This window comes from Haemaphysalis longicornis, unplaced genomic scaffold (assembly GCF_048455015.1).
Source record: "Haemaphysalis longicornis isolate Haplotype H1 unplaced genomic scaffold, Haemaphysalis longicornis Haplotype H1 scaffold_2, whole genome shotgun sequence".
Lineage (NCBI taxonomy): Eukaryota > Metazoa > Arthropoda > Arachnida > Ixodida > Ixodidae > Haemaphysalis > Haemaphysalis longicornis.
The window spans coordinates 144,044,067-144,116,155 of record NW_027526295.1 but is presented as its reverse complement, the minus strand read 5'-3'; the positions used below and the strand labels follow the sequence as shown (position 1 = coordinate 144,116,155).

Here is a 72,089-nt window from a genome sequence, read left to right as displayed (position 1 = left end):
TACGTTAATGATTGGTTTGCAGGGCAGGAAAACAAAATGTAGAGACCGCTTAAAGACATCTGGCCGCAAGAGAAACGCCACCTTTCGCGCACTGGTTGTCACAAATGCGACTGCGTTTTATAATTTGCTGAATACCAATTCGGTTGCATTTTAACATGTATTACAAAACACGAATGGATCTACTGGTTCTGATAAATAGCGGTTATAAAATTTCCACTAGCTTTCTCGCGATTCTCAAACTAACGTGACTATTCAGTTTAAATCTGTATAAAAGGAAATCACTAAGTTAACATGACGGGTTGTTTCGGTGTCTGCGCTTGTGTCTCGCGGTGGTGTAGCCCCAAGCTAGCAGATCAGGACGGCTAGGTTCCACTGTCTCATCCCTCGAAAGACGCTCCCCTCCGTTTTCTTTCGTCCGACGCACGGCCGCGCTATAGCAGCGGCGTCGGCTGCTCGGACCCTCCCGTGGCCGACGCTGCTCCATTCAGGACGTCGCCTTCGAGAATCCTAGGTAAAAACTGTCAGAATGTCTGGTTTCACTTTTTCTAGAGCCACGTGTGTGAATACATATACGTGGCATGTGTGATTGTTTCGAGGGTCATTTACAGCTTTGCTTTTCAACCACATTGAAAGAGTGGATTGAAGCCAATTTTTTCGTTCTTGCTTATCCTACCACACGTGCCGGCGTTGCACTGCCACTTTTTTCCGTACTATAATAAACACCAACTCAACGAGCGTTCGTAACTATACGAACGTGGTCGCTGCCGGTAATTACATATATTTTGCCTGAAATGTGCCTGCAGTTTCCTTTGCGCTATATAACGAGGAGATGTATCACAATCGCCGGTGGTTAAAGACTTTCGAACGGTTATGACTATTTAAACCGTTTGGTTTTTAAAGGCTCTGCGATACTCCCGGACGAAGGCAGGCCGGGCTCTACTTGGGTCCTTTATCTCGCTCCGCCGCCTCATTCCGGTGGTCACGTGACATCGGGAGTCACAGCTTTCTACGACGACAAGGCGAGCCCCTAAAGTGCTCTGCACTTAAAAGCTTCGCTGGTCTGCCTTCCTAGCGACAGCAAACATCGCGACCGGTGTAAGCGAGCCATCCCATGACTGGAGACGGACGCTTGCAGCTTCGAGTCGAAGGTCGTTCGTGTGCGCGACAAAAATTTCGACCCCAAAGGTGTAATTCGAAAAGCTCGGTTCAGATTAAAGAGCCAGTCTGTGTCTCTCCAGCGCGAGAAGCCCGAGCTCTGCATCGGTGCCGTCTTTATTTGCCCAGTACTAGAAAGCTTAGGCTATCCCTGCCAGGTTAGTCACCCAGAAGATCTTGGTTCCTGGCGGCTTTGTTTGAACACCTGCCGGCGTTTCTTGCGAAGCCGTATCACTATTTTGAGAGCTTCTATTGACGTTGGTTTACATGATGTTGAATTCTTAATATTGATCAAGAGTTCGTCGTTTCGCAGGTGTGGCCATAAGCAAGAGAAATTGCCAAGAGATGGCAGGCATGCCGGATAAAGGGCGATGTCTGCTCCATCTGAGAACTGGAAGAAAGGACCTGCTTTGAAGCACTAAACAGGAACTTCCTTTGTGCCAAGTGATGGTTGATAAATTGACAGTGCAAGCGAATAGGAGCAGAAGATCGAATCAAGACGCCCAGAACTTTTCGGCTCCCGAGAATCTCATTGTTGAGCACTGGCTGATGAAAGCCAACGCAAATCCTGCCACAGCTGCAGGGTAAGTTCCAAACCCTTCATTGCGCACGTTCTATTGGTTTTGGATGACCCGTTTAGTGTTTTGTAAATTTTATCTCAAAGTGTAGTCGCAATAAAATCGTGTATTTAAACGTATTAAGCCAAAAAACAACAGATTATTGAGGCAGACATCGGTTGGGCAGTTTGACAATGTGTAGTGTTCTACGGAATTGCACTTTTGTTCGGGCGAATATATTTTCTGCAATTGTTGTCACACCTTTCCATTAGTGTACACAGACAAAGTTATAAAAATTACAGTATAATAAAATTACGTGTAATAAAATTACAGTACTCGTGGGCTCGAATCCTAGCGCCGCCTCGTCAATTGAACTTTTTCTGGCGATGTCATTTCCCGGACGGTTACGACTTCGGCGAAGTATTGCTGTTTAAAACACTTTTGTATAAAACACTTTTGTGTTAACAAGTTAACGTGGAAATTTTTGCCACACATTTTACGGCTTGTCAGGGAACCTACGCCTTCGGCCATGGACTTTGACAGAGCAAAGTAGGACTGCAAGAAGCACCATAGGTTCACTACAGCTTCTCAATTCAGAAGAACGTTGAACAAGCTATTCGACTCCCTGAACTCTCGGAGGCCAGATCATGTTCGATACAACGAAGTAAATGTCATTGCCGTGTAAAGAAAACATGTGCGGTATGAAGTGCCTTTTTTATCGTATGGATGAAGCATATTTGTATTACATGGGTTGAATAAATGTATTGTATGGTGGACAATCGGGAGACGTTACTGATTCTGGAACAAGTCTGCTCTCTGAGTAAGCAGACATGCCTAGCCCTCATGATAACAGTGGATAGTGCGGTTGCACTCATCGAGTGTGTGCTGTCGTCCGGGTTTGACTACGTACCCATTGTTAACTTTGGAGAAGATATTTAAGAAGTAAACATGACTATTTTTATGTTTATGCATTTGGTAATATTTTCCCGTTTTTTCAATAACTTGGTCATTACTTTATAGAGGTTTTTCGGAATTCATCAAGCATGTGGCTTTTGAAAGGGGGTAGACAACTGTGCCACATCTTTTGTTCATATTGTCACGGAAAGAAGAAGAAGGCGATAGCTGTGGGCCCAACCTTCAGAACAAAATAGAATAAGAGCAAGCTGACTGCTCTCTCTCATGTCTGGCATCGTGTAGTGTTAATACATCGGTCGCATTTTACATGGTTCATTTCTTGTGTCCTGTCGTCACGTAACAATATATCGGATGCTCTCTGTGAGCAACCTAGTTGAGCCACCAAAACAGGCCTGAATCGAAGGAGATAGACCACAGCTCTTGCTCAAGCTCCAGGCCCACTTCGACAATGGGAAACTTGGCATTGGTCAGGTAAACTTTCCCTTGTGTGCTGTTTACTCGCAGCAATCACATTTACATTATTCGTAGCTCTAGTTGTTTTTTCTGGAACTGTTCGACTACACAAATAACCAAAAGAACAACACAAAATAATGTGTTTTTTGTATTTATGAAACTTACGATTTACACCGAGCCATTTGAAACCTAGCATGTATTTTTCAGGTTGACATGTTGGCGGTTCTGCTAGCGAACAATTCATCTATACCTGATGATACACTCTCTACCAAAGACTGCATTCTTGATTACCCCGCAGGTTATGTGGTCAAAAATTTTACAAAGGTGCGCTCCATGGCTGCGTCGGTACCCAGACACAAGCCAACGTACCTTATCCTTAAGAAGTTAAGAGGTTTCCTGCAAGTGCACTCATGCCAGCTCTTCAGCCTCGTGCGCCTTGTGGAACAATATTTTGAGGGGCTCATGTGGACGCAGTTGCGTGGGTCGATGTGTATGTGAACATCGTCGACAAAGTTTTTCTTTACAGTCTGACCTACTCTGCTTGTAGTGGCTGTAGGTCTAGCTATATGGGTACCACAGCAGAGGTTTTGCATTTTTTGGAGGGCCCACACGTCTACACTAGCAAAAAAGAAGCTGATGCGAGCAACGCGCCGAGGAAACTTCCCAGTAAATAGTGGCAACAAACCGACAAGATAGCAGCTGTTCTGTTAGTCATGCAACATGTCAAGCCCGACTGTATTTTGTTTGTGAAAACGCATATTTATTTACCCGCCGCGGTGGCTCAGTGGCTAAGGCGTTGCGCTGCTGAGCACGAGGGCGCGGGATCAATTCCCGGCCGTGGCGGCAGCTTTTCTGATGGATGCGAAAAGCAAAAACGCCCGTGTGTACGATATTTCGGCGCACGATAAAGATTCCAAGGTGGTCAAAATTAATCCGGAGCCCTCCACTACGGCGCGCCTCATCGCCTGCGTTGCGTCGGCGCGTTAAACCCCACAATCAATCAAAACGCATATTTGTATGACGTCTTTCATTTCCCTGCTTGCGTCATGCCATTGTCGTGAACTTATCTGAATAAAAAAATTGTACTACACAGCCGCAGTTAGCTTGGTAGTAATCTTCATGCACTTGAAAGCTGCTTGCTACGGCAAACAATTTCCTGTCATCTGTGTCGCACACCCAAAATAGGCGGCGGCCAGATTTTGATTATCTAAACGTGTATTTCGAGTTTTAAAAGCGGTAATGAAAAAATCTTTGCCTGCATGCCCTTCAAGTTTCTATTTGTATAGGAGGAGAATGGCAGGCACTCTGCGCGTGAGGTTTTACGCTTAGGCACCAGATAAATATATGGACAGTCGAGCAGTCGCCGAAGGCTGAAACATTCACCCATACGCCCCCCTGCGCGCACCCATTATGCTGCTTGCAATTCTTGAGCGTTTTGTATTGATGTTCAGGCCTACTTTCCAAATGCATATTTTTTAGTTATTATTTTATTACCTTGCTTTAAATCTGCGCAGTTGCAGCGTTAACAGAAGGTGTCAAGAGGCTAGGTTTGTATACCTATTTTGACACCGCAGCAGGTCACCCATGACTGTATACCGATTTAATTCTGGTGTGAGCTGACTGGTATCCTCTAGGCTACAAAGAAAAGGATAGGAAAAATTCAAAACGCCAAATATCCGCCCTTACAAAGCGACAGTATAGCCGTGCCTACCCCAAAACGCGAACACCCCAAGATGCATCGGTAGCGTAGTTTTACTGCTATCTGGAAGCTAAGCTACGCGACAATTCCTGGCTCAAAAGGATGCATTCTTTGCTTGCGTTTTTATTGGTTTAAATGAAGAGCAGAAGAAAGTAGGCGCGTTACTGATGGCATCACACCCGGCCTGCAAGCGTCGCGGCACGGCGCCGCAGCCTTCACATTGACAGGAGGGATCCTAGCGCCAGATATTGTCTCTGAATCAAATTTCGCCGGAGCTTCGTGTACAAAAAAAAAGCATTGAATTACTCTCTTTATACTCCGTGCCTGTCCTCTGCCCTTTCTTGTCCGCTATCCATTTTTTCGCTGTGTCCACCAGGAACTGAAGATCAAAGCGCATTGGGTTGCATTTCATGGGACAGAAGAACGTATGTGTAAACAAAAGGGTCAGAGAACATAATAAAAAACGCCCACTACAGTTTGAAAGTGCAATTCTCGTTTTCTCGCTGATGGCACACACGTAGAAGCGGCCGGCCGTGAGCTTGCAGTGCGCCGCACAGCTCCCATACTGTTTCGCGCACCCGAGGCATTGACCAGCCCCGTAAAGAGCTTATCTTCATGCGTCGGCGGTACGTTCGTCTCCGTTGTTGCTTATAGAGTCGATCGAGAGCCTTCTGCAGCCATCGCAACCACGAAATCAGCCATCGTGCAACTGCCGTACTAGCTCGCCGACGGCGTATCGCCTGGCGTCGACCGGTGAGCAGCCCCGGCACTCTTCGAGTTTTTTTGACTCGGCAATCCAGAGCTTTTTCATCTGCTGACATTTCGCAAACACGTGAAATCAATTATTCATGCGAAATGCACCGATAACCCCGCTCACTCGCGTGAGGCTGCACGTAAAAGTGCTGCTGAGAAGAGACGACGAAAGGACGTGAGTCCTGACTTCAACGTCACATCCGGAAGTTCGCCGCAGTGGCAGCCAGTTCTGGCGACACTCCGCTAGGTTCTGCGTCGGCTGAAGTGGCGCATTATTGAACGGTTCTAATAAAAGTACTGCGCACGCGTGGAGTTTAATATTAGGTTATAAAACACTTCAGTGGTGTATACCACCCGTTGATACAGAATTTGGGGCAGGTAAAGTTTCATTGCAGTGCGCATTTAAACAGCTGTGCTGTTAGAAGCCCTGCTGTCAACAAGAGCCGAGAAGGGGAGGAAGTGAAAAAAACATCTTTCCAATTGTGCACTAGACTGCCGTAAACTTTCTGCTCGCCACCTTTCCAGAACGCGTGTTTATTTTTATAGCATCGATTATGGAATGAAGAGAATAAAGTCACACAAGTAGACTGTTTATTAGCCTGGAAGATGATATTCCTGGCCCGTGATGAACAGCCACTCATCCACTTACAGCGTTGCCTTCTTTTTAATATTACAGACTATTAACGACGTCGGTAGCCGTACGGACGAGCAGCGAAGCTATGTCTGCCGGGCACGGAGTAGCCAGATGGCGTGTAGCCGCCAGCATATCCTCCAAGGGGAAGAGTTCCTCTAGCAAAGCTGCCGTAGCCTCCGTACAGAACGGAGCCGTAAGCGCCAACAGCACGACCAAACGCACCGTATCCATATCTTCCGTTGCCAGCGTAGCCGTTGTAAGGTGCCCCAGCTCCGGCACCATATGCCAGGGAGCCTCTAGATGGAACTGGAGGGACGACTGGCGCCGCGTTGAAGACGGCGTCGGCGCTGGCACCAGGCGCCGTGCCCGGCTCATTGGTGTCCACGGTGGCACGGAAACCGTTGGCGTCAGCCACGTAGTTCACTCTCCTGTACAGGCCGTTCCCGTCCGTATAGCCATACGAGCCCGTCTTCGCGTTGTTAGAGTCGCCCTGCTCGCTGCGGAACTGCCGGTTGCCGAACTCGTCCACAGTGTCAGAGCCGAAGTTGTACGGCTCAGGTGGCTGAAAAAAGTAATGGTCGGGATGTTTAGGCAACAGTATTGAAACACACAACGAGAATGGAACATGTTGAATGACATGTCAAGACTGGAGTATGTTTACTACGGCTGGGGGTGATTAAAAGTTGTAACAAATTCATTGGAAGGTTTCAACTGCAGTATTGGTTGATTAACCAGCTGTGCTGACGTATAGGCCATCTACACAATTCCGATATGTACTCACCGGTTTACACGTTATTGAGACTATGAGTTGCTGACTACACGAACAAGGCCTAGAGACTCCCCTGTAAAGCCTCAGTAGTGGTATGACAACAAATCGTTTATTCGCCGTCGTTGAAGTCCCTATGAGCAGGTCGTTTGCGCCATCGTTACACAGTAACGTTAGAGTACTATGTTCTGTTGAATTCACTCGCAGCTCACTGATGTGATTTTCCCATGTCTTAATCAGATTAGTGGCACTTTATCGGTTTTGCGCGGAAGTGCTGCTGAAAAGAATGCCTTGTTATATAAAACAAAGTTTTTTCCGTGGTAGTCGCACGATGGCGACAGAAGTACAAGCACAAAAGCAGTGTTACGTCACTTACAGAGGCGTAGTCGGCGTACGACCCATAAGGGCCCCCAGGGAGCTTGACCTGCGTACCCGGCGTAGCCCGGGTACCCAACTCCTCGGTAACCAGGCTGACCAGCGGGGTGATGGTGGTCGAGAGCATAGCTACTGGCAAACAGGCACGCGAGGAGTAGTTGAGTCTGCAACGAAGAAAACGTTCAACCAGATAAGACACATTCACGCTCAGCAGTCAAACTGGAATGACTGATTGGCGACGAGATGCTACTGTCATCGCACTGGGGTGGCAACGACACCGTGCATGCTGGAACGTTGATTTTATTGTAGGGTTTAACGCACCGATGTTACGCAGGCGATGAGGCGCGCCGTAGTGGCGGGCTCAAGATTATTTTGACCAGGTGGGGATTCTTATCGTGCCCCGAAATCTCGTACACACGGGAGTTTTTGCTTTTAACCTCCATCAAAAAAGCTGCTGCTGTGGCGGGGAATCGAACCGCGCGTACTCGTCCTCAGCAGCACAACGCCTTAGCCACGGAGCCACCGCGGCGGGTTGCATGCTAGAAAAACATCATCCTTTTTTTTTCAGGAAGACGCCTGTATACACATGCATAAAAAACGCGAGGCTGATGTTCTATGATCGCGAAGCAATTCACGGAGCAGAGTTCTCGGTTATGAACTGACAGTTGTCACGAAAAAGTATGTAGGGGCATATCTTGAAAGGAAAATGCTGCAAAGCAGCCAGCGCTAAGATATTTCACCCCAGTTAAAGTACCAGCGCTGTAGAGTGACACTCAAGTGAATTTGTCAAGCTTTTGTTTCTGCTTTCAATGCGCAGACTGGCTCAAGTAAACAACTATTTCATCATTTATACGGTCGATAAGGCGATATGAAGTTTAGAAAGTCTCAAACAATAAAAGCTACCACGCGCGGTCAGCGGCGCCCACACCAACCAAACCAGCGACGTCCTTAAGAGGAGCTACTGTGATTGGACGAAGTCCTTCATTAAAATGAAAACGAGTTCGGGTTTTGGTCCTGTGAAACAGCATGCTTGTCATGCGACGTTATCGATGGGTGGGCATTCTCGATATCTGAGTAATCGGCATTCCATGCTTCTGCCATGTTCACGGCTGCAAAATGCGTCACATAAGCCTACCACCACCACTTCGAGTCGTAGCATAACTAGCCGAGGCGTACGCACTGGATGAACGCTCTTCGCGAAAGAGGAGATGTGCAAATGCGACGCGCTTTTCTCTCACATTTGAAGCTCACCTGCCTCATGCCTTTATCGTAAGAGGCGTGTTCGAACCAGGCCAAGGGTCGGCTGATTCAGTACTGTGCCCGCAAGCCGTCGGTGCATTGCATATAGCAATATTATGCGAAAGAGAACTCGCGAGTGCGTCAATGTCAGTCTGCACGCGATTTGCGAACTCGCTTGGGACTTGCGAATTGCAAAACACTTTACCTTGTTCTCGGCACCGCTCGGCCATATGCCACCGCTGACATGGGCGAAAATATAAAGTATATTCTGTATAGCATGTTGACATTTTTATTTAGTTTTCGCTTTCCAAGCTCGTGCAGTAAGCGTCACTCAAATTTCTACAAATGTCTAATCTCTAGCTACTGCATTTTTTATGCAGAAAAGTGTGCGCAAAACTACGGCTGTGCTATTGACCACTGTGCTAGTTCAACCAGTCCAAAAATTGCTTCCCGCACGTTGGTCGTACGCTGAACGACGAAAGTTTGGGTTGATTTTATTTTTCTTAGTACGCATAATAACTCCGCCAGTTTTTCTCCCGCCTTTGATCCTTTGATTGGCCTTATATTTTTCTTCTAAAGTGCCAGTTAGCGAAGCTTCGTATGTGCACTTGTTTCGAGCTTCTTGGACTTAGAGCTTGATAGAGCTGACAAACTAACAAACTAAAGACACGTTCTTCCAGGGAATAAAGGTGTCGTGGCTTTGTTTTAAGTGAACGAACGAATTGAGATGACCCGCTGGTGGCCGGCCAACTAAACGCTGAGCCGAGGAATTCTGTAGTAGTGTGGCGAGAAATGGAGTAGCGCAGTCAAGCCAAGCCATCTAGTTTTGTGGTCATAGGAAACGCCATAAGAAATCGGCAAGGAGGGGCAGAGAGGGCAGCATTTATGAGTTGAATTTTCTACCAAATAAAGCCGCCGTAAACACAGCGGGAGTTTTCAAAACATGGCCTAGAGTCTCCAGACTACAATTTGCCCTAGTATTCCCGCCATGTTTTCAAAGCACTGAAGGGTATCTTTAGGTAAATGTACTCGGTTCTTGACGCTTTGAGCTTAACGTCTAACGTAAGTGAGCTTGGTATTTCTATTTTACTGTCTATTGCAAAACGCTGTTACAAAACCTTTGGGGAAACAAGCAGAGCCTTTGTGTTTTCTCTAGTATTTGGACCAAGAACTGCGATGTCCCCTGCTTTTCACAACTGGCGCGGTATTTCGCGGATCTACGGCGTGGTTTTTAAAAATTCGCAAAGGGCTTACTTCAAACTCACAGAAATAGTTTGCATTCAAGCAGCCGATGCCTCTTTCCCTCCTTGCGCTCGAGCAGGTAACAAAACAGGATACAATTTGCCTGGTAGGTCAACTAGTCAATACCAACAAAAATTAATTTGTTGAATAGGCCAGTACCAATCAGCGTGTTCTGTCTGGCATCGGGAGAATCATTTCTGCAAGCTGTCTCTCTTAACTTCCTGCTTGATATTCATACTTAAAACTGCGCATTCGGACGGGGCAAGGAAAAGAAGAGACAAGAAGTCCTTGTCCTTGTCCTGTTAGAATGCACAGTTTTAAGCATGAATATATAGAACCAACTAGCCCAACAACATTCTTTCCTTCTTTATGCCTGTACATCTCGCAAAAGTTTGCCTTCCCAGCTTTCATTGTTTGTTGATATGCATGTTTTCTCCCTCTACATAGTTGTCCCTTTAACTATTTTATGTGAATTTTTTCTTAGCGAGTCTAATGTACACGCGCGTGTGACGAAGGAGCCTAAAAACCTCACCTTTGGCGACATTTCTGCTGATCTGTTCGCCTGTAACAGCGACGTTGGCCCGAGTAATCCGAGGAGACGAGTCCAGCAGAGCTGTGGAGAACTGTAAGATTCTGTGTCTCTACGTACCTCGTGCACCGCACTTTTATATCCGAGGCATTGCGGCAGAGGGTCAGCTGTTGGCCCCTTGCACAAAGAAGAGAAGACAGTGCTGTTCCTTTGTGTGTTTCGCAATGTGCTTTTAACTTTTTTCGACAAGAAGACATCGCAGACAGTTAGAGGAGCAAGGAAAGTTCGCATTGGGTTCCAAGGGCGGTTGCATAAACCTCGTTCTCTGTGGCGAAAGGGTGCAAGAAACATTCGTGGAGATTAATGTCACACTTACGTCATTTCTGTAACGCCGTGACCTGAACGTGAATTTGCTTCATGGTTCTCGCACGAACGTTGTGTTGTTTTCAGTCGCCTGTGTAGGTGACACGCTGATGCTGCCGCTTTTGCGTAGTGCCGGAGCCTTTGTTCCTTGAAAGGGAATACAAGATGCACAATGTCCCTACGTAGTGTAGTCCTTGCTGAGTCGGTTGCCCGTGTTCTATGCAATAACATCGTTAATCTCAACAGAATACATTCATCAGGCTGTTGATTATAACCGAACTCGGAAGGGCAAACGGGAGACGAACTGATTTTCTCCGAAATATTCTTGAGCCTGCACCGCTACTTTTGCTGCGCCGATCCAAAATCGAAACTTAACCGAACAGGACGCCTAGACAGACTCTTGGGAAATGATAACACGAAATCGTGCGAGCGACTGAAGTTATAAAACGGAGACCCTGTAGAGCCGGTGATGGCGCCAGTTCTATGTTTTCGATTCCTGGGGATACCTGAGATTGAAACAAAGGTTCTTAGGGGCGCTTGCGCCCACTAGTTAGTTTCTCGGGAGACAGCAACCAACCCCGTTTACCGTGACATGTGAGACGTCTTTTTTTTAAATGAGCCAGGTCCACCTTACGCGAATTTGAGAAACAAGCGGAAGTTTGTTACCGCAACTCAAGGCAACGCTGTCAATGCTACTATACGATATAGTTTTCGTGCCAGCGAAAAGTAGTTTATGGCCACGAGTAATTAAGAATTATGCTGTAAATTTGAGCAATATCGGCGCCACAATTGTGGATTTGGCTTATATTGCATTAAACCGCTGAAGTTGATGGGGCATTCTTATGAAAACTTTATTTAAATTGACTTTCAAGCACGGTGTGATTCAGTTGTGGGAGAAAAGGCACTGGGATATGCCACAGGGCTTCAAGAACGGTATACATGGGGAGCAGGTGAGCCCTCTGGCACTATTAGCAAGTCTCTTCGAATTCTTCCCTAGGATAATTTTTTTGGACACGCCTGAAGGCACTAACGAAGTCAGCAAGCTCTTCATCGTTTGCAATCAATTTCCAAAGCGCGTCACAAGAAGGCTGCTCGTGTCTTCTTCTTCACCTTAATGAAGTGGTTCGTGCTCTCAGGAGCGGGGGATTTGCCAGGACTTGTAAGCAGCAGCGATTCACTAAACCACTAAAATTGTAAATATGGGAGTAAAAAATATATATAGTCAGAGGTATTTAGTAGGGATGGATAACACGAAATGAAATCGTTGTTTCACATTTATGTTTCAGTTCGTTCACTCCTTCTTCCATTTACTTCGTCTTTGACATCGGGGACACATCTTTCGCCGATCTCATAAATATCAGCTGATTTCATAATAAGCCAGGTTCGAAAACAAAACGAAAACTTCAGAAAAGGCCCCCGAAACAGTCTGTTTATGTCAAACCAAACGTAAACTTTAATCCCTGAAACAGCGGGATGTGGCTACTTTTTGATACGAACTACGATTTCCGTACTTGTTTTCACGGTGTTATCTAAGCCGTTTTCTTCGCACCCCTTTTTAGGGGAAAGTTGCCGAGTTTTTCTTATCACTGCCGTTTTATCCGACTTGATTTTGGTTTCTGAATCTCCCTCATTTCGAAAAAAACGCCTCATGTGTCTGTAGCGGAGATTGAAACTGGAGGCAGATGTTTTATTTTTGAGTTTGATTTGTTAGGCATGTGCTATGCAGAGTCGAAGAGGGGGGACTCTTACACATAAGTACCTTGAAAGAGGAGTAGCGCCTGGAGTCAACGTACAGTAATGGTAAAGTCACTTGCGAATCACCATGCTTCCCTTGTCTAAATTTTCGCGCCTTCTACGGGTTTTTAATTGTATGGAGAATTTTTGCGGGGCAGACATGCCCATGTCATTTCAGGTTGAATAGGTTCGTGCTATGCGGACACGCTTTGTGAGAACGGCAGCTGGGCGGGCGCTCTGGCGAGTTGTATTTGTATTACTTCTCGTCATGCTTGACTTTCTACTCTGTATGTAAGGTTGCCAGTGCCCCTCAAGCTGTTTTAACAACTTTTCCTTGGTCTTCCTAAAACGTAATTACGAAATAAACTAAAACTGAAAGTCAAACCTCGGTAAAGTCAAACCTCGGCCCAGGTCAATACTCAGCAGCCACAATTCCGCGAAAATCCACCGCCTCTGGCACTGTTGATACACACTGGAAATAGTGAGAATATAGAAATCCTCTTGGGAGCCAACACCGCGAACAAAAAAATGGCTCCAATTCACGCTCTGAAGGTGGTTGTAAAGCAAAGCTTTAAACGACGCCCACAACCATTGCGCATTCCACGTCACTGGAAATCGCACACGTGGTTCTACACAGAGTGAAACCAGAGATTCTGCCTGCCGTTACCTAGAATTCATAGGTGCGCGTCCCGAACACAAAAGCGTCGGCCAGGGCCAAGCTACAGCGGCGGACGCGACCCCTCTAGCCCGGACGTGCGTCAGCAGAAAGCTGATACAGCGGAACCTAGCCATCCTAATGTGCGATCTCGGGGTTACATTATCGCGCGACACGAGCATGGACACCGAAACAATTCGGCATGTGAGCTGAGTGATTCCCATTTATACCGATTTAAACTAGTTATTTTAGTAAGTTTGAGAATTGCGAGAACGCAGAGAAAACTCTTATATTCGCTATTTATCAGAACCAATTGCTCCTTTCGAGTTTTGTAATACCTGTTAAAACACAACGGAATTGGTATTCACCAATTTAGAAAACGAAGTCCCATTCGTGGCCAGCATTGCGCAAACGGTAATGTTTGTTTAGCGGCCAGATGTCCTCATGTGGTCTCTATATTTTGTTTTCGTGTCTGCAAACCAATCTTTCACATATCTTTATCGTACGACCACTTAATTCCGTTGGTTGCGGGTTACGCAGGAAATGCTGTGGAACATTTAAATCAAGCCGTGCGAAGAAAGCGCGCAATGAACGCGAAGGCGTGCCTAAACAGGCCCAAAACAACCCTCGCTAAAGAAGAGGACAAAGCCCCGTTGTCGTTATGGGGCCGCCTGAATGAGCGCGCGAGAAACGCTAGGTAAATTCACCGCGCCATCTACACTGTGCTCCGTGAGTGAAAACCCCCTTCCCTCCACAGCCGCGTTGAGTTTCTAATCGCGCACGGAACGAAAGAACCGTTGGCTGTTAGAGGCTTTGGCTGTTATAAGCTTTGCTTCAAAAAATTAGCGGTGGGTTAGTTCGGCTATGCCAGGATATACGTAGCGGGAGCTAAGGTTCAGCTGGTTTTTCTTAGGTATCCCGGTCGTCTAGTATTAGCTGATTATCATGCTTACTCCTGCTATAACAATTTCCAATCCAATTCAATCCAATTCCATTCAATTCAGTCCAATCCAGTCCAGTCTAGTCCAGTCCAGTCCAGTCCAGTCCAGTCACTGCTCCTCGCGCATGGACAGCATGGCTCTCTAGGAGCAACGCGAAACTGCTACCAAGCGGTTCCGGCGCAGAGTCAGACTTGACTACGGCGCAACAGAGGTGCACACCTGGGCACGCGCTGGTACCAAGCGTCTGTCGCGGCTCTGACGTCACTCCACTGGAATGTGCAGACCTGCGAATGTGCAGACCCAATTCTGTACACACCCGTACTCCAATTGGATTGGATTTCCAATCCCATCTAATTTCAATCGAATCCAATGCAATCCAATCCAATGCTCCTCGCGCTTGCGCTGTACGGCCCTTTCAAGGTTCACGCGAAACTGCTCAATCTCGGCGAGCGTAGATAACGCTGCAAAAACAGTACTCCAGAAAGAGTTAAAACAGAAGCGTTGACTCACCAGTGTGTAGCAAATAAAGGCTGACGCGGCTCTGCATATAATTAATGCGTACGATAATTCCTATTATCGTACGGTGCATAGCACCGGTAAAACAAAAAGAAAAAAATTTTCTCGCACTTCCCCGATAGGGAGAGTGTGTAAGTGCGAATGCACGGTTGTTGATTGCGCGATTACGGTTGATATCGTGATCTTAATGAGTAGTCGAGAGATCACACACACGCACACAACTACAAAGAAAGATATTTCACTCGTTGTTGCTGGTACCGTTGCCCGGTCCGCCATCATCGTTATCGAGATGCAGGACCAGCTACCGCTCTCGACGACGGCGCGCGCTCGACTAATACCCTGCTTTAAGCGGGTGCATTAGCCCTTCTCACGCCCGATTCCTGGCCAATCCCCCACGTGGGTATGTGCCATGCACAGACACCTATTTGTGTTGTCGTTGTACTTGATTGCTAGAGCGTATCTCAGCTTTGAAATTTCGTGTCAGTACTCCTTTAAGCGGGTGCATTAGCCTTTCTCACGCCCGATTCCTGGCCAATCCCCCACGTGGGTATGTGCCATGTCAGCGGCCAGGCAGCGCGCGCCCATCTCCCCCCGTTGCCAAGGAAGACGAGGAGATTCCTGGCCAATCCCCCACGTAGGTATGTGCCATGTCAGCGGCCAGGCAGCGCGCGCCCATCTACCTCCGTTGCCAAGGAAGACGAGGAGCGCGCGCACCCGCAGCTGTTGCTATGCGGACGGCGGCGGACGCTCCAGGCTCGCTTAAGAAGTGCATTTGCACTTAAAACAACAGTGCCTGAAAAATTTCCCGCGTAGAATTGATTGGCCTCCATCTTCTGTGGAGACACTGTAGCAGCATTAATATTGATTGGAGAAAAGTAGCAGCAGTAAACCGATTCTTGAGGATGTAGCTCATATTCGACTTAGACAGGAGCTAGGCTTGAAGACAAACCTGGCTAAAAGAAACGCTGTCGCCAAAGAATATGTGGAAGATCCTGGAACATTTTCGCGTACGCAATGGTATTTGTTGCCTACAGTTTAGCCATCCCGGCAGGCGTACGGTAAAGGTAATTTTTTTTCATCAGGTTCCGTCGCTTCGGTACGGGAGCAGTGGCTTAAAAAGGCATCCCGAAGATAACCGTCATTCTCAACGCAAGCATTCAGGAGAGGCGGTGCCGTAACCAACTTTGCCTTTTGTTTGGCTTGTAAACTACCGCGACATAGCTGCTACGATCATGGTGCTCCAGTTATGGTGAAAATACCGCAGCAGGTAAAAACGTTTTCGTCGATTAGTGCTCCCTTCGCTGGAAAGGCATATTTATTTACAGAAATGAAGGTGCTTCTTGTGCTTCCACGTACAGAATGGTCCTGTTGGAGCTGCTTCATACAAATTCGAGCCTTCCCTGGGAACGTCTGCCCAAACATGAACGAGCATTACGTGATAAGAAAGCTCCGCGACGTGAAGCGAGGTTTGACAAAGGTTTCGTATGTTTAAATAAACTAAATGCTCGAAAATAAAGAGCGCTAGTTGACCAGGCAGATATGACAGCAGTATGGTTTACACCTGTACGCTGACGTTTGCACAGCAAAGAAATAGGTCTAGACTCAGCCGGGAATCCTGTTTTGGTCGCCAGTATTGTAGTTATTGATTGGTACAATCAGCATTGGTTGATACGAACGTTACTTTGTATCCGGGCTGTCGCAGGCCCCAGTGCAAGCTAAGCGAAGCTGGCGAGTTTCGGGAATACACTAAGCCCCGCCTGGTGGAGCTGCTGCCTCGGCATTTTGAATCGGTCACAATGGCTCAACAGGAGTTCAATGGTCAACACATAACATTGAAGTTTTAGGAAAAACGTTTTTAGATTATGGTATCCGAGGTCGCGGCGATCGGCAGAAAAAAAGTTTGTTCTTTGCAGCACATGCTCACGGGGTGAATTGACCCGGAATCGGGAGTTTCGAGGGGCTAATGTGCTCGAGTTACAAATTCGCAAAACTCTAAATTAGAAACGTAAAAGTTCAAGAACAGTGCGCACAGTGTGACAGCTAAAGGATTTCTGAATAGAAAAAATGCACACCAGCCACGCAGTACCCTGATTGTTGGGATGCTTCAGCGTGTGCCAGCCTGCTTGCAGACTCAATGAACACATTGACAGAAAGGGAAGCGAAGAAACACCCGCAAGCACTGTGTAGCACAAAAAAACACAGTAGAAGTTATTCGGGAAAAAAGACAAAGAAAAAGGAAAGACTGTAGCTGTAAAACAGTTGTAGTAAGCACGTAAGTGAAGTTAAGTTCGCGAAGGATTTTTTTTGGATTTAGATAACTTTATTTCTACCATTAGGCGCGATATACTCAACTTATAAAAATAGGTTTTATTCATACGTTGTATATGTGTGACTAGTACGATTTTTCGACAAGGTGTCCTCCAGTGGCTCACGAGTTCTGTGCCCGCTTTGATTGCCTCTACGTAAAGAACAGGTTGTGTTAGAGGCACTGCTTTCGCAGAACTACGGTTTTGAATAATTGCTGAACAATCGAGAAACTTGAAGAAGTCATGAGTGTTATGTTAAAGAATACAAATTACACCTCTAACGAAAACATTTTATTTTGCCAGGAAAGCGTAGGATATTTCCGTAAGTGTATTCTACAACGCATACCAAACAAGCGGGAAATGCCTACAGGAGTGTTTAAATGTGCTTTTTACCAGACAATGTAGAACCCACTGTGCACGTCGCTCTCCATTGCCGCTGCAAAACAGCAATACCACTAACACTCAAAATGTCTTGGTGCACAGTCTTAGCAGCTGAATGCGAACTTCTGTGCTTTGCAGGCGCGGGGTAGTGTGCGACAATGAGGTCTCTGCGTTACGTTGTCAAAGACACGAGTCCAAGATTGATGAGTGCAGCTGCCGCCTGAACTAGTTGCCGGAGGCAGATTAAAAGAGCATGATGACTTGTGCGCCTTGTAATATCACAAGCTTCCAGAACAACAAGCGCTTATATACTGCTCAGGGGTTGCCAAATGGCACTGCTCAGGCACTGTGGATGAGGTGTGCCTTTTCACTGGTGCAACACTCCCCGCCACTCTATGTGTGCCTTTCTTTATTACGCATGGTGCACGCCGGATACGTGAACAAATTATTTCAGGTTTCACTTCGCTGTATAAAGGCATATGCATCCGCAACAGGTCTGCGAACTTCAGCACCAATACAACAGTCCCATACATAGCGAAGCTTGGCAGACAGAGCACGCTATGAGAACTGCTCGGCGAACAGCTTTGATATGCCACAGTACAACGTTACAATTACAGATTTTGGTGCCCTATCACATGCAAATCGTATCGTTAATTTTCCAAGGGTTTCGCTGCATACAAGGTATAAAAGAAATACAGAGCCAAAAGGAATTACGCAAAAATGTTTCCAGTGGTTGGAAATTTCCAGCTCAATAAACGATTCCGGACTGGAGACAGTTCACGCTCCCACCACGGGTCGAAGCCTGGCAAAACGTCAAAACTATCGTTAAGCATAATCTATCAGGACAAAAATACATACAGGGATCTGTACGAGGAAGGTGGGAATGTGTGAGGTGGAGGGATTAAGGTGTAGAAAATATTAAAGAGTAGTGTTTAAGAGAAGTATGGCATAAGAAAACTAAAATAGTCCACGAGACGTGCAAGGTCCTTCGATGCGGAATCACGAATGCCCACGGAACCGATCACCAAAATTCGGCGACCCTGGCGACAATATGTGGGGGCTGGTATCGCCCAATGGCACCCCGGGTTCCAGATTGGTCCTTTCGTGCCTGCAACGAGACGAAAGATATAATACGCACCTGTATAAGCCACATAAACATTTAGGCCAATACACGACATGGCTGTTCGCGCGCCTTGATTTAGGCATTTGCATTGAGGTTGTACTTTGTAAGTGCGAAATGCGATCACCTTATGTAAATATCCCTGCTTTACGGATGGTTTAAAGCACGAGCGCTGTATTTGATGGGATCATTAATGTTAGGAAGAACCCACCACGAAGGAAAAGAAGCATTCTGGTGAAGCTTTTCTCTGGAATGATAAACTTGACGTTTAGCTTTATACTCATAATTGTAGTAATTAGGGATAGTTTTTCCTTGTATTTCGGCACCTCGAATCGTTTTATGCTTTTAAAGTGCATATAAGAGCTTGAGGTTTGGCTGACGTTTACGGTGCTCTTTTGCCTATGCAACACATGCAATAAAGGGGTCGTGAAGAGAAAATGCATTTGTCTGCTTAATTTCGTCTGCTTGAACGACCTTTTAGAACATAAACCCCAAATATTTTCACAATTCATTGCTTCTGGAATTTAGGAGGCGCCTTCGAATTTCTCGTTTTGAGGCGCATCGCAAGCGACCATGCGGGCGTCGTCAGTTGGTAGCGCAACTAGAGTGACGTCACGTCAAGTACATTCGAGAGTTCAACGCGTTCAACGTTCTTTGTGTATGTGATTCTGCAAAGCTGAAAACCGATATTTTAAAAATAATGCATCCTTTATTCGTTGCCGAAGAACATTTGTCTGTCCACGTGAGCGGTGTCGTGACCGCTTCAGTGTTCTGGCAACCATTGCAGCATAACTAAGAACTACTGGCTGTTTGTACAGTTTGTAGCTGATTTCCCTGCTTAATTGTACGTTCCTTTGCCGAATTATCTTCGGAATATTACGTTTTTTGGAAGTAATAGCACAAAACCACTCAAGGAAAAAACGTGGCAGTGTGCGATTAGAAATTGCGGCCTCCGAGCTAGCCCAACGTTACGGACAGCCTAGTCGGAATCTTTATCCACTACATTATCGACAGGAGAAGAGCGCGCGGCGACAAACTGCTGCTTAAAAGCCTCTTCGCATTTGTAACCCAGAAGTCTGTCGTGTTCTCATAAATTCTTATCAACCCGGAGCTTTAACCGCCAACTTACTGTTGGACGCTTCTGCAGTAAGCCAAAGGGGAGCGTATCCAATCAACAAAACAGCATTAACAGCGTTGTTTATTGCAGGAAACAGGAATGCAATCGTTGAACTGCGTGATGGTGAGACTCGGCGACTCGGCACTGTATCGCTGCTTCTCGCTAGTTATTTTGGCGCTTGATGAGTAAATGATAGATGGGTTTAAGTTCCGACTACTCGAATTTCCTTTGATAAACGCGGTTATGTAATAAATTCTCATTTTGGGCGTTAGGTCATTTATCTCCTCAGGTCAGAAGTTTCACGTTCGCGCAATTGACATTACAGGCTAGGTGAGACAGACGTCGGCAAACTTGCGCAGTAATATCGGCTAGCAAAACGACAGTTTAGACTCGTGTGAAACCGTGCAAACGGCTCAAAACGCCCAGTTTAGCATAGACGTGGTTACGTCTGCCTGCGCCACTCGCCCGCGTTGTTGAATGAAAGTTCGGCCGTGCTGATCAGTCGTATCAGAGATCAGACATATCCCGTTCAGTTGCAGGGCACATTTCATCATGGGGCAGATGTTGTAGCTTTATCTGACCCTTGGCAAGCCCGCTCTATGCCGACATATTGTGCAGACGAGGGAGAAGCATATTGTGCCACGCGTTGAAGCATCACACAAGGGTCGAGCACCTGCCGGGGAGTCGCTTGTACCGTTGTACCGGTAGGTGCCCGGCGCCTCAAAGGCACACGAATGTACATGTTGCCTTCACCGCCACGGTAGACGCTTATTCGCAACCGCCTGTGGCAGAACATGCCACCAAACTCTTCCACCCCCGGCAATGCGGCAACACGGCATAACGGCCAATGGACGCGCCAGATGGACAAGGGTCAGCGGCTCTCGCAAGGGTAAACGCAGCTTTCCAGGCGAGCCTTCCCCTTTCAAGGGTCCGCACTCCACCGAGGAAACCTGTACCGATTAAACTGGTGGGTGCCCGGCGGTACGCGGATTCAAACCCGGTACCTTCCACATACAAGGCGAGTGCTGTACCTCTGAGACAACGCTGCGCTGTCAGCCATGCTTCCTGGTCACTAATCCCCACTGCGGATCTTAGATTTCATAGCAGCGGTCGTTGAGGTAAGAAGCACTAAACACACACACACACACACACACACACACACACACACACACACACACACACACACACACACACACACACACACACACACACACACACACACACACACACACACACACACACACACACACACACACACACACACACACACACACACACACACACACACACACACACACACACACACACACACACACACACACACACACACACACACACACACACACACACACACACACACACACACACACACACACACACACACACACACACACACACACACACACACACACACACACACACACACACACACACACACACACACACACACACACACACACACACACACACACACACACACACACACACACACACACACACACACACACACACACACACACACACACACACACACACACACACACACACACACACACACACACACACACACACACACACACACACACACACACACACACACACACACACACACACACACACACACACACACACACACACACACACACACACACACACACACACACACACACACACACACACACACACACACACACACACACACACACACACACACACACACACACACACACACACACACACACACACACACACACACACACACACACACACACACACACACACACACACACACACACACACACACACACACACACACACACACACACACACACACACACACACACACACACACACACACACACACACACACACACACACACACACACACACACACACACACACACACACACACACACACACACACACACACACACACACACACACACACACACACACACACACACACACACACACACACACACACACACACACACACACACACACACACACACACACACACACACACACACACACACACACACACACACACACACACACACACACACACACACACACACACACACACACACACACACACACACACACACACACACACACACACACACACACACACACACACACACACACACACACACACACACACACACACACACACACACACACACACACACACACACACACACACACACACACACACACACACACACACACATGCACGCACACACGCGCGCACACACACACACACACACACACACACACACACACACACACACACACACACACACACACACACACACACACACATGCACGCACACACGCGCGCACACACACACACACCACACACACACACACGCCCGCACGCCCGCACGCACACAGACACATACCACCCCCCCACACACACACACGGGCGCGCGCGCACACACTACCACGCATGCACACAACACAAGCACACTCCCTCCCACACACAGACACATATGTGCTAACACGCGCACACACGCGACCATAACACACGGACGCCCGCACACAGTCGCGTGAACCAGCGCGCACACACGCACGCAACATGCGTACACGCACCCGCACTAACGCACGCACGCCTGCACACAAGGAAACACACTCGCACACATCACTGCAGGAATATACTCGCATACACACATGCACTCAGCACACGCCCCCTGCACACACATACACACACACATGCGCGCGCGCAAATGTGCGTGCATCCACGCACATTTACGCACGACACAAACTCGCGCCCACACCCGCCAGCCCGCACACAGACACACAAACGCGGGAGCGACCGTCCGCGCACATACGCACACATGTACACAGCCCGCGTACGCATGCCCGCACACCCCCCCGCCCGAACGTGCGCGCACACAGGCACACATATACAAAACAAACACATGGACGCAGACACGCACACCAGAAAACACATACACACATACGCGGAAGCAAGCATGCCCTGTTTGCGGAAATCGCAATTGGCTGTTCAATACCACAAATTATATGTGACGCGTTCGATGAGTTCGTCGGCAGCCACCAGAAGACGTACTGCAAGTACATCGACCTCGCAGTTTTCAAGTGAGTTACGGTAAGTCTGCACAAAAGAATGTAGCAGGTCTATGTAGACGCGATGTGTAGGAGCGGCCTTTTCATCCATTGCGGCTGTATTTTCAAAGAGTGTGCGCGAAGAAATTATCGACAGCTGATCAATGCTTATTGTGTTATCTTACATTCACATATCTGATGTCAGTCATATCTTTTCTTAGGGAGGGGATACACACGAAACTTTTCTTGCTAATCAAAAGCTAAGCCGCAGCTTTAGACGGAAAACTCCACTATGCTACATTATAAAGAGTACTTAATTGCATTGCAAGTGAGGTTGAAGCACCGGAGTGCACGCTGCACATTTCTGATTGCTTCCCTGCTCGTAGCTCGGTGCTGTAGCACAACGTGACTAGGTGAGGCTGAAACAGCTACGGCAGTCTGCGCATCCGCTTCAACGCAAGAGAACCACGTAATTAAGCGAGGATGTAAAGCCTCCTTTTCCTGCGCTTGGTTCCTCAGTCTCGCCAACAATGGCGTGTCGGCTGGGCTGTCTCTTCGTGCCCTTCAGCACGAGGGAAAAAGTTATTCCAATCGCCCAGTAGCCAAAACTAGACGACAGGCTGCGAAACCTCAAGCAAAGGCAAACTTTTACGAAACCCCATGTGCGTAGCCTGTAATGTCGCTCGTGATAACTACGTTTAAAACGGTTAAGGCCAAGCCATTTATTGTTTAATCTCTTGTGCGCTGTAAGTCTCATGGTATTATGGCACCACTTGTGATACCTGTCTTCCACACAAGTTGCGTTTACGAGGTCGGGGAAACGTCGGGAGTATCTTGTCTGCACGGGTATCCAATGCTTCAGCATCCATCTAGTTCAGTGGCATTCCGTGGTATACGCCGTATGCAGTGAGCAGAAAAATGCGCATGAACGGTTCAACCTCAACAAAAATACAATTACAGTTCTAAAAACATCAGCCAATTGTGGATCCCTAGTTGGGCTTGCCCTCCATATACTTGGAAGGGTGCAGCTAGGGCGGCGGTAGGTCGGCCAAACACGATCAGTTATAATCGCGCGTTGAAATCTCTAATGATGTTACAGAGTGGAGGAGGGTGGGCGGCATGTTGGGGCTGCGTTTAATATCAAACATTCAAGTAATGAGGAGTAAGACGTCATGCGCAAGATGTGGAGTTATGAGGGGCAGATGTGCGGCCGAGACGACACATTAAATGACAGTTGCGCAATAACATGAGGTAGGCGGTGCTCGTTTGGAAAGTGTTTACGCCTTCGGCATGGGCTCAGTTAACATGCTGACTGCAGGCCATCGTAGCGGTGATAAGGCGTTCTTTCCAGGTGCTTTCCTCGAGGGTACGCAGGCTCTTCAAAGTGCTCAATAAAGTGATGCTACCATGATTGAGATAAAGGCACTTGAAAGTACGTTCGCATTTGCAATTCGCGCCCTACTTGTAACCCCCGACGTTTTGCGACGCGCAACAATGCAGCAGTGACACGCCGAGCCGCTCCCCGCAGTAGTTTCACCGGCTCCGCAGGCGCTTTGTTTGTTTATGGTTAATGCGCTAGGTGCAGCAATGTAGGGCTGACTGTAACGTGACATTGGTCACGTGACTACAATAGCGTGGGTGCGTGCGTCTGTTCGGCTTTGCGATCATCCCACAGTGTCTGTGCCTGCGAAGTATCCCTGAGATGCCGTCGCGAGGCGTTCGCCGTTCGTAACTGGAAACACGGCTTTGCAGGCCTCTCCGTGCCTCTTCTGCAATGCAGACGCTCTTTTGAGTTCACTCTCAGAGTTTGAACCCCAAACAGGACAACAAAACCCTCCTAGAAGAAATACTGCTCCATTTACAACGTTAGCACCGGGAACACTAACGCGAAAGGTCGCCCTGTGTCAAGGTATGCCAATCGCTTTGGGGCTGGCTGTAGGGAGTCTACGCCAAAGGCTTGCAGTGGAGATGGAGTAGGATGGCGCTGCTGCAGCTTGGGATCAAAAACGCTCACCGCATGTTCCAGGATCGGTCCGGGAGTGCAGCGCAGTCTTTGGTCTGTGGAAGCTGGAGCGCGAGGACGGCCCCAGCGAAGCACAGGAGGGACACCAAGCCCAGCAATACCCAGGAGGCCGGAAGCACGTGCTGCATCAGTAAACGTTCCCCGCAATGTAGAATTCACAAGAAGGCATCACTAGAGCACGAGATATTTGTGTGCATTGGCCTGCAATATACAGTGTGCCTCATAGCGCAGTAGTTCCTTCGTGGCATCAAATACAGCAGTATGTTTTTTTGAAAGCGTGTTTCTAAAGAAAAACAAAAATAAACAGGGCCCACCAACTGGTTGTAAATTATTCCGCAGCGAGTTCCCACAGTAATAATTTGTGCGTTTTTTGCTACCTTCGGTCATCCAATAGGAAAAACACCAAAAGGCAGATTTTTCTCCATACACCCCTTCTATATTTGTGACCTTTCATAGCCAAACATGTCACCAATGCGAACGCAGCGATCGCTGTGGTGCCTGGTATAAATCCTCAGTGTTTCAGAACCCGTACGGCGGACAAGATCGCATCTGTTGAATATATTCAAACAAAGATAATTTGCGTATAGCAGACAAAACTGTTAGCGGGTTGTAGTCGCTTCATCATTGTGCAAAAAACTTTATACCCCAACCTTGCACGCACTACCTGTTTAATCCCTGAAGAAAAAATAAAATAGGTGACACCGGCGCAACGGCAGTCCCGTCCCGTACTTCACGATTTCCGCAGCCCTTTCACTTCTTCTAATTTTTGTTTTTTCTCCGCTTTATTGTTTTGGAAGAATTACTTTTACTGGCTGGGCTAACTTGCTACCCTGCTATTACTGCTACTCGTTCCGAAGGAGCGTGGGGGAACGGGGGTTGAGTGCTGTTGCCGACAAATTAAGGAGCTTCTTCGCAAACGAGTTTCATCTCGTGCATCAAACTGCCTTTTCAGTTTGCAATCACATAACCTGTATAGGTTTCCGCGACTTCGAGGCTGGTGCTCAGGCGTAACGAAGACGTATTCATGATGAAGCTCACATCAGTAATAGCGATCTCAAAATGTATTCTAGTGATTAGAGCAATATAAAGGGACTGAGAGATAACTAAAGCTCACCTTTAACCAAATTTTGACTCACCTCTTCTTACAGGTGACTGCTAAAAACTTATCCTATGTGGACAAACAATCAAATTCACAGGTGGCATTTGAATAGCCGCTGTAGAATTTCTTATACTACAACTGACAGAAAAAGTTGATCACTGGTATTTAAACACCTCAAAAGGCCTCGTTAATGTACGGAGCTCACTTTCCGGTACGCAGGCGTGACCATTGGGTTCTAAGGTTTATGGCGGTGGGGCTATTGCCGATATAAGATTGCGATTTAAAAAAATAGACAAATCGGTAGAAAGTACCTTCCACAGACAATAATAACTCTTGGGGGTAGCTTTAAATAGTCCATTGGACAACATGAGGTTTAAAGGGATGGAAGTAGCTGGTAAATTGCGACTGCTTTATCTGTTTTAATTTTTATGGCCTAATTACATACTGTTTTTCTAGAAAATAACAAAATGAATAAACTTGTAAAAAACTTTATCTTCAGGCCGATTAACGTCAATATCAAAGAAGTTATAAATATAAAGTCACTCAACAAATTTGCAACAAGTTCCACCGATTAAATGTCCTTGCATTTGGTTCAATGAAAACCTCTCCTGGAATGTTCATTATTGGAAGCTCATTATTGAAATGAAAAAGACAATTGTTGGCTTATACGGTACACAAACATAGTGCATCCTTGTTTTAAGTGGGCAATGTATTATGCCCCCTTGTATTCCATGTTCTCATACTGTTTATTGATCTGGAGCTCTACGACTGGTCATATCATAAGCTTTCACTACTCCAGAACAAAATGAAGGAAGCTCACCCTTACAAGCCAGACATGCAGGTAGCGAAGCTTTACGTAACCTTGATGACCATCACGACGGTTTTAGTACACGATTCCAGCCATTCCCCAAAACGTCTGAGGAATGGAACAACCTTCCCCACCACATTGCGTCCATTGAAGATACTGCATCATTCAAGAATGCACTTTCTGTACATGAAATGCAGTAACCTGGTTTCCAGAAATATGCCTGTGTTTACATACTGCCTGTACTTGTACGCTGTTACCTGTTTTCATGCACTGTACCCATCCCCTCTTTAACGCCGTAAAGGCCCTTAGGGTATTATAATAAAATAAAAACAAATAAATAAATTTTCCTTCTTTGCTGCTGCCGCAACGACCTTTACTCCATCATTCTTGCGATAACTGTTCTTTAGATTTTTTTTTTGAAGTGAAAATTATTACGCATCCCCTCGGAGGGGCGTACGCGATAACTTGTCTTTCTCGTTCTGAGCTGGTGTTGGTACGGTAACGGTGAACGTTGGAGATTTGTTTTCCATTCTTGGCCAATTTCTCAGGTGCAGACGCTTGGCTTCCAAATATGCGGCGATGACGCTGGACGCTCGCTGCAAGGCACGCACACACGTGAGCCCGGCATTTTGTTGTTTTTTTTAACTGCCTCGCGGTCGCCGCAATCTTGGTCAATCTCCATAAGTGGGTACGCTTGATTTGACAAACGTGTACAGGGGATGATGGGCAGTCGTCTCGAGGCACGCACACATGAACGCTGGGCATTTTGTATGGTTTTGTTAACCATCGGGCTGTCGCCGCCGGCCCGCGCTCATATCCGCGTGCTCACAATTTCCAGATACTTTGAACTGCAGAAAGGAAAAATTGTGATTCGCTATAGAGCTACGCTCTTAGAAAGCTGGGCGTGCAATGGAAGGCTATCATGGCAAGTCGATTGTCCTGCCCCAACTTCACCAAGTTAAAAAAATATACAATCCTGAAATTCAAACAAATATACTATTTCCGTCTTATGCAGTGTGTATGCCGAAAGCCGTTTTAATCCGTCCCTTCATGAAACACTCGCAACTAAATATTACCTGTGAACACACAAAAAAAAGACCGTACCCAAACTTCGCACCAACTTTGGCAAACAAAGCATGCAGGTACCCGCTGTTTCTATTCTGTTTCCATTCAATTGTGAATACGAGATATCTTAAAGAAATTTCTCAAGATATGTTAAGAACTCCTGCATCGAATGCAATCCACACAATTTCTCTGAAGCCTGTGTGTGTTGGTGTGTTTTTAGTGTTTCTTTCGTCTCACGAGATTTGTGAGGCTCATCATTTTTACTCTTATGCCTGTATAGGGCTACACACGTATATACTCACAACTTTTCCTCTGTGTATTGCAGTGTTTATTATTTGGTCTTTTTTCGTGTATATGATATGTGTAATCACGTACTACCTGTTTTGTAATACGGAGTTTTTGCACCTATTCTGTCTGTTTTTCTAGGGCTCAAGAACGCCTACTAAACCACATTTAATCTGTAAAGGGAGCCGAGAACGTGCAAGTCTTCGGGCCTTATATCTCGTCTGCCTCTTTCGCTTCACAAAAAAAACAAGTTAACTCTAAGTATATATATATATATATATATATATATATATATATATATATATATATATATATATATATATATATATATATATATATATATATATATATATAAGTTAACTCTACATAAGTTAACTCTAAGTATATATATATATATATATATATATATATATATATATATATATAAAAAAAAAGGGGGACACATGACGCTAAAAAGAGAATGGTTTTAACGGTTCGGCCGGCGGACCGACCTTCGTCAGAATAACAGCGGTGGCTGTTGTCAAATATGCTATTTGATGATATGCTATGCTATTTGATGATGATATGCTATTTGACGATATGTGGTATTTGCTATTGCTATTTGATGATATGCTATTTGAAATATGCTATTTGATGATATGCTATGCGATTTGATGATGATATGCTATTTCACAACAGCCACCGCTGTTATTTTGACGAAGGCCGGTCCTCCGGCCGAAACGTTAAAACCATTCCGTTTTCGACGTGTGTCCCCCTTTTTTTTATAATTTTGATCGGTGTTCAAGAAAGTGTTTCTTGCAACTATATATATATATATATATATATATATATATATATATATATATATATATATATATATATATATACAGAAATAGAAATAAGGTTTGGCAGTCAAGAATGCCAAGGAGAGCAAAGGGGAGGATGTGGTAGGTCATTGAAACAGATAAACAATTTTTTGAAGAAAGAAAGAAACTAAGGAAAAATGCCCGCCAGGGTAGATCCGCATCCATGATCTCCAGAACACGCGTCTGGTGCGATGAGCACTACGCGATGAATGACCACTACGATGACCTTCCACTTTCTAGGGTATTTATGTTAAGGCGTTTTTGTTTCCTGCGCTTTTAGGGTGGTAGCCAGTGCCACTAAGACTACTCGGGATGAAGGGGACCCTCTTTTTTACCCCCGGGTCGTGACTCGAGCGTCTACAACATGTCGATAATGGTCGACCAGTGTTGAACCATATTAAGCCACCTATGGCCCTAATACTACCAGAACAGAGACCCTCGCTATGAATGTAGCGAATCAGAATGAGAAGGAGGGGCTCGTTGAAAATTACACAGAAATAAGGATTGGCAGTCGACAATGCCAAGGAGAGCAAAGGGGAGGATGCAGTAGGTCATTGAAACAAAAAAAGAATTTTGGGTGAAAGAAAGAAACCGAACAAAATGCCCACCTGGCTCTTTCTCTCTCTCTCTCTCTCTCTCTCTCTCTCTCTCTCTCTCTATATATATATATATATATATATATATATATATATATATATATATATATATATATATTTTACAGTAATACCTCGTTAACTCGAAGTCGTATATCTCGAAAAATCGGCTAAGTCGACATTTTCTTTGGCCCCGAACCATTTTGTATACGTCCCATCTATTTGTTGCTTTTTATTTCGAAGTATTTTTGGGCCAAACTGCGGATATCTCGAAATCTTGACTGAGAGTGGAATGAAAATTTTGCCGCCGCGGACCGTTTCACAAGATTCGGGCGATGCTGGCGCGCCTAAATCCCTTGATTTTTTCTCGTTTAGCCGGGCCTACCACAAAACCGATGTTTTTCCCGAACGTGAATTCTGAGCCTAGAGGCAGATCAACTTCGTCAAGCAACCCTGTGGCACGTCATGTAACGGTAGAGACACGCGCAGAGGTGCAGTGTACTAAAAAATACAGCTGTGTCGTGCGGAGAAAAACCCAATGGAGAGCACCGCCGGGGAAGATCGGCTCATGCGATGCGTCAAGCAGCTAGAGGACTCTTTACTAGGGCCGAGTGCGGCTGCAAAGCAGACCAGCATTACGCAGTTCTTTTCTGCTAAATAAAATTGCTGAGCCACGAAACCGAGCCGGTGAACGTCTCTTGTATGTTTTTTTCTCTTTCAAACCTATATGGAAAGCAAGATAGAAAGCTGATGTTGAAGAACTGGTAAGTAGCAGCGCCATTTTCGCAAATAACTCGATATTCCATGGCAATTCGCGCAAATTTGCTTATTTCGACAATCGGCTTATCTCGAAATATTTCCCGGTTTTTACTACTTCGAGTTAACGAGGTATTATATATATATATATATATATATATATATATATAAGGTTAGTAGAGACAGAGACAACCCAGAAAGACGTAGAAAATAAAAATAAGTTTACTGACGTTTCAGGGAGAGGACTCCCTTTCTTCAGGGAGTCCTCTCCCTGAAGCGTCAGTAAACTTATTTTTCTTTTCTACGTCTTTCTCGTTTGTCTCTGTCTCTACTAACCTTATGTTTTTCGCGTATGTGTGAGTTTTTATCTTTTCAGACTATATATATATATATATATATATATAGCCATGCATTAGCAAGGTGTAATAGGCGGCAGGTATTTGGCCACACTGAATGTAGCAGGATAGAAAAAAGGGGCCGCCAAAAATAGTCATCACTAAATCACGTACAGAACCGTTTGGTGAACTGACCGGGCGAGTAGCGCCACATTGATCCCCATTCATGCTATGCTGGAAAAATTATTACTTGGCACATGAGAGTACAGGATGTCGGAACACTGGTCAAGCTCTAAAACACAAGACTAGAGCTTTTCCCATTTTCTTTTCACCTATTGTCTTGTGTGCTAAGCAACGTTTCTCAACCGTAGCCACCTAGTCAAAATCGACAACTGACAAAATGGCTAGACAATGCGCACCATGTAGGCAAAGAGTGGCATGGCGGTGTTGGCGGCTGTCGCGAAGCAGTTGCACAGTCCCAGGCCCGAGCAGCGTGCCACGGTTGGGTACACCTCGGCCGTGTACAGCATGGCGATGGACAGCGAGGCCTTGATGCTCAGGCTCGCCGTCAGCAGCAGGGCCACCTTCGTGGTCACGTGCTCTGATCCGCCACCGAGGCATTCCGAAACAGAACCGAGGAACATGTGATATCGTTCCACATAAAAAACAGGTCCTGCTTTGGATGACTATCTAATGTTTTTTGTGTGCTTTACAAGGTTAGCTCAAGTTTGAACTCATTTACGAACTTTTAAGTGTCACTACCATACTCGAGCCTTAACACCACGAGGCCCCAAATCTCCTGCCTTAAATTACCTTCATCGAAACTGGTTCACAGCTTTACGAGGCAGGATACAAAACGGAAGAACCGTAAACAACCGGCCGCAAGCACCCTCCATGGTTCTTTTATATGCGAATTTTCCTCAAGATCACTTTCAATATACAGTCTGACTTGAGGCAAACCAAAACACTTGTTTCCTCATCCAGATTAAAGTCAACCTCCGCTTTCTTAATACGTGTTCATCGACTTGTGTTATTGGGTGGGAGGGCTAAAGTATTTGCCGTTGCTGGTGGAAAGTAAATGGCGAACCACATCGCTGGATACATGTATGAAAAGTAATACACAAAGATAGGGGAAATATTGGTTTTGGTACAGAACGATCACGTGTTTATCAGATAAAATATGCAAGGCCCAATGTGCTCACCCGAGCAAAAGTCATGTCATTGAATTTCTCTTCTGGTTGCTTACTATCGTTAACGCTCGTAGAGCAGGCTGTCTCTATAGAAGCCTGCGTCATTCTGTCTTACACGAGACAGCTTTCAGATTTACAAAAATTCAAATACAAAACATAGAAGCGGAAAAAGTCTTCCAACTTGTGGAGCACATCACTTTTTCCTTCACCGCCTCGCGGCAGTGTCGAACCTTTATGCCAAGGTGTACCAACTACACGGCCACCGCCCTATGGACCAAACATGCATGATTAGGATGTTAGCCGTTTGCACTGAAGGTAACTCTTTCTAATAGGTGTTGTGTTTCTCGGCGTTCTCAATATAAATCGTATGGCAAAGAGGCGGGATGCTGTAGGAAGATCTACTCATAGTATTCACAACGCAAGGATTGGGCCAAAGTTAACAGCCCGCAGAGCTCACGGACCAACAAGCCCCTTATTTCTTTTACCTGCCCTTTACTTATTCTAGCATTACTGTCGATTCCTTCACATTTACCTTCTCTCCTACTACGAGCTATCTGACTACAGTCCCAGACGCACGCTTTGCAGATCCTCTCCCTATCCACTATAAAAGACGATGACATTTTGAAATGTCAAGTGGCCCAAGTATTTCCCATCTATTTGTATTCTTAAAACAGCAACCACCCTCGGTTAATGCACCATCAAAACCGGCGGGAAATATTTTTGAAAATATTGTGTCTCTTTGTGTGATTACCTTGCTGATACAACGTAGCAGTCCTTTTATTAGGATTATCGAGCCATATATTCCGTAGTAGACGTCTTCGAAAAGTTCTATGTGAGTGTGCTCTCTGGTATCCTAAGTTTGAATTGCTGCGTCGGTGTATACTGAATAAAACGCTTTTTCGTAATGTATGAATGTTATGCACAGAGGCAAATTATACGCAACATATTTTCTATTATCTGGTTTATGTCCTGAATGTGGTCTAGTTCTGAGCAGCCTTTTGAGAATCAAGCTTTTCTCTCCGTCTTTGGAAAACCTAAAAAATGCTGTATATGTGGTTTTGCTTTTACCATGGATAACTCCGAGTTACCTGAGTATAACGTGGGTCTTATTTCTCTTCCTCAAGCATCAAAGGGCTCAAGCTACTAGACGTAGCCTTTTGTATGAATTTGAATTAGGTTTGTCGTTTTTTCCAAGCCATTTCTACATTTTATATCCTAATATATTGTGAGAATGACAATTCTTGTTTTCCAGGACGATGTCGCTACTTTTTTTTGGTAGAACCGTGGATAGCCATGGTATCTGCGGTAGATTTTACACTCCTTGTAGCCTTTGGCGTATTACTCTTTGATTACTGCTGTGCCTTCACGAATTAACGTCCCCTGCATGAAGTGTCTCCTGGTATCACAAAACTGCAGCATAGGCGAGTAGATCTAGCAGTCTTAGTGCATCGTTAAGAATACCATCCACATGTTCATCACAATGAAGCAAAGAAGTACAAAAATTAAGGAACAAGATACGAACTCATGGGTAAGGTCCGCTCCCTTTATATTGGTCTCTCCCTACAGAATAGACATCTCTCGATGTAGCGAACTTCTTCACCTACTCTACCGTTAAAGCATACTTTACGGTGGTAAAGAATTGTTCCTAAAAGCAAGCAGTCCCGATGAATCACGGGAGCAGATAACGTTTAGGGAGCAGTACGGCTCCCTCGTTCGCAGTCATATAGTCCCAAAAGCGTGCCCCGAATGTTTTTCCAGCGGCGTACCTTCCGAAATCAGGTTGATCACGAAACAGACCACGGCTGTGCAGGCGAGACCCCAGGCCTGCGATGCGCGGCGTCCAAGGCGTGCAGCGAAGACGATGGCGCATATTTCGGCGGGTATGCTGAGCACGGCACCAAGCACCAGCATCAACGAAGGGTGGAAGTTTAGGGAGTTCATGTGAAGTTGCGTCGCTTGCACAGCGAACGCCATCACCGTCCTGAACAGTGAAGAAGGGAGCAGCGTTGCAACGCGGCTCAGTTTACCGAGAGATCTCGGAAACCTGGTGTCTACTTATTTAATTTATTTCGAAAAAATGTATGTGGAGGTAAACATGATGCCTTGTTTAGACCTGAATGATGGGTTCGAGTTCCACAGGGGCAGTACGTTCTCCTTCCCTTCATTTACTTCGGTTATTTATATTTTCTACTTCTGCAAATAAAAAAAGGTGAAACATTTACCCTATGCCCCTTTTGGCATTTTTGACGGGAGACGTTCTTTGCTGTACTAATTGAACTCGTCGCTGATTCCATTAATAGCTACAAGCATGTCGACGGCCTTCATTATGGCGGTATTGCTGAAACATAATACCCTCGCAGGATTACTCGCTATGTGACTACCCCTGCACAACTCGTAAACACTTGCGTCATGGTTCGAGGGTTGTAGATTGGTCTCCTTCACCCCGAGTTGTCGTAGCCGTGCTTGCTACCAACCATAAAGGAATAGCGAAGTAGTTTGTAAATATTGTGGGAATGCTTGCGGAAATTGCAGTTTGGAGTCGCAAGCCCACGTTCGAGCACTCTCGGTGCGTTTATGCGACTTTAAATGTAGTGAAAAATGAATTCGAAGGTGCTGTCCTCCTGTCTGCATCCTCCTTGCCGATTTCCTATGACGAATTGTTTGGCGATAATTCAAGCAGGCTTAATGTGACTGCGCTACGTCGCGGTTCGCCGACCTTCCTACAGAGTGAGTCGGCCGACCACCGGCGGGTCGTAGAAATAAGTTCGCGCAGTTCAAACTAAGAAACCACACGATTTGTACCTACAAGAACGTGCATTTAATTTCTGAGTTTGTAGACAGTATCAAGCTTAGTAAAATCTATTAGGAGAAAGTAGTGCCACACAAGTGCGCATGAGTCCAATAAAGGCACGAGAAGAGTAAGAGAAAAAATATTATAGGTGCTAAAGTGTTCATATGAACTAATACATTTATGGTAAAACGTAATAACGTTGTACGGGAAGCACGTTTTGCGCTGGGTGAACTAGCTCAGCAGTCAGCAGCCCGACCACACAACTACGATCGCATTTCTGCCTAAGGAATGCAGTCGGTAAGGAAAGGGTATCCGTGAGGATCTGGGGGACGCTTGCCGTACGAATGTTATTCAAGGATTGGTCATCTAAGCTGCTGAAAATGCTGAAACTAAAAAATAAACAGGATATACGATACATACTTTATATACCGCATATACTGGGCCATTGCCCCAGCGATCTTGGGAATTTACATCCTCAACACCGCTGAGGCTATGGCCGAGTGGTCTTGCGCACTGGGTGCATTCTTACGCAATTCGCAAGTTTGAATCCCCGATAGCCCGTGTGTTTGATTTCTTGGAGTTTATTGTCTTGTACTTGGGTAATGATTTCTATACTGAATTCCCCATTTCGCGCCCAAACGTCCATATTTCAGGGAGCGAGTTTGCAGAATTTTGGCAGCCTGACACTTACGCGCCGGTGAGTTCTTGTGGCCGTGGTGTGCACATAAGTACCGACTGCTTGCGGGCACAAAGCCGGATCAGCCGACTTTCGGCCAGGTGCGAACAGGCCTCTTGTGACAAAGGGACGAGCCAGGATTGCTTCACAGGTGGGGCAAAGCTCCTCACAGTTGCCAGTCTAGGATGACGCGGAAGGCGTTCAACCATTGCTTACGCCTCGGCTAGTGATCGCTGCAATTCTAAGCGGTGCTGGCAGGTTTATCTGAAGGAATATACAGACGGCAACATGGCAGAAGCGCGATATGCCCATTACTGATATATTGAGAATGCCCAACCAAAAGTAACGTCCGTTTCCAAGCATGTTGTTGCACAGAACCGAAACCAGGACAGGTTTATATTCGAATCTTGAAGATCCTCCAATCAAATCGCAACTCGAATACGCCTCACTTCACTACATTTATTCTCGCCTCCGCAAATGTCACGTTGAATTTTTTCTGCTTTCATGCCGTTTAATCTAAATACGGCTTTAGCGACCGGATAAACAGTGAAAGATGAGTTTATTTGCTTGAGCAAGTCGATGCAATGCCAACGAAAGCAGAAGTTTAAAGATTCAAATTCTCTTAATGCATAGGCTAGACTCTGTTCACATAAACGGACTCTGTTCCCCGGTAGCCAAGTTGGGGAAGTATGGGATGCGTAATCAGGATGTTTTGGGTTCAGGTAATATCCAAGCAGGAGCATGTTTTTATGGATTTTTACTACCAAAAGCTTCAAAAAGTTATATCCTAAAATGGATATATCCCAACCTACTCCCCTACGCTCTCATTTCGTGCTCAAGTGGTGGATTTGCTTACTGTGTAATTAAGGGGTACTCCCAAGTTAACATTTCTATGGGACCTACTAGTTCATGACGTAATGGCCTAAAAACTACAGCGCATCAATACGAAAAATTTCGTATATCCTTGAAAATGCTCTAGACGTCCTAGTTTGCTGATTTAGGAAATAGTATGTCACTCCCGTACTGAAACAAACTCTCGCTTGCTTGACAGCTAGCACCATCTAGTGAAAACTTGATAAACCAAAATGTGTTTCTTGTTTATTTCTTATCACACTAACGAAATGATTTATTTTTAAACGAATCAAACCAGGCGGTTAGAAACATTTTTATGTATGTGTAGAATTTTTTTACCACTACGAGATGCTTTTGAAGCGAGTGGATGGTGAATTAGTATGTCCAAAGGAAATGTCATCAGGTGAGTCCTCTTTAACATGGTCACCTAGAGAAAACTGGTTACATACGGTGTGTTCGCGCATACGTATAGGGGTTATATATTAAGTTTATGTGGTGCAGTCTGAGGTTAGTGCGACGCAATCACTTACCAACAGTAGAACAGGATGGTACTTCTGCTGAAGCTTCCTTGCACATGGAACAACTCGCTGCAGCAAACCTCGGCAGGCTGATCCGACCGGACCTGTAAATTCGAATGGTCACACCTTGAATCAATCAGTCAGTCTCCATATTGCAGCATTAATTTATCGTTCCGTGCAAGTACCAACACAATAGGACCTGCCAGGTTGTCGCAATGGCTAAGGCGTCTCAGGCTTAGCCCATGGGTTAGATGCCGGCCATGGTGTCTGCTTTTTTTATTGTAGCCGAAAAGCGAAAATGCCCGTGTCACGAGCCTTTGGCGCACGGTAAACGATCCCAACGTGGTCGCAATTTTAAGTGCGGAACACTTTAGAGGCCAGGCTTGTCGTCGTAGCTCGTCCGGGGTCACGTATCTAGGCACATTAGTAACGTGTAACGCGTCACGCACGTAAACTAGGGCTTTGAAAACACAACCGCTTGCCCTGGTCAGTATCGAACGTGGCCCCTCGCTGGAGTGTACCCCCGCGTTACGATGGTAATGTCAATTCATATTGGGCCGCACAGGTACACGTTCCTCATATGCAAATGTCGTGTGTGATATTTTGCGCTGGGCCGTTGCCACGGAGGCTGCCGTTGCTGTGTCGCAAATAAAAACAGAAAAAGATAAAATAAGTACAAGAAGCATGAATTCGGATTATTACCCCACACCACTGAAAACTCAATCCAGTGCCTCTTAATGGGCATTGTAAGGGGCTGCAGCACACTCTCGTGAGCACTTTCGGTAGTAACTGCTCCGCTGATACTAAAACTCGTCAAGAGATGGCGCCACAGGCATTTTAACGAATTACTGGTTCGCACTTTAGTTTTTACATTGAGTAGAACTGCTTAAATTATTTTCCGTAGCCCTTCACCTGCGCTTCACCGCCCATGGGTGTACCTTTGGCGCTTTAATCGTCACAATCAGTCACAAATATTCAACCAATACGCCAGGATTGAAGACCGTAAGAAAAACATCACGAGCCATTGCACGTTCTTAAGATAGATTACAACAGGTGCTTAGATGGCTCAGAAGTTTCAGCAAACGAGCGAAGTATTCACGGGAATCGGGCTGTGAAGAACCGTCAAAGTTATAAGTTACAATTATAAGGGGCTGCGAATCTACTATGTGCTAATGCGCACCCGCCCTTAACAGCTTAACATTTCCGTCTTATCTTCACACAATTACCAGAGACGGGAGGCAAACACCTTTTTTGTTTTGTCGACCTAACCGCACGACGCACGGAACGAACACCCATTGGAAACGTTCTTTCAATATTAAAGGAGCCGACTTGCAAAAACAGATAACCATAGGAAATGGCAGCTATAGTTGCGGTAGTAGCCTCACCCTTTCAATTTCTCGGCGTGTGCGGGCCCAGAGCTGGCGCGCTTCAATGATGTTCTCTCCGTTGAGCGTGACCGCGTAGATGATGACCGCCTCGGCCGCCTCTAAGCTACCCCGGGCCATCAGCCAGCGGGGAGACTCCACGATCTTTCTGCAAAATAGGGAGGCCACATCGTCCCTTTCGATCATTAAACGAACAAAAAATGAAACCGTCGTAATCTCCTAATCCATTAGCATGAACTGCATTTACTGAGTCAGCCAACCAATCAAACAATTATTAAATAGGTTGCTCGAAAACGAATTCCGCTCTCAAATACCTCAAGGTGGTGCTTATAAAGCAAGCTAGAGTGTAGTACTGGCGGTGAGCTTGTCCACAGGTGGCGCTGCGAAGCGCGTCTCCGTTTCGTCGGATTAGGGATTCTCGCATTTGTCGTCTGCTTCACTTGGGCTAGCTCTCCCTGGTGTATCTTTGCGATCGCGAATTTTGGTGCTCTTCTGCACCAGATTTTGCGCATGCGCAACTTTATATTGTAATAAAAGACATAAAAATCAGATACACTAGTTCAAGGCATATTTTAAAGTATAGTTTTTGATACCGCTCTAGAGGAAACATTGCCGGCGTAGCCCTATTCGTGCGAAGCCTGTCCTGTGCGGTGCGCGAAGAGTCCGAGCTAGGCATCAGCTTATGTACTCAGCAATGTTTCGAACAAATGGAACAAATCTAATAACTGACAAGAAAAATGCAAGACCAAAACAAATTCCGGGCCTTCGGGGCTGTCAGTTCTGGCAGAAGCCATTACGATTCCCGGTAATCGTAGGTAAGGTAAACCAGTTTTCGCAACCTTGCCGAACACTCTAAGGTATTGTATTACATCACTTTAAGTTGTCATGGCTTGAAAGTATGCCGACATACAATATGAGGCGCAAAAAATGTCCGTTGAGTTCCAAATACGCTACCATGCGTAAGGCGCGTCCTGGTTGTATACCAGGCCTCTAATCAGTGTGGAGGCTTGCTGAACAGAACGGGTATCCTGTGCGGTTAAAATACAGTCATACTATGTTTGTTCAGGGATTGAAGAATATTTCAGTACATTTCACGCTGTCATATCTTTCCAATGTTCAGATAAGCGTTCTAGTAAACCTGCAGTTAAGAGGAGAAGAAAGGGGAGGATGAGAAAACTTTATTTAATTATTGAACAATGCAATTGAGCTGGTTAGTGGTCGCGCTTTTCACTAATTTTCTTCAATTCACGGAACGTCAACCAGAGTAGGCCAGGATTCGTTCTTTATGCTTGAAAAGGGTTAGAAAACAATGAAGTGCTGCTCGGACATATTTATCGGTTTCGATTCTTGTCACATCGAAAACCGGCCTGTATACTGCGTTCTCTAGCGAGTATATGAAGCCTTCAACACGGTGTATTAACTGTTGTTGATGAGATTCAGTTCATTACGATAACAATAGTTATGATTGAAACTGGGTGAAGAAAAGCCGCCTTTGAGTACTCTGGACAACATTGTCTGCGCCGTTTAGCGGTGGCGTAGCACGAACCCCATTGCAATTGCATGTGATTCAAGAACGCAGGCTGAGGATGTGCACCTTCCTGTACGCAGACATAGCAGAAACCAATTCCTGGAGAAGGTACTGTATTTCTTACAGCCTGAATAATAAAACCTCACGAATTTTGTGAGCCTCCCAAACATCCCCAAACCTCCTAATAAGACGTTTGACGTTTCTGAGTGTCCAGAAAAATTAGTGCGTTGGGTGCAGAAAAAAAAACATTCATCTGATGTAACTCAACAACAAAAGAGGAAGTAGAAAACAGCTGTTTTATCTGCTGCTGTGCGATGCGCGTGTAGGGACCCGCTGCTTGGTGTGTAGCATTAGACTGTGGAGTCTGCATAAGAGCATATCAAAAACACTTTAGGGAAGCATACGCATTTGAATAGGATGGAGGAGCTCTGAGCACTGAACCGAGCAAAAACTCTAGTCAGGACGAGTTACACACGATCTTCCAGCCGATGCTCTCAAGAAAGAAACATTTTGCCATGCGTTGGTGGCCCTATGCACCCTACGCATGTTGTTAATAACGCAAGAGCATTAGTCCCCTATATATAAGTTCATAGAAAATCTGCATCGACGACACTCAAAATTTGCCCATGAATAGATGGCGCAAAAATGACACACACGGCACTCAATATGGGAATGAATGTCGAGATGATGTCATGTTTTTCAGAGGAGCTCCTGTAATTACTAATTTAAGTAAATAAATGACTATATTAAGGCGCTGGGCGGCATTGGAACGGTGGTTGTCTTATAGACAACACACGCAGGGAAACACGGTAGTACCACAAAACGATCATTCAATATCAATAACTGAATTCAGCGCGAACGTTTTGGAATTCGACTTAAGCGCATGTATTAGGGACTTGTACTTCGTACTATAGGACGTTTTAGAAAACTAATGACACAAGTGAGAATCAAGGGAGTAGCAAAGCAGGTTCCCGCTATTAGCGTAAATGGCGGCCTAACAATTCAGAGTGATTGTCAAGAGACTTCTTTGTATGAACCGGAAGAAAGAAAACCTTGCAAAATTGGAAGGATGACGATAATAATTACACGACACAGGCGTTCTATTGGGTATGTGCTACACCAGGCAGCACACCTTTGACGTCTATAGAACGAACACTGCTTTCTACGCGACATCTTTTCTACAAGTCTGTTGGTGCTGTGTATCCGGCCATTGACACAACCTTTCACAATAACAGCGGCTGTGAAACGTGGCGCCGTACACAATACCGGCTTGTTCCTTCCACAGTTCTTCACTAATGTCTTCCGATTCACTGCATCGAAAGAAGTGCTTGTGTTCCCTGGAATTGTTTGCCCCTTGTGGTGCCTTTATCAGCCCAGAGAGAAGAAAGCTAGTTGTCATTCGCAGGCGAGTGACCCAGGCTTTTACGGCTTCTAAACTCGATCTACCTCAGAAATGGCTCACCTTTACTATTACTCCCCGTGTGTACACGTATTTATCATTGAAACGCGCAGAAAAATCATACAATTGCGTCACGCGCTGGCAGCAAAGAGCCACTATTTCTGCTTCGTTGTTGGACTCACGATAAAAGCGTGAGCATCATCAAACCAGGCAGCATGCTGATGACTTGTATGGACTTCCAGCCGATCTGCAGGACCATCAGGAATGCCACCACGACGGAGCCGCACATGTGTCCCATCAAAACCGCCATCGAGTAGAGCGTCCGGTAGTTTGGCGCGAGACTCTCGACGACTGCAGGATGCCAAAAAATTTTATTTCTTAAATTTAGGAGTACCTCGGACGCCCTTGCTGAGGACATTGAAAGAGGGAGGCTAAAGAATGCTCGAGTACAACTTTTAAAGCGTACAACACGTAAGTATTGAAGGTGCATGTAAAAATGGGCGCTAAACAGTAGCAACAGGGAGATCAAAAATAAGTCTATATGAAGGAGCATCACACATAATGACCACACCACAAAAAAGACGCAGGTGACGGCAAATAGCAGTTTAAAAGCAGTACAATAGAAATAATAGAAATTGGCAACACAACTTGGCATAAAATTGGGCATGTCATAACAGCGCCTACAGCAAAACTGTAAATTTCGCTCAGATAGGAAAAAACAAAAGAAAATAAAACGCAAAAAATCGCTGAAGATGATTTAAACAAGGACTTTTATGGCGGGTTATATGTGGCATATACATGCAAGAATAAAGCGTACAAAGCTATCAAGCGATATGCAAGAGTAATTTTTACGGAAGGAACCTGGTCGCAGTGTCAGGTGCTAAGTCACCGGGAAGTCATCCACAACTCGATGGCGCGAGGCAATAGGCATGTGTTTAGAGTTTGTTTTGCCGTACATGTGCAAGAAGCGCAGCCGGCTGTATAATCTAGTTGACAAGTATAAGATTCATTCAACTGCAAGTGTGGTAAATATAGTGCTCTTTACGTATTTATGCACGAGGGATAAAGAGAAATACAAGTTCGTTACTTCAGAGAAAATCGGTTGTACAAATCTGCCACGCCGGAAGTTGCAACACCCGCATTGAAGCCTATTACGGGAATCAGTTCTGGCCACCAAACAACTCAATCACTTAAGCATCGCACCAAAACAGTAATATCGCTAGCACCCCAGCTGTTTGCGGGGACTTCGTTTCAGCACCTACTGGATTTCCAGAAGTCTGTCGGAATAAAGTCGTTTTTTTAGAAAGAACCTATTTTTCTGTCTTCAGCTACTGGCCGTTGCACTGCACCCAACGGAATAGGACGTTAGTCTACTTGGAGCGCCCATCCGAACGAAAGGGGAAAGTATCAGCAAATGACACAACGGTTTCATCAGATATTTTCCCAATAAAGAAATACATAAAAAACAACACAAAGAATTGGTATGTGTCGCATTATTCTTGCTTTTCGCAGTTGCGCAAGCGTTTGAACGAGGAAGAATGCACCGACCAATGAATAAGAACTTAAAAACATAACAGATGTTTCGCCCCCCCGACGGACCCTTCTTCTATTCCTTGTGAAAAGGGTCTTAAATTTTCCTGTTTTTATTCCTTGGTCGCTGTCTTCCTTAGCGTTGAAACACATCCCCCGACCAGGCGGGTGTCGTCCCAACCCTCGACGTACGTTTTGCGAGCACTTCTACGGACACTACGCTTGATTCTTAGAATCAAAACCTCCTTCCAAATGTGTTCATATGTCATTTCATTGTTTGAATGTAATGAAAGAAATATAGGCACGCATAACTTGTCCGAAACGATCGTAGCAAAGGGGTGGAAAACGGTAGTCGCCGCTGTCTGCTTAAGGTTCCCGCATAGCGTCTTCAGCTCTCACGAACGGTTCTTGAGTGACGATGCTCCCAGGTATGCTTACCCGGGAAGCGGCTAGCTTGACCTGGTTATGGGGTAACGGCACTCCAGTCACGCGAACTCGTGTATAAGTAGGGTCCACATATTCAATTCAATTTTTATGCATTCACATCACTTGCAATTAGCCGTCATAAATACATTTGATTGCTTCGCAGGTATAAAAGTGGGTAAAAGATCTTTAAGAGCACATTTAGGCAACTTGGTGGCCCGCCATCACAGAGGAAAGCACTCTGCCATTGTCAAGCCAAGAGGGAGAGCACAAAGAACGGTGTTCTTTGCGTAACCCTGCTGGAAGGGAAGTGTCTAGATAACGGTAGGAATGTTGATGTCGACGAGAATGATGAAATCTCTTATACAGCACTCACCCAGCACGAAGCTAGTGTGGAAGAGCGTGGTGGCAGCGACACCCTGCAGAAAGCGCATGGCCAGGAAGTTGTTGAGCATTCCCGTGAAAAGAATCATCAGGCTGGCCGTTTGGAGGACTACTACCGAGAATTGAATCACCGGCTTCCGACCAATCCTGCGGACAAAAAAGGTTGCAGCATCGGTGCATGACTGGACTGCTGACACTATTTGTCGGAGTTAGAATGAAGAGCTTATTAGAGCATATGAATGCAAGAGCCACGACATGAATTGCAGCTAGACCACATGCTTCCCGGCGAAAAAAAGGTTAAAAAACAGAAGGAAGGTATGTTCACGCTAACCGATGCGATAGCACTGGGTTGTCTGCGTAGAGAGGTAATGAATTGCAGAAGCAAGTTAAAACACACACCAATAGGTTGCAGTGCGAAGAAGCTAATTATGCAGTTGAAAGCAGTACTGTATATTAGGTCAGAGAATCGTGGCAACATTTTGATTGATTATGGGGTGCAACGCGACGACGCTGCACAGGCGAGGAGGCGTGCCGTAAAGAAGGCCTCGGGAATCATTGTGACCACCTGGGCACCTTCAACGTTAGCTGAAACATCGAACACAGAGGCGTTTTGGTTGGTCGCCTCCATCAAAAGCTGCCGCCACAGCCGGTAATCGGACCCGCGTCCTTGGGCTAGGCAGCACAATTCCTTAGGGCACTGAGCCACCACGGCGGGTGCAGCAACGTCTTAAAAGCGTATCCCAGTTGCACACATTTTGGTTGCAATTGAAGTGACGTCATCGGTAAAAAGGCATCTGTTACCGTTACACATTTCTCAAGGAGGTTAAATGAGTTGCCGAGAAGCCAACAAATGCCATGAGAGACCTAGAGTGCGCTGTGTGCGTGCGTACCAGTCTGCCAGCGGACCGCAGATGAGCAGCGCGCAGATAACACCAGCGGAGAAGACGGCGCCGCTGACGGGCAGGAGCCAGGCACGTTCGCAAACAATGTCGAACTGCACATGCGCAAAATAATGGCGAAAGATCTTGAGACATCCTGGTGTTTCAGATTGTCTCACACTCGTGGTTGAATTGTTGCCAATCAAGTTGCACAACGAGGGTTGCGCAAGAAAGTGACAACAAATAGCTTGTACGGACGAGCTGGGGACCAGGTTGGGAGGTGAAAATAAAACGAGATAATGTGTGTTCGGGTGAGCATCCTCTTGTAGTCCTAATTTTGGGGTCCACACACTATATATATATATATATATATATATATATATATATATATATATATATATATATATATATATATATATATATATATATATATATATATATATATATATATATATATATATATATATATAGGGTTTGGAAATGAGGGGCTCGTTAGGAAATACAGAAAGAAATGCCGGCAGTCTACAACGCCAAAGAAAGCATAGGGGAATGGTTAGACTATTTTTTACCGTTAGTGACATTACATTTTTATTTTTCTATGAATTACGTGAGAAAGAAAGAAAGAAAAACACGCGCCCAGAGTGGGGATCGAACCCACGCCTTTCGATTAGATCTCGAATGCCTTACCAATTCAGCTATCTGGGCGACTGTGTTCTGCTTCACTTTCTGGGGTATTTATATTTACTACAACTGTATCTGACGCTTGAGGGTGGTAGCCAGCGCCACTCAAACTACACGGGGAGAAGGGGACCTTCTTTTCAACCCCCGGGGCGTGACGCGAACGTCTACAGCCTGTCATAAGCGAGTAACTGGCGGGAAACCCTCTTATGCTATCTTGGCATCAAGGCTGCCAGAACCGAGGCCCTCACTAAGCTTTCGCATGATAATAGGGTTTGGAAATGAGGGGCTCGTTAGGAAATATAGAAAGAAATGCCGGCAGTCTACAACGCCAAAGAAAGAATAGGGGAATGGTTAGACTATTTTTTACCGTTAGAGACATTACATTATTATTTTTCTATGAATTACGTGAGAAAGAAAGAAAAACACGTGCCCAGAGTGGGGACCGAACCCACGCCTTTCGATTAGATCTCGAATGCCTTACCAATTCGGCTATCTGGGCGACTGTTTTCTGCTTCACTTTCTGGGGTATTTATATTTACTACAACTGTATCTGACGCTTGAGGTAAATATATAAATACCCTATATAAATATAAATACCCCAGAAAGTGAAGCAGAACACAGTCGCCCAGATAGCCGAATTGGTAATGCATTCGAGATCTAACCGAAAAGCGTGGGTTCGGTCCCCACTCTGGGCGCGTGTTTTTCTTTCTTCCTTTCTCACGTAATTCATTGAAAAATAATAATGTAATGTCACTAACGGTAAAAAATAGTCTAACCATTCCCCTATGCTTTCTTTGGCGTTGTAGACTGCCGGCATTTCTTTCTATATATATATATATATATATATATATATATATATATATATATATATATATAGAAATTATAATACACTGAGACAGCCTTAAAGAGCTTCTCATATTTGCAGTGACTGCTATCTGAGAATAATAACCAGGGAGAGACGTACATTTTATTTCGGCTCAAAATGAAGTAAGGAAACAGATGGGTGCAGCCTTCGCCCGTTTTGCTTCTTTTAATGGCGGAGAGGAATTCTTGAGCCCCCACGGCATCTTCGGCCATTTGGACTGCGTTTAGTTGAGTTTCTGGGTGGGAGCTGAGGAAGGCAGTCTCGGATCGTGTGAAGTACTGACAATTTATAGCGGAATACTGCTAATTTTAATAGGGCACGCCCATAAAATGTGTTGGAAGTTAGTCCTTGCGGAGCACCATTTACATTTGTCGTCGTACATTTCCCCCTAAGAAGATTTACAGCCCACCGTCACACAAAACTGCTGTGGATTATCGTTGTCGCGGCAACCACGAAATACTGGATGGTAAATATTCTGTAAATGTTATGTAGATGTCTCAAAGAAGCCGCGTTCCGAGCAATACAAGGTCTAGACGTTGGCACAGCTGCAACGTATATTCATGTGCGTGGACAGCGGCAGCGAGAGTTCAGTATGCACAAATTAGAGCTGATGTCGCAAAATTAAGAAGCTATCGGTGTCATGTGTAAGAGCAATAAAATGCTCTGCCCTTACGGAATTTGATGCGAACGAGACACCCTTATTGAGAGGAAGAAATACATGGCTTCACAATGGTCGCAGCACTTTTGCAATTTCTGTAAGGACTTGCAGTGCAGCCGTCAAAGCTTACCTGCTTGACGATCGAAGTACCGTACTTGGATGGGCCGTACTCCCATTGTGTGCATGGCACCGTGGTGATGTCCGTCGAGTTCCATTCGGCATACATGCGACAGCGGCTGTACTCACCGTCGGCCCCGCGAGGGATCATCTGGCTCTTCCACAGCTCCAGCGACGTGTTGCTGCACGCGTACACAACCAGGAAAACACACACGTCGACACTAGTGTTTTTCTGATCAACATTTGAACTTTATAAATCTGATAAACCACCCCGATGGTATGGGCAAATAGTAAACCACTAACGTTTACTCAAGGGGAAGGACAGGAGTCATAAAAAGTAATTCTGTGTAGGAAAACGGATGAAGAGCCCATAGAGAGACGCCGAGAGTAAAACTGACAGGATGATGTCTCTCTCACAGGTGTACTTCCTTATCTTATAGAATGAATGCAAATTTTATGCTTTCGATGATGCATAACCAACGGTTCCCTATGAATTACCAATTCATATTTATTACACAGGTTATAAAAACATTCAGGTTTGATTTCGTGTGCAATCTATACCTATCAACACCTGCGCCCGACTGTCTGACCGACAGACTGACCGCCCGATGAACGCCAGACTGACCATTATTTTGGCCCCAAAAGAAACATGCATACAGAGGAGGAGGACGAGAACGAGGAGGAAAAAACTGTATGGAATCCGTTCTGACTGAGGTCACATTGGACCAGTGAGGGGTGCCCTCAGTCGAGGACTCCCTGGCTGTATCCGGCCCTCTATGCCCTATTCACAAGCCGAAGATGGGAGCAGAGGTCGGAGCTGGTCAACGTCGCCGCCCACTGTGAAGGCGTAGGGCTGGAATCATGAAGAAGATCTGGGGTGTTTGACATGCCCACACTATGTGGCTAGTGCACCGGATGTGGGGCAGAAGATCCATTGAGGTTAGTTGGATGGATGGATGGAAAGGACTTTATTGGGTAAATCCTGCAGTAGGTAAAGCCCGGTTGACGGGCCGACCTCAACGTGGCCGTGCGTTGCATCCTCTTGGGCAGCCCAACTCGACAGGGAACCTGCTGGATGGCCAACTCTTGATCCGACTTGTTGGTTGAGGCGATGGCGATTTGGAGATCTGCGGGGTATTCTGTGAAGCTGTTGGGTCGGGAATATTTTGTGAAAGAGCGGGTTGCGGGAAAGGTGTTAATTTGGAGCTGGCGAAGTATAACTCCTTCCTCTTCGGTGAGTTTTTTTATGTGGGGGAGGAAACTTTTCGCGGGCTAGTCGGCAGTGAGAGAGTATGTCGTTGCATGTTAGTGGGTGGGGGTTGTTGGCATAGGGTTGTGACTCTGCGCAATGACCCAGTGTACTGATTCTCGAGCTGCGGTATGTGCACCTTCATTCCCGGCTATACCTGAATGACTAGGTGCCCTGATGAGGCAGGGGTCAGGTACGTGATTCTTATTTTTGAGAATGTGGAGGGCTGCTAGAGACAGAGTGCCTCGCTGTAAGTTGCAACAAGCCTCTAGTGGATCGGTCAGTATGTTCAGGTAGCCACTCTGTGTTGTGGGGGCTGCCATGGCTATTGCTTTTTCCTCGGTTATGTCGGTGTCCGTGTATAAGAACAGTGGCGGTGGCAACGGTGTGGAGTTTATTATTCCCCACTGATGTCGCAAAGGAGTTTTTGGTTACGTTGGAAGAGGCATCTGTGTATAGGTCATCTTTTTGATGTTGGTATTGTTCCTGACGATAGTTAGCGCGGGCCCTTCGTTGTCTAATGTTATAAGATAAAGTTAATATTTTGAGGAGTTGTAGTAACGTGGTTGTGTTTCCGTATAGACAGTGGAATATGGGTTCTGCACCTGGAGACCGAAGGCGATGGATATCCAAGTCGCAGCAGGGTCGCGCGTCCAGCATTAGTGAGTTGTGAAGTGCGTTGTGCTTCACAAAGCTCTTCCCAAGTGTTTTTTAAGCCTAGTTGTAACAGTGTGGCGGTTGATGTGCATTTAGAAAGTCCGAGGGCCGTCTTCTAGGTTTGTTGGATAAAGATATTTCGCTTTCGCCGTTCGGCTGGCTTGTGAGAGAGTTAAGGCGTGCCGTAAGTAAAGCGACTTATGAGCAAGGCTTGACTGAGACGGATGAGGTTTGGTTCCTTCTGTCCGGCTCGTTTGTGCGTGATACAGCGAAATAAGCCGGTTAGCTGAGTCGCGGTGTGTTGAAGTTGTAGTACTCTATCGGAGCCTGATCCGTCCTGTGGGATGGTGACTCCGAGTATGCGTAAGTGGCGAACAGTTGGAACAGGAAAGTTTTCAATATGGAGCTCGTAGTCTGAAGGGAGAGACATTTTTCTGTCCGGTGTGCATTGTTGTAGGGTAAGGAGGGTCGATTTTTCACAAGCGCATGTGACGCCGCGTGTTTATAAGTATCTGGATGTGAAATCAACAGCTGTTAGAAGAGCTTCTTGCTCTTCTCAGATGGATCCTGTGGTTGTTCATGAAGTGAGGCCATCTGCATACAGAGCATGCTTCAGGTAGGCTATGGTAGAAAGTTGTGTAGATAGGTCTTTGATAGCGATGCTCAAAAGAAGTGGGGAAACGACAGACCCTTGTGAGATGCCACGTGGAATAACGGTAAACGTAGGTGAGAAGTCCTATTACTACTGTGCAGTGTGTTGAAGTGCTTTAACTTAATGTAGGGGTTCGCACCGGGTTGAGGGCGGCGAGGCCTTGCAGGATGGCGTCGTGAGTGACATTATCGAAGGCTCCTTTGATGTCCAAAGCAAGTATGCAGTGATTGTGGTTTTTAGGAATACGAAGGATAATTTCTTCCTTTAGTTGAAATAGAATGTGTTCAGTGGACATGTGCGGTCTAAAGCCGTACACAGAACTCTAGTAATGGGTGGTCTTCTATATGGTTAGTCAACGCAGTGTGAACCAAATTTTCATGAGCTTACCGACGCACGAGGTAAGAGAAATAGGACGCAGGTTTCAAATGAAGAGGGATTTCTGAAGTTTTGGGATAAGTGTGATGTGGGCTGCCACTGTGGCGGGAGCGTGCCCTGTGCCAGTGGTCATTGATGTATCGGAGGAGATGCTCGAGTGCAATATCGCCTAGGTTGCGGAGGAGTTTATTGGGGATGTGGTCGTGTGCGGGCGTTGTGTTCCCGATGAGTTTACTTAGTTCGGCTTCGAGTTCTTGCATGGTGAAGTGTGTGTGCGGCATTGTGAGTGCCTAAGTACACTGGATAATAAGGAGACGGTTGCGACGTTTCACGTGCGATTTTCTTTTGTAAGGTATCAGTTAATTCTTGTTCGGTGCCTGGGTGGTTGTGTATAAGGCGGTGTATGCGACGCTCAGTGGACGCTTTTGTCTCTCGTTCTCTAAGGGAGCGTATTAGGTGCAATATTGTACGGGTGCCCAAGGTACCCTGCAAGCGATCGCACAATTGTATCGATTTGTGATGGCTTAAGAATTGTGCATATTCTTTAGCTTGCTGTGTAAGCTGTGCAGTACGTAATTTGAATTTCCGATATGCCTTGCTGCGCTTCTAACGCTTGATAAGGCTGCTGCTCGCAGTCCACAAGTTGTTGAGGCATTGGTCGATGGCTGGTTGGTCGGTGATGAGGGGAATTCCTTTGAGTGGGCTTTGACTAAATCCTTAAGAGTGGCAGTCTATCTATCTATGTCGTGAATTTCACTGGCGGGTAGATGTTCGAGAGGGCTTTTCAGTTCGCAAGCCGGGCTGTGTCAATGCGAGAGCAAGCGATACCTTGGATTGTATGAATATCATGTTGTGATCGCTACCCGAAATTGTAACGGAGGCATTGCCATGTCTACATCGTCACGTTTCGAAAAAAAGTGAGGTCTGGCGAGGTAACCCTTGATACGCTTTTGCCTACCTTTGTTGAGTGTTGGGAGGTTGCAGAGCGTAAGCCGGTATTGATTAATAGCGTCCCTTATGATGGTGCCTTTGCGACAGTTACGGGGGTAGCCCCACAGCATATCCGGATCATTAAATCCCTGGTGACCACAAATTGGTGCTGTTTAGAGAAGGAAATTGCCTGTTTTGAAAGGGAGGGGAAGTCGGTCATACCATGGGGGGAGCAGGAGGGGGCTATAGACGTTAAGCACAAAAATACTGTGGTCACTATTTCGATTTGGTGATATTTCCACTACGCTACAATCGATTGTGAACGTCAGGGCATGGTGCTGGGCAGTATATCGGTTGTGCACGAGTGTAGACGTCCCTCTAGGTGGTATTCGTCGAAAAGTTTAGCTGTCAATTTCTTCGCTCGGAAACACTGGAAACGGCCACAGACATGACCGATGCGCCACCGACATGGCGCGGCTTCGGCCACTGCGCCCGCACGCCGAAGAAAAAAAAAAACACCGGCGTGCGTGTTCTGCTCCGTTTCATCCCGATTCTCAACGGTAGGCTCAACAGAGATATTATTACCCGTACTCACATTAGACTCGAGGCAATACTTCGCGTTCGGTGAGGCAAAATATAATGCAGTCATCACCATAGTACGGACAGGTAGCACCGACGTAACCAGTGACAGCACATTTACTCGGTTACCTGCATGCGCGCCTCGCCAGTGAATATAAGCAATTCATGAATCCTTTTGGACGGTAGTGTAATCTCGAAGGGTCGGATACGCTACGTCAGCTTCTTGACGGGTGATGATGGCAGGGTGGTGTTGCGATGTATATGGTTGGGGGGAGGCTTTCTTTTTATGGAGTGAATGACAGCTCCACTGCCATTGTATGCGTGCGGTGTCTACGTGGTGAGCGTGGAGGAGGGATCGTCATCTGTAATGACATTAGTGAATGATGCTGGGGCACGGTGTAAGTATAGTTTAGGTTGTAAACGTCCGTGTCCCGTCGGTAGCCGGCGCGACCACATCGTGTCCGGAGCTAGCGGTGTCGCCGATTGCGCAATTGTTGGAGCTCCGGGGCTTCGGGGTGCAGCAGGACACCGAGCGCGGCTTGGCGCAGCGGCTGGTAATGTGTAGCGCGGTCGCGATGTTACCGCTGTTAAAAATGTGATTGTTAAACTGAGCTCTGGCTGTGGCACTGGATGATTCCGCTAATGAAAAAGGAGTGCGTTGTTCCGAATTGTAATTTGAAACAGAAGGTATGAAGAGCAAGTGGCGCTCTTCACACGTTCTTATTTTCAATGTGCGCTCGACACGTCCACACCTATATTCATCCCTTTCCTTCATCCCAAAGAAGTAATCGCGGAACTGCTGCATTACTACGTAAGCATGCGATTGATGCAGCAGTGACGGTATGCTAGCGTGTCTTTGAAGATACAGTTACAGAAGAAGGAGCTCGCAAATCGGCCCTCGTCATAGGCATCCCATAAATGACATATTCGAAGAAGTCCGGTGTAAGTAAGCACTGTGTAATGAAGTATTCAATATTTAGTTAAATGTGTGCCGTATTTGTGCCCATCCTTCAGGTAAAGATTTCAAACGGCTTGTTGCCTAATGATAACATTGTTGAGTTTGTTCCCAGGTGCTTGGCTATTGGTATTTCTGGAAGTCCTTTGAATATAGGTGTTGTTTACGTTGTAGGTTTCGCTGAAATTGAGGAGATGCATCACAAACTATTGGGAGTCATGTATAACTCACACCCATACACAGGCGCACGCACGCTTGAACACGCCCACGAAAACACGCGCACCCATGCATACAATCACGCTTTATTATGTATCACAATCTCATAACTACCTTTTTTATATTACACAGCTAAACTGGGCAGCACGTTCCATGGTACAGTCCCCAGTAAATTAGTTTATCATTTATTGTTCCTGAGGCAAAAATCACATTTGCAGCATCAACAATACAGAATTAAATTGCCAAAAGCACAAAATATCTTAGAGTATTAGTGAATATACTAATTAGATCATCTTAAACTTAAGGCACAGATGAAACACGAATAACGATAGCGCTAGCAACCACTTGTATCTGTTAATGTATTGCTCAATATTGAAATACACCGCATGTATAAATGAAGGTCCACTTAAGATATTTTAGCAGATCTTCTCTCCCCCTCTCGAAAAATATAATTATAGACTCATCCGAACCGTATGCGTATGCAGTTTGTGGAAAAATGCGACAGGAAAGTGTGCTCATTTCGAACCGTATTTAAGGCCCATGTTAAGCAGAACTCAAAAGCCTTTTAGCATCAGAGCTATTTAAGCTTTTAGTTCTGCGGTTACATTTACCAGAAAAAGACACCAAGAAAAAGGACCCACGCAAGCGTGCGCCTTGAACGAGCACCCGGCGTCGGCCAGCCCAACCATCGAAACACCCTGCCCAGAATTTGTGGCGCGATCTCGCTAGTGCTGTTTCCCTCGCCATTTCACTTGTGTTCGCGCCTAAAGTGGGGAGCACAGACGCCGAGTTCGCGAAGCTGGTTGCCGCGGGTTGTAGCGCGTGCCAACGCGGTCCACTTTGGGAGATATGTGAGAGGCTGCGGTCAAAAAGATCTGGGCCTGCCAGTCACGGAGAAGATTCAGCGGCAAGTTCGGAAATTCAGGTGAGGTGCAACAGCCGTATATCTGACGAAGAAAGAAGCGGCGCCAGCTCTGTTGTTTCTCCAGACATGCACCACTCGTGCAAACTGCGCCCCTTTTTAATTTTTTTGTAAAGTAAGCATCGTTTGGGCATACTGGAATGCGGATGTCTGCAAGCCTGAAATACCCTGAAGTGCCTAACCCCTTCAGAACCGGCAGTGTGCTCGCAAGACGCACAATGAGCGATGAAATGTCGCACATCATCTATGGTATCCTGGCCTATTGTTTGTGTTTACTGCGCTAAGACCGACGATTAAATTTTAAACGTACCAGCAAGATTTTTACACTAAAGCCAATAAAGCTCTGCGGGCTACAACTCCACGTTCGGGCAAACCCTGCACAAGCACGAAGAACTTCTTCAGCTGCGTGGGTGGGCGCCCATACCCTAGCGCCATCTACCGTCACGTGCGAAAAGTGTGCCGGAGCGCGGAACAAGGTATGGTCGCCTCGCCGGGCAAAGTGTCAACACCCAAACTGTATCTTACATCAAGGGCAGAGGTGAGAGACGGGCCTGGTTTGCGTTGGTATTTAGGTTTTGTGGTGGCAGTTGCTTTGTGTTCTAAAGCCTGATCACGGACGGGAACTGTAGTTTAATTTCCGCAATTGAATAAGTAAGGGCCGTGAAATATGAGGCACAGGGAAGTGCCTCGCAGGTGGGGGAGACTTTCAGTGTATTCTGGGTGGTTGTAAGTAGCAGTGTTCACCACTCGTAAATCTGCTCTTGAAGTAGGGTAAGAATTTTTGCAAAATACATGCAGAAAAATGAAGAAAAAGCCCACACCCATCACAATAATCATAAAATGGGTGTACCTGCGAAAAAATAAGTGTGAAACCAGGTATATCTACATAAATCTGGGACATTCGACAGAGTGATTCATTTACGCAAATCTAAAATGCAATCAGTCAAAACACTCTGTAAAGACCTTAACTCCATGTCTATCACCAGTAGACGTTCGTGTGGCAGTGTAACTGCTGCCCACTTTGGATGAGGAAACAGGAGTTAACAGTTAGATTTCAGTTAAGTCAGGGCAGGGACATTCCGGTTACTATCACGCTCCAGGGTGTTAACCGACGCTTCGTGAGGGTCCCGTTGTATACTGAGGATATACCTCCCTCTACAATGCCCATAAGCCTTTCAAAACACCAGTATTCATTCGCAGGAGGTTTGCGAACGTATAATATAGTGTAGCGTACAGTATAATGTACAAATTACCACGTGAAATTACGAAAGGGATTGAACTGTTTTAAAAACACATGTTCCAGTGGGCGTTGTAGTTCGACAGTGTTCGGCGATGTTAAATTGCAACCGCTTGGAGTAAATAGCCTGGGCAAAATATAGGCTGAGCAGAGTTCGTCGTCATACCCGAGGTTGTCCGGCCTGGCGCACCAGTGGTCGATGTCGTGCACGAATGTCTCCATCGGCATGCTGTGGAAGGGGAACACGAAAGCGGCGAGCAGGCCGAAGTGGAAGGCAGTCGCCTGGAAGGGGCCGTGCCTGCCCACCAGGAGCGAGGCCTCCTGGTGACGACTGGCACCCCCCGCCGCCCCCGTGATCACTTGCGGCTGGTTGAGCGATGAACGAGAGACAGATCGCCGGCTGCGATTCCTGCGCATCGGTCGTCCGCGAAATCACCGCAGCGCCATCATGCCCCGTCTCCTGTCCCATCGTGTGTGGTCATTTGCGTACCACGCTCAGTTTAATCGCAGAGCAGAATGACGAGGATGAGTTACAGGTCACGGATAGGGTTTGTTCCCTCTTTGTTCCCACGATGAACTCATATGCGGGCCTTCATCTCGTTGAAGGTCTTCGCGTCTCCTCCAGCCACTTCCTTACAGTAATTTCTCTCTCTCTCTCTCTCTCTCTCTCTCTCTCTCTCACTCTTTCACAGTATTGAGAAATACATTTCGATAGAAGTCTAGTAAGGTACGTTGTTGGGCTCGTTGGTCGATCATTATTAACAGATGTATAGCGCTAAAAAAGACGAAGGACAAAGAATGCACGAGGACGAAGCGCTAACTTGCAACTACTGGTTTATTGAAAGAAGCACACATTTATAACAACAGCGTACATGATAACAAACAACCTACGTGACACATATCAGAAACAAGAAAAAAATTTTGATGCCCCACTACACAAACTTATCGCCCCCTTCCCGAGCCACGGGCTTCCAAATAAGCAATCTCTTTAGTCGAGCATCAATTGCTTTATCGGCAAAAGAGATTGCTTATTTGGAAGCCCGTGGCTCGGGAAGGGGGCGATAAGTTTGTGTAGTGGGGTATTAAATTTTTTTTCTTGTTTCTGATATGTGTCACGTAGGTTGTCTGTTATTATGTACGCTGTTGTTATAAATGTGTGCTTCTTTCAATAAACCAGTAGTTGCAAGTTAGCGCTTCGTCCTCGTGCATTCTTTGTCCTCCGTCTTTTTTAGCGCTATACATCTGTTAACAATTTCGATAGAGATATTCCCGAACACTCCTACCATAGAAGTAAGGGTAACTTGCTTCAGCAACGGGATAGACGTGGGGAATGCCGACGGCAACAAATCAAACACCAGTTTCTTACAAAGCGGCTGGCATCAGGTCGACGAAGTCTCGTTCATCTTGTCGAGATGGTTGGCCCAGGGTAAATCGTTTGTCTGGTGGTTTGGGCGCTATCAGCTGCTCCTCGGATGTGACGCTGGAAGGTAAGCGTAGGTGTTGTACGGTTTTCAAAACTTCACGTGCTTCTGTGATGAAGAGCACAAGTTTGATAGTATTTAAAGCAATGAAATGAAAAGTTTTCAGACTACGATTGGCGTAGGCTGTGCGTAAAATCGTCATGCAATGGGGCTTTTGCTAAGGGCTTTTCGTAGACAAAATCGGGATCTGTATTATGTCCCGAAATGGCTGTTCTATAAACCAATGTATTGCACACCACTGGTTTGAAAACTTTCCGGAATGAAATTACAAGTTGCTGCTAAAGAGTAGAAGCACACGCCGTACCTTACGGAAAATCATGGCAATTTTTACCAAAAAGTTACGCGGGCAATATACGCCTGCTAGGTGTAGTTATACCAGGCAGGTGCTTAATTTGAGCGAAAACAGCGGTTTTAGTTGGGTTGACGATATTAAAATGACAAGTTTGGCTTATCTAAAAGGCTGTTTTGTACCGATAAAAAGGTTGCAAATTTTGAGGAAACGCTAAACAATTCTGATAAAAAACAGATGCAGTGGCGACTCACCAACCCGCTTCTACCAGAATCCTTATTGCGTCTCAAATGAACACAGAAGACCAAACTGAAGTTGGTTTATATGGATTGACATCCCCAGAAAACTAATACGCCCGTGTGTGGGGCCGTTGCTTTAAGGTAATCTCGGAAGTATTCAAACTGAAACTATCAGAAGCCCGGCCGAGTTGACGTAACACAGGCTAAGCGGATGTGCCAATATTCACGTGACGAACCACAGAACGGGCAGGGCGCACACAGGCTGTTTAAAATACAGGAAGATATTTTTTTGCACGTTCACCTTCATAAGTTATAAACAGATATAAATGGAAAGGTATAATTAAGCCGCGCCATCAAGCCTCGGCGGTGATGGTTATTGAACGTTCACCGAAGGAACATGCCTGTTACATCACGCACTATATATACCAAAGCTGCGCTGCATAAGGCGATCTGTCAAGCCATAACTTTGAATAGAGTGTTTTAGAGTGGAGTACGCTGCTGTACACGAAAAGTTACCGCACGCTATATTTATTTGCGTTGTTCCCGCGTACATAGGGGGCTGGCGTGTTTGCTTGTTGCGTCATGGCGGCAAGAAGCGCGTCGGCATTCCACGGTTACCATCTACCATGGACAGTAATTTTTGTCTTACAGAACAAGTTTTCTCATTCCTGTGGTTTTAAATGTGTCGCGTGTTTTGCATGTTGCCCTCACGTAGGGCTCCATTGCCCTGACATCGCTGTCTACCCGAACGAAGCTTTTCAGCGAGGCCGGAATCGTTCGCTTCGCAGAGACATGCGACGGCATGCTCTTGCGGGTGGAGTGTGCTTGCAATAGAATTACCAGTAGCAATAATTCTACCCCCCACAGGAAATGTTCAGCTACGCTATAAAACCTTTCTCGGCTTGCGACGGAGTGATGTGACTTGTTCGACACCTAAATCGCAAGAAGCGGGTGCTACCCTTACGACGGGAAGAAGCGGATGACCAATATTCAGAAACTCCACGGAAACCAGTGGCCTGCGAGCTATCAGCCACCCATCGGTACATTAGGTAGAAGATTGATTAAGCGCCAAATGCGCCGAGCCGAAGTAGCGTCACACAGAAAGCACATGGGATGCCAAGCTTCCCATATGCTATAAAAGCGGGTCGTGCCTGTTGTGTTTTACTCTTGTCAGTCCAGGGTAAACAGGCAACAGCGCAACAAAAAGTAGTTTCCAAATGGGCTACAACATTACATCACGAAACAGGGCCCATTTAGACTATGGTGCAGCGTATTTCGAAGGGTGTGCGTGATTTATTACACGTTCTTTTGGCACGGGTCCTTTGTGTATCCTTACGCAGCACTCTCCGGCGGAATACTCGCGTTGTGATCTTCCGTCCTTTGTTCTACTCTAGGCTTGGACGGAAAATCTGTCGCTGCGTCGGTCGTGTGGGTTTTATATCATTGAAATTGTCGTTGTTCTCCTGGCGGCGCCTGTGACGTATTTCAGTGCCTCTGGCACGTGTTTGAAGTATATCTGCCTGGTGGAATAACGCCGTTTGCCTACTGCGGCTGGTCGCCCATAACGTACGTGAGAGCTTGCGGTTGTTACCGCGTAAACTTCCGCTGTCGTTTATAACTGTTTGAGCTTCAAAGCTACCTAAAGCCGCTAGTTCTTGAAAAAAACTAAGCGATCGCATCCTGCCCTAGCTATGCTTTTCCCCGCTTTCTTTTTCCAAATAACCTAACGTGCTCGAATTTCAAGTTCAGTTTACCACTTGCATGCGTTGAACGAGAAAGCTTGTGCAATCCGAGTTAGGCTGGCGTCACAGAACGCGGGCTGTATATAAAGCTCTCCTTCCGTTACTTTCACGGAATCCGGGTTTCGCTATGCTTTCCATTTTTGTCGCTTTGTGCTTGTTATATTTCGTATTCGCCATATGTACTCGTGCTGGAGTCCGCCTCCTTGGCTGGTATGCAGATAAGATTAAAGGGGTAACCCCATGAAATGATATTGCCGGGCAACGCTACAACCATAACTCACTAGGTTAATAAACTGCTAGTGTAGGCGGCAGCCACAGGATAATAAACTACCACTGGGCCCTCTCTATGTTTCGCGCACTTCTAACGCTTGCGGTCGGCCAGAAGTGAGCTAGAGCAACCGCTGCAGAGCTAACGAAGGGGCCCCGGAAATATCCCCGGGAATATCCCCGGGGAATATCTTTGTCGCTTTCGCTGCCACCTATGTTACCAGTTTAATGTACCCATTGGGTTACATTTGTTGCGTGGCTCGGCTATATCGTTTTACATGATTACTTAGTAATCCACGAATTCACGCACGACAATCATGAAACCTCTGTAGCAGCTCGGGATGTTGGTTGCTGGCTTTTACGACTAGGTGCACAGTGTTTAATGAAGGTTATGATTTTTTGTCAATATGATGTTGCATGTCAGTGTGTCTTGAAAGCTGGCCGAGGTGGTCTTAGAAACCGTGAGCTGCCTTTGCTTGTGATTTCAAAGACTGTATAACTGTATCTACTAGATGAGTGGATTCAGCCTGTTGCTTATTCTTAAGAGCGCGTGCAGACAGCCCAGTTAGCGTGTCATCCATGACACTGGTGAGCGACCAACCGCCAGCGAAACAGCCATTAGACCCTCTGTTATTCACGTGGCAATGCAGGGGCGAAGGTACGAGAGAGCGCAGCTGCGGCACATCTCCGCAGAAAATCCGGTGGCGTGACGTCTCACTTGCTACAGTTCGCACCGACAGATTAAGGTGATTGCGACACCATGAATCACATTGCCAGACATGGAGTAATAAAGATTTGAGTGAAAGAAAGTTTGACATCCACCTGAATGCAGCCGTACGGCTACGATGAAAAACTCTACAGCTTTCTCAGAAACTTCGCAGTGAAGAAAAATTCGTCCAGGTCCAGGATTAGAACCCGGCACCACTGCTTAACCGGAGCAGCCGATCTGCCAACTGAGCTAAGTAGGAGGCTAGTCGCTTGTAGCGCGAGACCGAATTGATAAACATCTCGAAGTGAGGACAGGTGTTAACCGACGAGACTAAGGGCAAATCCCCAAGGTGGAGTAAGTTTCTGTGAAGGAAAGTTTGACATCCACCTGAATGCAGCCGTACGGCTACAAAGCAGTGGTCCTAGGTTCGAATCCTGGACCAGACCAAATTTTTGTTCAACTGTCAAGTCTCTCAGAAAGCTGCATAGCTTTTCTTTGTAGCCGTATGCCTGCATTCATGTGGATGTTAAACTTTCCTTCAAAGAAACTTACTCCACCTTGGGGATTTCCCCTAAATCTGGTCGAATAAAGATTTCACTGTTATAAAAAAAAATTCTGAGCGATGGACCGTAGAGATGTGGGCACTCATGTGAGCGTGAAAGAAAAATTGGTGGAATCATCATCTTGGGAAAGGTGTATACGTGAAACTCGAGCTTAACTGTGGTAGCAAATCCTACTTGATGGGGGCTGCTAATCCCTAATCACTCCCTTATTGCCCGTTCCTCTCGCGGTTCTGTTCTTCAAGGGCGCGCTCTCTTCCTCGGTCTCGGCCTTTGATCTTTCATTTACAGACGCATTTAGAGGCGCATTTGTGTCCGTCCTTTTCCTTCCCCTATGATGTACCCAGAGAAAAAAAAGGATTGAGCGTAGCTTTATTATCAAGAAGGCAGATTAACCGCCTGCTCGGGCCACAGGATATTGTGTTCCTTGGGCAATCCATAAACAAAATTTTAACAAAGCAAAGGATGTGGTTGTCCCCCAGCATGAAATGTTGTGTGTTCTAGCAAGCCCGCATATGACAGACATCACTTGGCACCAATGGTGTCTATAGCTGTGTCAGGAACATTTGTTCGCGTGAAGTTCAATCTCAGCGTTCGTTACCTTGACTGCATAGCTAGAGCTACCACAGGCATCCACAGCTCATCGCAACGCGAAGCCGTCACCTAAAACTCATCCCACAGAAAATACTTTTCACCTGAGTGGTCCTATGATGTTTACGATACGAATATTTGACCGAACAAAAACTTTCTCAGCTTATTTATGTCAGTGCCACACGAATGCCTCTCCCGTGGTTTCAAAATCAACCAGGGCCACAAATATTTTAATGCGTCTGCATAGGGGCGAACCGCCAGAAGCTGCCTCGTCACGGTCATGTAACGAACCCTCTAGAGCGGAGCACGAGACTTGCCCACTGAGGGTACATGACGTCAGCGGCCGAGCGCCGACGGGCGGGCCTCAGAGAAGAAGCGCGCTGTGTCCAAAAGGACGGTGCTGTGTGGTGCTCATGGCATCCGGACAGTTAGACCGCACATAGTTACCGGTAACGGAGCTGAAACAGACCGTTTTTTTTAATTCTCAAGCACATGTAACGGTGACCACCTGTACTTGTCGGACGAAAATGCTGGTCGAGTAGTTTAACAATGTTACACTCTGAAACATGGCATCTGTGGCCAATGCAGTTCTTCACCTAGCAATACTTATCTGCTGAGCTGTGAAATTGAAGTCACTGCTATCAGCTCTATTTGTTTCTATTTTTCCCGAGCAGAGCCACAAATATCTTATGAAATTACAGTGAGGCGGCCTGAAGTCATAACCCCTACTACATAAAGGGGGAAGGCAGCACCCCTGCTGCTTGCTTTTTGCTCGCTCGTGCAATTATTATTGTATGTTTATATATACCCATACCGTGACTACGTTAACGTGATAATGTAGTAGTAACACTTTGTTTACATTGAACAAGTGTGGCGGGTAGCGTAGGCCCATAGGTCCCGCGCAAAGTCTCGGGGCTATGGATGTGACGGGTTCTTTGGTTGCCAGGTCAGAGCTCCCAGAAGGCGGATCTCAGTAAGAGGACGAGGACAAATGGGGGAATGGGTTGCACAGACACTCACATACGGCATAACTGAGTGTCCAGCGGGCTTCGAGAGAGGCGGTAATGTTCGGTTATCTCCCTGTACGCGAGACTGATCGGGTAGGACATTTCGGGGATTCCGTGTGTAGGCTTAAGAGAAACGAGAGCCAGGAATATCAAAGCTCGGGCTTATTGGTGTGCCGTCTGATTGTGCGATGCATTCCACTCAGCATGTCGGAGAAGCGGATGTTACAGAGTGCGTAAACAGAAGGGTTGGGGTAGGACGCTGTGTCTACGTAGAGCGTGTGCTCAAAGGGAGGGTAGCAGGATAGGTGTGCTGCGGCGAGGGCTAGATGGCATCTGTGGAGGTAGGTTTGATGAATAGTCCATGAGATCTATTTCATGTGGAGACGTGCGCGGAGAGGCCGGCACATGTGAGCTGGAGGTTCTAATGACAGCGAGAGGTTCGCATGGTTTCACTCAAAGATCTGACGACGAGCCGGAGTCTAATATCCCGCTACACTAGGGTCCGAATGTTATTTGAACCAAATGTCATTTCACTCAAATGGGGTGCTTCGAATGCCATTCAGAATCTACTGTGCTGCACTACAATTTCGATGCATTTGAAAGCTTTCACAATTGCTCGCCATGCTGTAGTGGCGCTCTTTTCGCCCCGTTCCATATTCATACAATAATACAACAATCAAATTTATGAGCAGTTTAAGGTTGTTAAATGATATGAAATTAGAACATACACCAGTTTTGACTTTAATGTGGTGGCTATTTGCGTAGTTTTATTTCTTTTTTGCAAGTGACCCACTGGTTTTGAGAGTATGAAAATTAAATATGCTGATTTCATATTTTAAGTAAATGAACAGTGAACAAAGTTCCACAAAAAAATATATTTGGTTTGTTTTATTTATGTAAATATTATATTTTTATTGCCGCTCAAAGACGCTGCGTGCGAGAGTTCTTGAAATGGCATTTGAAATCCCAAATGTCTCTCTCGGTGCTCATTTGGCTCGAATGTCATTTGAGCTGAATGGCATTTCAAAACTTAGTATAGCAGCACAACTTGGCATTTTAGTCAAATGATATTTGGTTCAAATGACATTCTACGCTAGTGTAGCAGAGGTATAAAAAGGACTTGTGTCCTGGAACTAGCTGTGGGCTATGATTAGGTCAGCTACGATGTTTTGCATTCCAAGCACGAGAAATTGTTTAAGGGCGAGAGTTGTGGCAGTAGGAGCAGGAAGCTATAGCCACATCAAGTAAGGAACCGAGGGAGCTGCGTTGGGAGGGGGTGAGCTATGAGTGCCAGACGTTATAGCAAAAGCGGCTCAAAAGGAAACACCGTACCAGTCGCAGAAGTGGCAATTCCGTTAGTGCATGTCTCCAAGATGGCATTGCGCTTAATCGGACAATATTACGGATGTTGTGGGTACGCACAAGATGTATAGTGTTCATGCTGCTTCTGTCGACTTGGAGATGAATGTCGAGGAGGCGATTGAAGCTTATAGCATATTTAAAATGGAGGTCGGGCGTGTTGGTCTAGCCCGAAATTGTGGTAGAAGAGAGTGACGATACAGCGGTCGAGCATTTCAAGCCTTCTGGCAGCGCAAGACATGGGGCCATGGCAGCTCCTGCTTAAATAGTGTCTTCTAGGTAGGCTTCGCTGCCTTCTGTGGCCCAAAGTTTGCTGTCATCCGCGTATATATATTGTAGAGTTTATAGGACGGTATAGTTTCTTTAGCATTCACGGGAGGGCGCATGGCGACACTGAATAGTGGGGATAGAACAGCCCCTTGAGGGTGGCTCTGTTGGCTTAACGTGTTTTCGCTGACGACTCAGCCTGCCGGCGTTGTGAGAATTCGAAGCCAGTTTCTTAAGGACATAACGCGCCGTGAGGGCTGCAGGGCAGGGTGTCATTAAAGGCGACAGTACACGCTTCCCAGTCGCCTGGAACGTGTGGGTCATGCTTGTGAGACTAACCCGCCTGAACTCACCGGCTCTGCTCATGGTGAAAATAGAGGAAAAGAAGACGGAGACTAAAAAAAGCAAACAACCAAACACAGCGCTGTGTTCGTGTTTTGCTTTACCTAGCCTTCGTCTTCTTCTGCCCTGTTGTAACCATGTAAGCAGCCCATTACGTGTACAGTTTGCCGCACTCATCCCATCTGAGTTTATCATGATAGATTTCGCCCTGTGTATGGTCCATACTTAGTAGCATTGACCGCCGAAGACACAGGGACGACGAAAAGATGGGACACAAAAGCCCTCAGCTCTGTCTCCTGTAGCAGTGGTGACAAATATTTCTTTGTCATCTGTTCACTGTTCCTGCGCACTATTCCGTTCATGTCTACCAACTTTCCCCCTTTGTGCAACTCTGCAAGAAAAGGCTACCAGCGCAGGAACTCCTGCACATTTCGGAGTATAAGCATACATTGGGTATAGAGTGCCCATTGAAAATACCTTTGCACACCGGAAGGGCCGGACAAACCCCCGCTGTCCGCACTCAGAACTTGCGCCGGCGGTGGTGGCGACATCTCCGAGGCGGGCGATCGTGGCGAATCCTGCGGTGGGGCGGGGACGTCGTTTGATGTGTTGGACGAGGAGTGCAGGCGGGACAGCAGGAAAGAGGGTGACAGGAGCCGCTGGCCGTGGCGCATGTGCTCCGAGAATGTCCCTCTGCGGAGGGCCCGCAGGGCCAGCAGCTCGCGCAGCGACGTCTTTCGGGTCACCACCTTCGGGAAGAAGCGGCCAAGCCGGAGGGGCCGGTGGTCGTTGCTGCGGCTGGGGCTGCAATGAAAAACTCCCTCTCTCACTCACTCATTCACTAACTCACTCGCTCACTTACTAACTCACTCACTCTCTCTTTCTCTGTTTATGTCCCTACGGGCCAAAGTGCAAGCTCGTGAGTAGTGGTGGTAAAATCTCGGGACCGCTAAACGCACAGCGGGTGACAGGTGCAATGAACACACATTTCGAGTTTGGCTTCAGACAGCTATGACCTCGAAATAGTGCTACGCCTATTGGCTATGGCTGTCAACAGAGCTAAATTTTACCTTCTTTCTTTCTTACAAAAAAATGAAAGTCATTCAAGCTACTGCGGACAGTCTGTGGTGCCGTGTGTCTTTTGAACAGACGCTCAGCGTTGGTACATCAGTCTTCGTTACACTCAATGTAAAAAATAGCACTACTGCTTAAACTACCGCCCTGTAGCATGGATAAGAATGTATCTGCATGCAGTAACATCATTTACTTTGTACGGTTGCTATTTAACGAATTGGCATATTAACATAGTTTCTCTTTCGGAGACGAAGGAATGAGGTAATGAAGTCTTGGCTTCCTTCAGCTACAAGGGCCCTTAAGCCATCATAATACTGATACTTCTACTGCTGCTGCTCCGACCCGGCTGCCACGCACACTCACCTTTGTGTGTGTGTGCGTGGCTTAGTTGTAAGAGTTTCCAGGGGTCTGTTTCTTCCTGGAGATAACGCCGGTTCCCGCGGTGCGCTCGTGTCTGTCGGCGGCAGTGGTAGGGGTGGCGGCAGCAGAGAAAGGCTCATTTTGGGAGGCTGTAGTGCTACACCACTGCCAGAGGCAAGCGCATGCGCAGGCATGCACTCCGAGGGCCGTTCTGACGAATGCAGGGTCAAGGGGGATCCTGAATGGGCCTGCAGTTGACATGTAATAATTTTCCAAGACACTCTAGTTAGTACAGCACACACGTGGGTTGCATTTTTCTAATGGCCAAAGCTATTCTCTGAATCGAAATGCGACCTCCTAAGCAGTTATTCCCACATTGTCACTAAGCGGTGATTAACTGTATCACGGGAGCACAGTGGCGGAAAGCTCCAATCAGGGTTAGCTGCCTGTGCATGCACTCCTCACAAGTTCCGGAGAATAGCCACCACGTGACTTCGTTCTGCGGAGACGTCCTTTTTTGGAAACACCTTCTCTGTGCGCAGCTTGGTGGGGAAATCGCAGATGAACTCAAGCGCATTCGCACCGTTCGAGCAGTTCAAACGTGCAACTGCAGTCTTCATTTGAATTATCACTCATTGCTGATGAATGGTAATGAGGGATCGTATTTTGTCTTTTTATAACCTAAATATTACAGGAAATGGGACATCTGTCACATTTTGCACCGCCGTTGTTTGGGGAGAAGAGTTTTTCAACCTGCTCAACATTTGTGCCCATTTACTATCGGCAGTAGAAATAAATAAAAGATGCAATTAGTATACCGGATAGAATTCAAATACCCGTTGGTTGCCTGTGGTACAAAAAAAGTATTCGTTCCATTCAACGCGTACTTCCGGTGCCATCTTACGCGCCAGTCATCAATTAGAGCCTTGCTAAGCAATTTGACAGGAAACTCGGCAGTGGAGAAAAAGGTACCAGATATGACATCCCCACCTTCTTCGCTCAAACGCCGGCACCTCAGAAACCTAATCCAGAGCATATTTTCTCGCAAACAGTCGACCTCTATATGAACAATATAAAGAAGCTTTCCAAAACCACTATTATATTTGTGTAATTGTTCTTATAAAGTAACTGTCCGCACACTTAATTGGATACTTTAACTTACTCTGGAACCCTTTAAAGTAACAATCTAAACTTTCTGTACAAACACAACAATCTTTTTCACTGAATTTTTGCTGTGCGATAATCATTGTGTTGCCCTTATCAACTTCAGAGTATTCACCCCTAAGGAAAAAGCAATAACACGGAAAGCTGCGTCTGACGACAGAGAACAAGCGTCACACAGTCAAAGGCAAAGTCGTTTAAACGAAATCCTTCAGGGCAAAAGAGTAGAGAGCCGGACCGGTTTAAGTGTGTTTAATAGCGGAACAGGCCAAGTTATGCGAGAAAAGAGAACACAACAACGCGACGGCTCATGTTGTCCTCTCTTCGTCAAGTCATCTTTGTGCTGTTCCATTATTAAGACATTATAGAAAAAATTAGAAGCGATACGAGTTCTGATGCACATGTGATAATCACATAAACTGTCGGCTAGAGAATAACAAAAGGCAGGGATAAGTACGGATAAGCTCCAGGGGAATTAACTGAGTTTAATTGCAGCTTCGAGAAGTAACCAGTGGCAACTGTGATAATTGTACTAGGCTAACACAAGACCGCACTGCAAAAGAAGCGCACTGCCTCTTCTGTGGACCAGGCCGCAGCATAATGTTCATCTTTTGTTTTGCAGTCCATACTAAAGGGTTCGGTTCTGTTTTGAGTTACTGCTAACAATACCGCGATCGTCGGCTTCCGTTGCACAGGGGTGGAGTCTTGGGTTTTGGCGCTAACTCCTTGGGCTCGAATCTCAGCACTTTTGTAATTCTTAATCTGTAGCCTTCTTTGCCGAGTACCCCCACAGCCAGAACCGTGTAACGCTTTGCAATCCCACAAAATGCAGATATCGTGGAATTTCCACCTGTAATCGCTATATTGGCGTGAACAGAGTTAACTTGTCGAACAAAATTGAAAAAACTAAGAAATAAGAAAATATTAAAAATTACGGAAAATGGCAAAACGTATAAAGCATTGCATTTCCACAATAATGCATGTTTTGCGAAAGTTCCAACTGGAACCGTTATAATAGCATAAACAGAGATAATTGGCCGAAAAAAATTTTGAAAAAAACTGAAAAAATGAGAAAAATATGAAATAATTACGCAAATGGTGAATCATGCAACGCCCTGCATTTCCACAAAAATGGACATTTCGCTAAAGTTTTAAATGTAATCGTTAAAAAACGGAAGTGGAGATAATTGGTTGCACAAATGTTTGAAAAACTAAAATATTATGAAAAATATAAAATAATTACGGAAAATGAGAATTGTGTAACGCCCTACATTTTCACAATAATGCAGATTTTTTGTTGTTCGAATGTAATCATTATGATAGCGTAAATAGAAATAATTGGTCAGACGAAATTTCGACAAACAAAAAAAAAACATTACGAAAATGGCAAAATGTACATCGCATAGCATTATCACCATAATGCAGATGTCGCGAAAGATCCACATGCAATCGTTAAAATAGCGTAAATCATTATAACTGGAAGAATAAAATTTTGAGAAACCGAAAAGAAGGAAAACATAAAGTAATTACAGCAATTCGCAAACCGTGTTATGCCGTGTTTTTTCAAAATAATGTAGATTTTGCGAAAGTTCCACTTCTAATTGTAATGAGAGCGTAAATTCAGTAAATTGTTGGGACACATTTAAAAGAGCCAAAAGATTTCGCTGAAAAAACTAACAATCAAGACAAGTTGCATAAGAATTATACGCATTAGCAGATAATTTTTTTAATTTCTGCAGAATGTTTTTCCCAAGTGAATTGTCTGCAGAAACCTGTCCTTTTAAGCCAATTCTAAGATTTTTGTAAATAAGTGTGGATTTGTATCTATTAGGTTTCTTTCGATGAATAAGTACCAGCTGTTTACCCTGGTACGGTCCACAGGAAAACCTGTACAGTACCGTGTGGTCTGGTCCAAAGAATAATGCTGCCGATTATCATGTGTTCATGATCATCATCATGCACTCGTCCAAAGAGTAGGCACTGCCCAGCAGAAAATACTCTACACAGAAGTTTAATCATCTAACATCCGCACTAAATGCAGAAACGTTTACGTGAACATCATCGTCTGTTATAAGCGGGATATTACACTAATAAATTGTTTTGCTAAAATGAGTTCCTCATTACTCTGTTCAAACAAAACAATTGGTTGTAGAGAATCGATTTACCACAATGCGTTCGTCATTAGACGAATGCCAACCCTTTTCAGCATCAGTGTTTAAGGTTCCCTAATAAATAACAAAAGAAGGGAGGAGGAGTGCATCCACTTCGTGCTTATTTATGCGCTGGTCCCACCAATTATTTGCCGAAAGGAGCTCTGGTACTCCTTCGTGTTTGGATGGCACCTCCCTAAGCTAATAACGCCAGATAACGAAGGCAATAATGTTCCGAGAGTGGTTCCTCCGGGTATGCTATAGCGAGGAACACGGGGTTCGCCCATAGGGGTTGTAGTGGTAGCACTTTTATGTGGAACCGGAAGATCAGTGGTCCATGTAGGGGGGATGGGTGAATAGAAGGAGAAGTAAGAAACCGCTGGCTTACAAGGGTCAAACTCTTGGAGCCCCCAGGGCTGCTGGTTTGGCGTTGGTGGTTCGAGGGTGGCGACAGGATCTCGGTTGGCGGAGTGGAAAAGCCCGGGTCCTCTAAGGATTCTTGGTAGCGTTTGGTGCTCTGACGTTGAGCCTTGGCCATGTTCTTCTCCTTTTCGGGGTGCGAAATGGCTGGGCGATCAGCGGCTCGGTAGTACAAGCAGTCCCTGTTCGTGCACGCGCCCGTTTGGCTTGATGTCCTGAGCGATGCTTCTTTCTTCTTTTGCGCAAGAAGTGGTGCTGTTTTCCTCCTTTTTCTTCTCCTCTTCGAGCTGGCCTGTGCGCGAGTCTTATGCGTGTGAATTTCAGCCTTTTGAACGCACAGCGACCTCATGTGTTTTGGCGCTAACACGAACCCTCTTCTGCGTACACCTATGGACACGGTAGCAAAACACCTTCAAGATTTTAGCGCGCAAGAACTATAGACGAGCTGCGACCGTTTCGTGGAAAATTCCTGAAGCATAATTTCTGAAGCTTCTCTTACAAAGCCTCTCGTATTTTACAATTTAAAATTCGCATTCACAAATGTTGATCAGCGGAGGGACAGGGTGGTGCGACATGCGTCAGTCTGAAGAGGACCACCGAGCTCGCCCCATTAACGACTTACCGAGAGATCACCAATTAGTCCAAGCTGAGTCTCAGACCTTTCGGGCTAAGCCATTCACAGCTGACAAAAACGGAATAACCAACACTCAGACTACTCCAATACAAAAATTTTCCACATCCAATGCGCATGCACGTCCTGTTGTTCCATCCTACAGAAGACGAATGCAAATACTGCACACAACCAGCAAAGCGCAGACACATCGTCCTAGGCTACATGCAAAATCAAAACCTGACACCCTTTACCCTTCGTAATCAGCACACGAAAGGATAGGAAGCCATCCTAAGACGTCTACAGAGCAACACATACCCCTCACTTAACACGACTACACGCCATTTATTCTAATATGTGTAATTCTCTCTGTATTCACTGTCAAGCCACTGGAACTCTGTACCATATTGTCTGGGGAGGCCAACGAAATCCAAATCCTCCCCCAATACCGAATCCCCCACGAGAGCAGTGGAATAGAACGCTGGTCAGTTATTGTCCTAAAAGGCCGGTTTTGCTAGAGGAAGGGGGAAGATATCCGGCAGTGCCAGCGAAGTCTTGGAGTGAAGAACACGACCACAAAATTTCTCCAACTCAGATTAAACTTTGAGAGAGAGAGAGAGGGCCCTCGCCCTCTCTCTCTCTCTCTCTCTCTCTCTCTCTCTCTTCATTTCGCCAACAAGCTCGTGCTGGTTGAGAGAGCAGTTGTAGCCAAGATGGCGCATAGATACGCGTGGAATAGGCCCTATTTCCGCGACACCTTATCATTGTTCATAATAAAGAAGTCTCTCTCCCTCTCTCAATCAATTTCGCCGACCAGCTCCTGCTGGTTGAGAGACCAGTTGAAGCCAATTCAGCGCATAGATACCCGCGAAGACATCCCCTTTTCCGCGACACCATCTGATTGCTCAAGGTGAGAAAGTCTCTCTGTTTCTCCTTCCATTTCGCCGGCCAGCTCATACTGGTTGAAAGAGCGGTTCTAGCCAAGGCGGCGCATAGATGCCCATGAAGAGGGCCCCGTTTTCGAGACACCATATCATTGCTCCTACTAAAGAAGTCTCTCTCCTTCTATCTCTCTCTCTCTCTTTTCATTCCCCCGACCATCTCCCGCTGGTTGAGAGAGCAGTTGTTGCCAAGACGGCGCATAGATACCCGGGAAAAGGGCCCCTTATCTACGGCACCATATCATTGCTCACAATGAGGCATAGCTCGGCAAAACTAGATGCTACTCACTTACACTCAGTTAAAAAATGTATTTATCCTAACGCACTCACTCGCACTCGCACTCGCCACTCCGCCCTCACCCCGCGCACTCCCTCGTACTCACGCTCGTTACTCCACGCTTACTACTCACACTTACTCGTGCTCACGCTGGCCACTCGTCCCCCCACTCGCACTCACTCACATTCACGCTCACCACTCCGCTCTCACAACTTGCACTCACTCGGGCCCACGCTCACCCCTTCACCCTCACCACTCGCACTCACTCCCGCTCACGCTCTCCACTCGTCCCCACCACTCGCACTTACTCGCGATCACGCTCACCCCTCCGCCCCACCACTCGCACTCGGTCGCACTCACGCTCGCCACTCGGGCCTCACTACTCGCACTAACTCCTGTTCACGCTCACCACTCGTCGTCACCATTCGCACTCACTAGCACTCACGCTCGCCACTACGCCCTCACCTCTCGCACTTACTTTCGCTCACGCTCGCCACTCGTCCTCACCACTCGCACTGACTCGCACTCATGCTCACCACTCATCGTCACAACTCGCACTCACTCCCGCTCACTCTCACCACTTATTCCCACCACTCACGCTCCCTCGCGCCCACGCTCACCACTCGCATTCCCCGCTTACACTCCCTCGCACTGGCACTCGCACTCACCACTTGCAATGGCCACTCACACTCACTCGCAATCACCACTCGCTTCCTCCACTCACACGCACTCTCCACTCCATCACCCACTCACGCTCACTCACAACCACCGCTAATTCACATTCCAACTGACTGTTTTTACAGCACGGGAGTTTAAACTTCACCTTTATTGTAAATCACATGAATCGTTCCATTTTGCGGAGACCTTGAATGTGGCCCTATTGACACCGACACCACTATGTTACGTGAAGCGAGAAAAAAAATGGGTGTTTAAAAAGATAAGCTTCACATTAGCTATGAGTCATGCCCCAAAACAATCATTAACTCCTACCAACTTGATCTAACTGCCAAAAAAAGCCTGTATTACGAGATTTAAAGGGCGAAGCTTTCTCCCGTGCAACCTCGAAACTGATTCAACAGTGTTAGGATGGCGCAATTGGATAGACGTCGGCTTCATATCGCGGGAAACCCAGGTTCAATCCTCACCAAGTGAAAGTTTTTTTTTGAGGCGCCATCGTTTTTTGAAACCCACTGTGTAAAGCTGGCTTTCCTACAGGGTATTTACTCCGTCCGTCGCCGAGATATGTGTTTGCAGGGCATCACTACGTTCGAAACGGTCGCACAGAACACTACGTTGCCCGTTCATACCGCGACCGATTTTTGAAAGGCACGGGTGACTTTTTGCCACTAGTTTCTTTTAAGTGCGAATTCACTTCTTAAGCGAGCCTGAATCGTCCGCCGCCGTTGTCCGCATAGCAACAGCTGCGGGTGCGCGCGCTCCTCGTCTTCCTCCTCGTCTTCCCTAGCAACGGGGGGAGATGGGCGCGCGCTACTCTCCTCCTCCTCTCTCCGCTCAGTGACTGCGGGTGTTGGGCGCCTCATCTCCACTTCGAGCGTGAGAGCTCTCGCTCGCGTAGCGGGCGCTCCGCATTCCGACGCGTGAGGGCGCTCGTGTAGCCCTCGCCGTAACGGCGGGCGCTACTCTCCTCCTCCCCTCTCCGCTCAGTGACTGCTGGTGTTGGGCGCCTCCTCTCCACTCCAAGATCACGATATCCACCGTAATCGCGCAATCAACAACCGTGCATTCGCACTTACACACTCTCCCCCTCGGGGAAGTGCGAGGGAATTTTTTTACCATGGGCTTACACAGCTCGTGCACAGTATCCAATCATTGCGGCCACGAACCGCCCCGTTCTTACACCCTGCGCTTACGACGCTTGATGTAACGCTGATGATGGCTTTCGAAGGTATTGTACCGACTACATTTTTTGGCAATGAGTGAACAGGCAAAGAGAAGAAATAATCGCACTGCGACAAGCCATAACAGACGATCGATATCTTTCTCCATGCATACGACGACTAAGCGACATGCAGCGATCGAAATTCGAACTATTTACACCCGAAAATCGTATGCGCGTTGATTATATGTTTATTTCTGTTTCTGTTTTCTAAAAGTAAAAAAATCAGAGATAGCCTTGAGTGAAATAAATAATACACCAGAAATTGTTCTTACCAGTGATAAACTTTGTTCGAGTAATTTTTTCTTCTCCTAAGCAAGTTTGCTAATAGGACAACTTTTTTGTTTTTCCTTTGAAAATCATTCATTTTG

The 72,089-nt window shown here is 46.3% G+C and overlaps 2 non-coding genes across 2 annotated transcripts; both read right to left on the bottom strand.

The window, feature by feature from the left end:
• Positions 1 to 44,515: 44,515 nt before the first annotated feature.
• Positions 44,516 to 44,587, bottom strand: Trnar-ucu (transfer RNA arginine (anticodon UCU)). The gene has a single exon. It is a non-coding gene; the product is annotated as a tRNA-Arg (tRNA).
• Positions 44,588 to 44,990: 403 nt separating this feature from the next.
• Positions 44,991 to 45,062, bottom strand: Trnar-ucu (transfer RNA arginine (anticodon UCU)). The gene has a single exon. It is a non-coding gene; the product is annotated as a tRNA-Arg (tRNA).
• Between the last annotated feature and the right edge of the window lie 27,027 nt (positions 45,063 to 72,089).